This window comes from Gallinula chloropus (genome assembly GCF_964237585.1).
Source record: "Gallinula chloropus genome assembly, chromosome: 9".
NCBI lineage: Eukaryota > Metazoa > Chordata > Aves > Gruiformes > Rallidae > Gallinula > Gallinula chloropus.
The window spans coordinates 20854624-20926712 of NC_140094.1; the positions used below are offsets into that span (position 1 = coordinate 20854624).

A 72089-nucleotide genomic window follows, 5' to 3' on the forward strand; every position below is an offset into this window, starting at 1 on the left:
AAGTGGGAAGTGTATTTCTGCCTGTGAGAAGTTCCTAGTACTAGTTTGATCCCTGAAAGTGATCAAACATAACAGACACAACAGATCAAAAAAGCTTGGTAGTTAATCATGGGGGTTTAGGCAATATAAAAAGAGCTAAGCAAAATAAGAAAATCCTTGGTTCTAGCTGGGGCTGTAAGAACTCCAAGATGTAGATTATTTTTTAATTAAACAACAGACAAGTGGTGTAATTTCATTCCAAAGCCCTGTAGTACCAGCAGGTATACGAACAGAAAACAGAAATAAAGACATTCTCGTTCTGGACAGTTCTTAAACAATTTATTTTTAACCCAGAAAACCACTGGAAAACATAATTCTTTCCCTAATCAATAAAGTAACAGAACATTATCTGAGATACCGAAGATTCTTCTTCGGTCTTTGAAAGATCATTCCGTAATTACTGTTAGAAAATGCTGTATTTCACATGTCAACTGTCACGAAAACACAGTAAAAGGAAACAAATAGAGATCAATATCAGAAAGTGTTTGATGGAAGTGTTTAACCTACGGAGACCCAAGTCTTAGGAAGAAGAAAGTTTTACATTAGAAAGCCCAAATCCCTGTAGCTATGGACACCCTACCTCAACAAGCTGCAGGCATGGAATGGTTTACTCCAACTAGACAGCCTAAAAAAGTTACTAGGATGTTATAGCGGGAAGTGCTACGCCATCCTTAGAGGACACTGTGCTAACCTTCTGCTAGAGCTTCTGTGCAACTCAAATATGGTGATGAAGGGAAAGAAAAATAAGGATTTGAAAGTTAACTCTCCAGAAGTAATGCAGAACTTGAGAAAGAGAGCCACGCTAACCGACTAGGGATAACGATTCATGGTTTTAATAGAGGGAATTCCTGCTATGGATGCAACAGGTGTGCACTGGCACAGAGATCACCCGGCCACAGAGAGAGCTGATGGGCGGCAGCCTCGGGAAAACACCCTTCGGGCTCGAAGGCGGCAAGACTAACGTTTCACCACAGGTCACCAGACAGCTTTCAGACCGGCACAGCTTCTAGTCCTCCCGAAAGATAAAAGCGACCTTTCTTCTTCTCGATAGAGGGAACTGCTCCACCGACACCCTGCCCCGTGCAGGCGCCGCAGCCACGCCGCAAAAGCCCAGCCCGCCCACGTACCGCTGGAGCGCGGTAACAGGTACCTCGGCGCCAGCCGCCCCCCAGAGACGCGCTTCGGCTCCGGAGGAGCCGCTGGACGAGCCGCCGCTCCACCGCGGAGGCCGCCGAGACGCGCACACCAACTCCCGCTCCCGCTAACGGCAGCGCGGAGGAAAGCGCCGCCGCTCAGCCCCACAACTACCCCTTCCAGGGCTATAATCCGCGCACCGCCTCAGCGGTCCGAACGCCGCCCGTGACAAAGCCCGAGACAAAGACTCGATTCTTGCGCCGGGGGCGGGAGCGCAAACCCCGCTTCACCCATCCACCTCCGTCGCGGGGAAGCGGCCCGACGCACGCGGAGCTCCCCGTCCGCCGCAGGAGGCTCGCAGAGCTTCCCAAACCAGCCTGGAGACGGGAATGCCGGTGCTAGGAGACACGGCAGCCGCCGGCGGGGCGGCCCGGCAGCCGAGGCGGCGGGGAGCCGGCAGGGTGAGGCGCCGGCCCCACGCTGCCCCGCGCCCGGGCGGGCCCGCCGGAGCCCCTACCTCACGCCTCGGCTGGATCGCGGCGGGCCCGCAGGAAACGCCCGCCCTGAGGGCGAGACCCGCCCGGCCCGGCCCCGCGGGGAAGCCGCCACCCGCCCTCCGGGAAGAAAGGAAGGAGAACGCGCGGGGGCGGCGGTCGCAGGCCTCACCTCCTCGCCCGGCAGCCCGAACACCTCCACGGGAGAAGCCGCCATGACCGAGCGGCGCGCGCTCCCCTCAGCCCCGCCGCCGTGTTTACCCGCCACCGCCCCGCCGCGCGGCCCGCCCACGGCCCCGCCCACAGCCCGCCGCGCGCGCGAGCGGCGACAGCCCCACCACACCGCAAGCGCGGGTACGCGCCCTCCTCCTCTCTCCGGCCACCCCACCCCCCACCCCCCAACGCCTCGTCTGATTGGAGCAGCAGCCCCGCGCCACCGCCCACCCGGGAGGTGTCATCGCTTCCCCATTGGCTCTCGCTGCGAGTCCTGCTCGGAGACGCGCGCTGCGCGGGCACCCTGAGGGGGCGCGCGGCGGCCCCGTCTCCCTCAGCTCCGCCGCCCCTCAGGGTGCCTGGGCCTATCGCCTGCCTCAGGGGGCACAGGGACAGCGCCGCGCCCCTGCCCTGCCCTGCGGGCACCCCTCGGGCCGTAGGGCGAATAAAACCCTTTTCCTAAGAATTTTCCCTGTGGTTGGAAAATCGCCGGGGGCTTCTCCGCATCCCCGAGGGCCAGGCGCAACCTGCGGGAGCTCTCGCCTCAGCCCCTCACATCCAGGGAACCTCTCGGACCTGCAAACATTTGGGAAAGCTGAGAGGAAATACAATAATCACTGCAGGGTGCAGAAAGGAGCGTGCCTGCCAGGCCAAGGTGGCGTCCAGGGCAGTGGGAAGAGGAAGGAAGTCCCTGTGCTGGTCTGACATAGCTCCCGAGCAAGCAGAATGTCAGAGGAGAGGAAAAGATAACTATAAAGGCCTTGTCTGAAACGAAAGCAGCAGCAGCATTCTGAGGACTTTCCATTTTCTCACACGAAAAATTGCACTGCCACCCACCCCAAACCCTCCCCGGGTAAACCCTGCAAGTACCTCACATTAGTAAGGGAGCAGGAAAGGCTGAAAGCTGGAGGTCGTTCCCAAATCCTTATTCCATGGTGCTTCCCGAGCAGCATGCGCCCAGGGAAGTGACTTGGTTCCATGATGGGTTTGTAAATGGCTGGAATTCACACTGCCTACCAAAGGTGCATGAATCACTAAGGAGTCCTTCCCTGCCCGCCTGCCTGCTCAGCCAGGGCTGGGCTAAAAAACCCGCATAAATAACGGGGGCTGGTTTAGCCTGAGCTTTGTAGCCATAAGCCTTTCTACAAGCCCAAGCCAAACTCCTCCAGGCACTGCCCAGCCTGCAAGTGCAGCCAGAATGTGCCCTCGGATTAGGATGAACACGTGAACAATCCCATGTGTTGCTAACAATGAACAAATGCAGCAGCATCTCTATTGGCAGGAAGCCCGTGTCTTTCATCATCTTTCAGCTCATCCAACCTGGCTCCTCATGACCTGGGTGACCTACTTCTCTCATCATCTGATGAAAATCTCTACCCTTTCAAAAACAAACATGAACCCAAGCTCAACTCTTTGGACTGTTCCCCAAGCAAGTCACGAAACACCCAAATAACTTAACACCTCCACAGGCAAGCCTGTGCCCATTATCACACACACTTGTACCTTCCTCCCAGGGCTAGCAGGAGGCTCTGAGGAAAGGCAGTCTCAACAGCAACGTCGATTTGTGTATGTTCCAAAAGGAACCTGTGAAAAACGAGGTGTCTGGGAAGCAGATAAAGTGGCATTCAGGCAGGTGTCTTCATAGTCACGATCATCTATGAACGTGAACAGGAAAGTAGCTGACCTGCTCTCAGCAAGGCTTGCATTTCTGGGATTGTTACCCAGAGGTATCCATGTGCTAAGACAAGGTCTGTGTGCATTTTCAGTGGGATCAATAGTTACCTTCAATGTTCCAGCAAGACATCTAGTAGTTCACTCAAACTAGAAGAATTCTAATTAAAGTATTCTTTTGCTTAAAACCAAGGAAAAATAAACCACAATCTCTTTGTTAACAAATAATTTGGTTCTTATGTAAGATATCTATGTCCAGCAGTTAATATTTAATGGTTTCATACAATTAGAGACTGACAGTGGAAGAGAACTCTTCCTCTTTCTGCAAATAATTGTCTTTCAGCTGCAGGGAATAACCTGCATGTGGATCATCTGAATGCAGTGGAACACTTAGATGTATATCAAGACCATTAAAAACATTTTATCTCATTGCTCCATCCCAATAGTGAGTTGTCATCTGTTAACAAGGAAGTTTGACTTCTCTTGCCATCTAAATTAAGTTTCTAAATCAACCATGTATTAACCTTCTAAATTAACCACAAAAAATGGAAAAAAAATCACAAACTTTACAAATATTTTCCATCTCTAGGAGATGCCGTTCAGCCTGATAGACCCAATTTGTGGTCTGAATTTGATATACACTGACAAGATTTGGCTTGCATATTTCTTTATGGTAAATGCTTTTACAACTTAAAGGAGAACCCATACACTATAATACTGAAGTGCTTTGGGGGAAAAAAAAAGAGCAGTGTTTGTTCTTAAAGGAGGAAATAATGTGGGAAACTGAGGTTTGTTTCAGAATTCCAAAGGTTTATCATCATAAAGTAGTCTTCAGCTTAAGAACATGTATTAACTATATATGGTTAAGTTACAAAAGATAGGACATCAAGTGACATCAATGTCTTCTTAAATATAATTAAACCTTCTATCTTTAGAAGATTCTAAATCAAATTGCTCAAGTGATCTTCACTGCTTTAAACCAAAGGAATCAGAGGAATTTTAACTGCAATTAAACAAAAAAAATCTGGATGCAAATTACACAAACAGATTTTTCATCCATTGTCTTTGGTTCTACTGAGTCACACAATAGAAAATGTTATGATGAGCCACTCACAACGTCACAGTGGCAGGGAAATGGAAAACTACATACAGGAGGCAACTGATAAAACAAAAATTACAGTGCTAGTGAGTCACTGCTGTGAAAGAGAGAAGTAAATACATATTGATAGCCTGGTAATCTCAACTTCTCTAGTACTGTGGCAATGACTCACTAATGAGACTAATGCCAGGGAAACAGCTCAAGAGTCAACGCTCTTGGCTCTTCAGTTACTTGGAAATACATGCTAGATCCTGGTGCTGGATACTAGATTCCTAACACCACGATAACAAGATGCAAAATTGATGCAAAGATGAAAAAGCTTAACTTATGTAGGCAAGAACTTCAGTCAAGCAAGAGTCACCCCAGACTGACTGACTGTTGTCTCTGCATTGCAACTGCACTGCCATTAGCTCATGCTCAGGTTTCCCCCAGTGCCTTAGTGCTGCTGCTTTTCACTCTCAGTTCTCCAAAGTCACTGGTTCTGTTTTTCTCGAGTTTTCTTGTTTCCCTGAGAAGCAGCACACAGGTTGCTATCTGTGTGTCCTGCTGCCAAGCCACTGCCCCCATCATGCCCCCCACCACGCTGTCCCAAACCCTGCAGCCCTTCTTGTCCCTGCAGCGTGACAGCAAGGTGTGGCCATCGACCAAAGACAGACCAGACCTGAAACAGAAATACTCCACTCCAGTAGCTCCTTTTCAGGGCAGCCTGCAGACAAAATTTCACACTGCTGTGGAAGCGTGGGTGTGTGTTCCCAAGGCACTAACACCTGCCCTGGTCCATAACCCTCTGTCCCCCTGCAGCAGAGATCCCTGACACCCAGGAAAGATCTCCAGCTCTCACAGGGGGAGTCTAAGGGAAGGGAAACGCTGTAGGAAATGCTTTTCCTAATTCCTGTGACTAGTACAACAATTCACAAGCAGTTTCTTTTGGAAATCTTTCTGGCTTGATGAGCAAACCTGCATAGTAAGAAGAGCAACTGTGGTGGAGGTGGAAAGTCACACTCATTTTGTGCATATGCATTTGAATGAAGTGGTAAACACTCGTCTGAATCACCACCACTCAAGATGTCATCTTTCTCTCCCTATTTTCAGCTTGAGGGGGAGGAGAGCTGCCAGAAGAGAAATCCGGAGGTGCTGAACTCCAGTGAACTACTGTCACACTGTTCCCAGCTTAATTCACCACCAGTCATCCCATGGTTAACACAGTCATTGTGTATATTTCTACTAGCAGTTCAGCCCACTGCAACGTTACAAAAGTAAGATCCTTCTGGGGATGATGTATTTGGGTTTTTCTTCTTTAAATACCTTCAGGTTATCATTCTCCATATGTGTGTGAAGTAATACGTGCTATATGCCTTCTGCCAGTGTCTTAAACATCACTAAGACTAGAGGAAGGGACTGTTCTGATGGGACGTGTGACTGAGCAGATCTCCTGTAATCCCATCTTTACTCCTTTCCCTCTCATTTGCACACAAGATGCTCTTTCTCACTGTTTTTTCCCTCATTTCATTAGCAAAATGGGAACAGCAAAGTAATTGCCAGTTTAAGTTGGTCTGAATTACTTCTGAGGGTTTTTTTTTAGCATTCATTTACTTTTGAGTACACAGATTTTCAGTGTGTAGTCCTTGCTCCACTGATTGGCTCCCAGGGAACATGTAAGTGTTGCCACCGGGAATTAATTACTGATAAGGCCAAATTAGACATAATAGCACACTATCCAAGAAGCAGCCACACGTTTTCAGGTCTGGCTGGCACAGAAAGTAACTGCACAAGTACTCCTGAAGAACAGGATGCCTGGCAAGGATGTAGAGCTTTGGGCAAGGTGTAAAATAGGTTTTAGTTGCGTGACTGGGGCCTCTTGGACAGGGGGGTTTTGTCTCCCTTCTCTTCTATACACACATAGCAGGAGAAGTTGTTCTGATTTTCAGAGCAGTTTGAAATAGAATCAAGTAGCATTTTGTCCAGTCAGAAATAAGCACTGCTCATCTACAGCTTTTTAAACAGCACGTTGCAAAGTGCCTCTTTTTGTCTCAGAGCAAGGAGGAACTGGGCTTCATCCCTCTGGGAACTGATTACACAGCCCTTGGAACAAGTGTCCTGGTGAAGTACTAATACGGAGCTGGCAAATTGAACACCCAAGGGTATTTCTGATGGAGAAAGGAGATGTGAGAGTCCTGATCAGTTAGTTTATAATGCAGTACAGCGATACAGCTGTGTTTTCTCATCCGTACTGAAACACAAGGGTATTTGAGAAGAGAGAGCCCAAAAGCTCTCTAAAGGCAGTGTGAGAAGCACAGATTTGGAGCAAAGAGGAGGGCAGCTACCTGAGGAAGGCTGCAGAGTCACTTCTCTAGATTTGTGCTGACCACCCTCCTCCATATGGTGCTCAGGAAAACTGAGGCCACAGATGGACTCAGCTGCAGCCAGGTAGTGCCCTGTTCAGTTTTGACAGAAATCCACTAGCACCAAGTTAATCACTGGACATAAAGGCTATCAGTTCCTGAATTAATGGAAATGTATTTTCAGCTTCTTGTGTATCTCCTTTTTCATATATTCAAGGCATATGAAGGCCTTAAAAACAAGTTTAGATCATTTGGTATCATTTCTATACTATGAAAATATTTCTACCAAAAGCACCTGTGTATATGCCTAGATAGGTTAAAAAGGAACCTTCTGACAAACTCCTGAGGCTCACTTCAACCCTTGGGCCAATTTTTCAAGTACAATTTTAACATTTGTGTCCAGAAAAACCCCACATCTGCAACACAATATGCCCCAGGTCAGCAGCACACCGCTAACGTTACGTGAACATGACTTCCATCAGCAGCTTGAGATCTGCAGAGTTTGATTCTTCCAGTACCTGAAGGGAACACACAAACAAGAGGGGATTCAACTTTTTAAAAGGGTAGACAATGGCAGGACAAAGGGGATGGATTAAAGCTAAAGGAAAGAAGGTTTGGATTAGATATCAGGGGGAAGTTTTTTACAGAGAGAGTGGGGAAGGGCTGGAACAGGCTGCCAAGAGAGGGGGTGGATGCCCCTTCCCTGAGGGTGTTCAAGGCCAGGTTGGATGGGGCCCTGGGCAGCCTTGTGTAGCTCCAGGCCTGGAGGTTGGTGGCCCTGCCTGTGGCAGGGGGGTTGGAGCTCTGTGACCCTTGGGGTCCCTTCCAACCCCTGCCATTCTATGATTCTATGATCATGCATTTAGCTTTGTAATTCTGCCACCTGAAGTCCTTCCTGTTAGGCCATTTCCATTCACAGATTTGTTTGCTCTTATGACCCTTTTTATTAACCATTAAGGCCAATTCCTTCCAGTTTACAGCTGAGAGGTTCTGATTAAAGCCCATTACTACTTCCGAGGAACTACAAAAGGCTATTTTAGCACTTGCTCTCTCATACATTACATTCCTTCTCATTCCTGGGGAAGTTTTAATTTCCTTTTTTATGACTGGGATATGGAGAAAGCGTGTCCCTGAATTTTTTACCCAGAACACTCTTTAAAGCACATTAACATAGAATCCCCTGAGATGTATTACCAGCATTCCCTCCAGTGTCACATTAAAGTTCACCTGTCTTTCTGCTGCTCTTTCATTCATGTCATCTCATTTATGCCTCCCTGATGATTAGTCTCCTTTGTTGACAAACCCAAGTGATCTTGTGCCACCTGCCAGCTCACCTCAGCACCTACCTCTGTATCCTGGGATGGAGTCTGCTAACAGAGGCTAGATTTTGGCATGACAAGCTGAACACTTATCCTCACCCTCCTTTTCTTGGAGCTGGTTTCTGCTCTGCAGGAAGACTTTTCCATCGTGTTCCTGTGGACCGTGCTGGGAACACCGCTGAGCACCCCAGCCAGGACAACTTGTTTCATGCTCAGCTCTAAGTCTATGACTGGGCTCAGCAGTTGGTAAAGCTGGTACCTGCAACCTGTCTTAGCACAAATGAGAAAGCTCTCTATTTCAGCTCATCCTCAACACAGGTTTTCCAGATAAAGAAAGAAACTCCAGAAGTAGTTTTAATATAAAATGCTTTTATTGTTTTTGAAAACATTTAAAAAACAATTTTTGAGCACTTTCAATAAAAAAAATAACTGAAATGCTACTGCAATATTCAACTACTGTAGTTTCAGCAGTACAACAGACAACAAAACACTAAGGAAGAGGGGAGGAACTGGATTTCCTGCACTAAATGAAAACGTGGAACAGGGAGTTTTCTTTCCTTAGGGTGCAGTAAATAAAGCACAGTATAGTACAAGACTATTATATGAACCTCAGATGCACTGCACAAGAGACGCTTTCCTTCTTTTCAGTTCAGAAGTCAGTGCTTATTGCAATTATTTGCAAATTATTTTACTTCATGAATTCTTATCATGATAAAACGATGCAAAAATGTTTTTCAACACCAGAACAATAAAAAATAATCCAAGAAAGGAACATATTCAACAATAACTAAGCTGAATTAGTTAACATAAAAAAAGTAAGTAACTTGTGAATAACTATGCTCACCTGGTTAACACTGAACCAGTTTCAATACAGCAAAAGAATAAAAAAAATAAAAGTGGTTACAGGAATATATCTAGTACTGTACAAGATTAAGTCATTAACACTCATGCACGTCCTGTGATCATGTATTAACATGGTGAAGCAAACTAAACTTAATTTTTCCTGCTGTAATATTCTCATGTAAGAGAATAAGAAATAGAAATATCTCATTGAGATCAATGCACATTGCTACATAAGACAATTTCACCTGTCACTTTCAATGACATTTTGCCTTTTAATAATGAAACACATTAAAAAGGGGATTTTTTTGTTTAGGGTTTTTTTTTTTTCAAATCTGTGGGCCGTATTAGTTGCATTTATCCTAAGGAATGTGCCTGCCACAGGTTCAACAGAATTTTAGTGCAATATATGAACCCAGAAAGTTTGCTGGACTAACCAACCAACCAAATTTAAAGTGTTTGCTGCAATACTGTACACAAAGTCACTAGTTTGTATACTTTAGCAAAACTGCTATCAAAATAGTTTATTTCTCCTGTTAGTAGGAAGCCAATAATGTAAACAAGGGGTCAGAACTGTCTCAAATTCTTAGTTTTGGAGTATCTGACAGAGACAGGCTTCCATCTGTTGGAACCAGAGAGTTTTCCTTTGGGTATTGCATCCTTTGGTGTGCAGTAGTGCTCTGTCTCAATGTGTCGTAAAGAACTAACTAGCGCAAAGCACAGGGACCTAACGTTATTCACTGTAACACCAACACACAAACACCCCTGAAACTACACAGACCGATGTACAGAGCTGTGCCTGTGCCTTGGGTTTTATCTGAAACAATCCTTATCAAATTCAACACTTCTTAAATAAACCCACAGTTGATTTAAACCCGCCAATTATAAAATACTTCTGCTACTGAAGTCACATGTTAGGTGCACTGGAACGCTTGTACTTTAACTTTAAACACTCATTTAAAAACCTTTGGTGATGGCTGCATAATCCAGAACCCATCAGCTTTAAATCTACTCCTGCTTTTCTGAGATAAGCTCTTAAAAATCCCCAAACTAGTGGAGTTAGGCAAAAACTGTTTCACACCAACCCACCTCAGTCTTGGTGTCTGTGACCTGGAGGTCAGACCAGCACGTCAGGCAAACACACAGCTCCTCCCTGCAGCAACGGCATCCTTCCCTACCACTCTGTCAGTAAGGTAGGTTTCACCTCCTCACAGGAGCACTGGCACTTCACACAAGGATGAGGAGGTGGGAAAAGATTTGCCAAGCAGGTCTCCGAGCCGGCGCAGTCAGCAAGGTGAGAGGCTGTTCGGCACAGCTGTGGCAAAAGGCCCCGGGTGGGCACCCAACTCAAACCCTGCCTTCAGCAACTACAGTCTGCAGGTTCAAGCCCTACTGACAGACACCTGGCAAGGTAAGAAGCAGAAGGCTACCACATGGTTTTCAGTCTCCTCCTCATTTCCTAAACTCAATTTCAAAGGGTCACTTGGTCTTAAATGAAGCAAACCACACCATTGCACATCCACATGCTTCAAGGAGGGCTCTGAACATTCCAAGTTGGCTCCTCAAAAAGCAGCAAAGCCTGTGATGCAAGCACAGTGAAATCAGGCCCCCATAAGGTGCTAGAGCTTGGCACAACTGTTTGTCCCTGCAGAAGAGGCCACAGACCGGCGATGAACTGGGGCAGGAGCAAGAGAAGCTGTGGTACATCAGCACTTGGAGTGCCAATGCAGCAGCACAAGTTGAATCAGCACCGCCAAAAACACTGACTGCAATCTCAAGTCATGAGTGAAAACTGGAGAAACAGAAGATCACACAAAAAGCCACTCATCACCTGGAAACTCAGAGCGTCTTCCCCTGAAGTGAATCTAGGGGGGCTCACGCTGCCTCCCCCTTCATCAGCTCATGACTGCTCATCCAGAGAAGTAACGCAAGGCAGGAAAACGTTTTCTGCTGGCTTTTAAGTGCCAGGTCACAGGAGAAATAGCCAACTTCAGGCTAAGCAGTGCTGTGGCACACTCGGTGGACCACTTTCTTTGTAAGAGCTTGACTCTCCGAGTCCACCTGGTAGCACCAGGGCCACGGCTGGTCTCTCTGACCACTGAGAGAGATCCATGCCATGCTGATTAAAGAAAAGGTCTTTTTTTTGGTTCATGGAACTAGTGAGGCAGGAATCTAAATCTCACTTTCCATAGGGGCACCTAAGGACATAGAAAAATAATGAGATTCACCAGTCCTGTTAAATCACTTGTGAAAATGGAATTCAGGCTCCTAAAACAGTAAGGACTTTTAAAAGAAGTTTTACCAAAAGAAAGATCACATGTCTCACTGTGTATCTGTAAAGTGCCTGGCAGTATTATGGCTCTATACGAAATATTTTTAGATCAACCACATTTTCTATTATTTTAATCATCTTTTGTTTGAGAGAAAGAGAGCAAGCAAGCAAGACAGAACGGCTCAACCCACTGGAATACTGAGAAAAGAACATCCTCCTACACCCTCCACTAGGTTAGGAAAGAGCAAACTTAAAAAACGGATCTTTAAAAATAGTATTTTAATGAGCTCCAGCAGCTCTTCTAGTTAAAATAAAGAGGGAAAATATCACGTTCCTTCTCTAGCACTGATAAATAATTAAACAGCACCTATCACTTTAAAACAGGGTGTTATGCCTAGATTAAATCTCAGCGTTCAAAACCTTTTCGCTTCAATTTTACCTAATATAAAAACACTGAAGTGATAACTAACATATCAAGCGTGTCATGAATATTAATAGGTAAAATTAACTACACATATTCCTCTTAAATAACAAATTTAGTGCATCTTTCTTTTTCCTTGATCGTTCCTGTTTGTTTTCCTCTCTCCGCACCTGAGCAGAGATGCCAATGGCACCAGCGCCACACAGTTCCCACGGTTCACCACCGAGCAGCACGCCAGAGCTACACTGTGACCCAGCACCCCCTCCTCGCCACCCGGCTCCCCTGCACCCACTCCCTGCCACCCACCTACCCGCAGGCACCCTGCATGTCAGGCCTGAGCCCCGGAGGTCAGCAAACACTGCCCACTGAGAAGCAATACAAACACAGAAAGCCGACTAACGAGCTCAAATCCCCCAAAAGCCTTGGCTGTAGCTGGCACCACCGGCTGCCCCTTCCCCACGTGGCTACTTGCTACAGTAAGCAGTGCTGAATGGGAAACACTATGCAACTCAGTTGTTAATACTGGCTCTGGGATCGCCTATCGCCTTCAGAGGTGTGTTCAGAACTGGTAAGACTGCCTTTTCCCTGCTGAAGAATGAGCAATGGGTACAGCAAACTCTTTTTTTAAAATGCCACAATACATAGCAAGTGTTTCTGCTGTGGGAGGCACTTCCATTAAGACAAATACAATACGTCTGTCCTTTAGATACAGTGTGCTACATACATATTATAAAACAAGATTAACCCAACATTTCAACAGTGGGATGATCCTTACTCTCCATCCACTCAAAACCCGATGTAGTCATTGAGCTAATGGATTCGTTGCAGATTTGTTGAAACAAGGGGTCATTTTTTAATTCCTCCAGTGTAGCATCATCGTCTTGTCCCTGCTGACGACCTGGATCAAACAGTAGATTTGTGTCTAAAGTGTTCAGATCGTTAATGCTGCCTGAGAGCTCGGAAGACAACCTGATGTCGCTGGGAAAGACAGATGCAACGTTATTGAGATCTGATGCCACCTGATTCACCAGCTGCTGGTTTGTTGGCAGACTGTCCTCCCCTAAAAGGTCTTTTACAGTGCTGCTGAAATCTAATTGCTGCTCTCCAATGTCTGATTGTGCTTGGTTATCTCCAGAAGAAAAACTGATCTGATCGGTGCTGCTGTTTTTTGTGAGGTAATTTGGTGTTTGGAATTCATAAACTGAAGTGCTGGAATTGACCATATTTTGTGGGTTGGCACTAGGAAAAGCGGCAGATGTCTCTAAAATCTGGGTGAGATTCATCCTAGCTGTGTAATTTGAGGGCATGTTGTTGACTCCCAAACCTCTCACTGCATCATCACTATCAGAATCAAGTTTGCTTAACAACACGTTGGTTATTTTTTTAGTGTTCGTTTGTTTCTGCAGGGCCGGGAAGGCCGTCTGCATCATCACAGTCAAGGGGACCGACTGGCTCCTCTGCGCTATGTTATTGGCACTGGTGTCTGCATGGATATTCGCAAAGACGTTGTGAACTTCAGGAGCCACGGGACTTCCAAACAGCGTCAGGTTGGAGCGTGGTATATTGGAAACAGGGAAAACGGTGCTGCCACTGAGATTGCGCTGGCGATGGACAGCGGGGCTCACGCTGCGGCATCTCAGGCTGTTGTTGAGAGAGGAGCTGGTTCCTTTGTTGTCCAAAGGCGCGGGAACAGCAAAGCCCTCTTGCTTGGTGGTACTACTGACAGGGGCTGCCTGGTGCTGCACAGGTGAAACAGGAGTCACGCGACCGAAGTGAGTATCGTGGTGGCGGGGCTGAGACTGGTACGACTGGCCAGGCACGGCGAAAGCGTGAGGTTTCCTGAAGCGGTCTTCCACCAGCTCCTGATAGCTCGTTAGGATGCCATGGTTTGCAACCGACGAGTTGCTAACACCACTGTAGCCGTTATTCATCCACTCCAGCTTGGTTTTGTCGGGATGCGTAGCCATAGGCCGCTGCATTGGCTTCACGGGGCTACTGGATATGATGCTGGCATCGTGATAAGCCATACTGGAGCTGATGGGAGTAAATGCGAAGGGGTTGCGGCATTCCACGGGACTTGGAGGGACGCTGCTGCTGCAGTTGGAATGCGGTGTGCCGATGGGCGTGTGCCGGCTGCTTCCCAGAGCACTGTCTACAGGAGTCGTCTGCGCCAGCCGCGAGCAAGGGCTCTCTCGGGACATGTTCTGAGACCCAGCGATCATCTCAGAGGTGGGCGTTGGAGTCGGGGTGGGAGTGGGAGTCGGGGTGGGAGTGGGGGTGGGAGTGTGAATCGGAGTGCTGTTGTTATGGATCGAATGGTAAAAGTGCGCACTGCCTGGATGGGATGACACGGGAGCTCCTTGAACCGCAGTCTGACTCTGAAGTGCTATTCCTAGACAACTGCCATAAGGATGAGAATTATTCATGGACATTTGCTCCTCCATGAGCACCAGCTCCTCCACAATGCTGTCCTGGGTAAGGTCATCATCAAAGGAAAAGAAGTTTTCATTTGACTGAGGGACCGTATGTTCAAACTCTTTCAGCTCAGACTGCAGAGGTAACTGATTCGAAGTCTGTGCTTGTAGCTGACCCAAGGAAGAGTCCTGGATCTGGCTCTGTAACTGCTGGGTGTAGGCATCCTGCTGTATCCCTTCACAGTGCACAGGCTCCCACGCCGACTCCTGCAAGTCACCAGAGCCAGAGTGCCCTGCGATGGCCAGAACACCGATATCCTGCTGCTGTTCACAACTCACAGATGCAAAGTCGGAGGTCTTGGTGATATGGTGCCATGTATTTGGGTTAAAGCTGCCATCAGATTTTGAATCGTCTTCTATGATAAACATGTTTCCTTCCAATTTTACTTTTATGTCTGGAGATGATGCTGATGCAAGCTGCTGCCCTAAAGCAGAATCACTGCTATTTAAATTGGTGCTCAAAGAAAGCTCTGTCGCTAAGTTTGCCGCAGCTGCAGAAGGTACAGGCACCTTTACGGGCACCTTGCTGGGAACTTGAGCAAGTGGTGCTGCACTGTCACTGGTAGCTAGCGATCCAGCCGTTGGAGACTTCTTAACACTGTTTGCTTTTTGATCCTCCACAGCATTGCCAGCTGAAAGCTGCTCCACCAGTGGCTTCTTTACAGGTGGTACCTGGGAATCCTGAAGCGTAGAAGGTTGTCGCTTTCTTGGGCTTTTAGTGCACGTTTTGTCTTTAATCGTAGACTCACCAGTAGGAGGTGAACCGATGCTGGTGCTGGACAAGTTCTGACTGGCAACTGAGAGCTTCAGAGTGCTTTGATTATTGCCTGCTGAAGAAACTGGTGTGATCTCATTAGATTGTGTTTTATATTTGGTCCCTGCTTCTTCAGCTCCCTGATCACAGCCCTTAACTGGTTTTACCTCCACGACATCATCAGCTGAAGCCTTCAAGGTTGCAACCTCAAAATTGATTAGCTGAGTGGGAGGCAGGTCAGGGGTTACCTTTACAGATTTAGACACGTCAGAGCTCTCTTGGCCCTGCACCGAGTTCTCATCCAGCAATGCTTCTGGTTCCATTTTGATCTTGACTGCAGACGTAGCTACAGCAGTGCCAGGCTTGGATCCTGGAGACTGCAGTGAAACAACCGATCCGTTTTTGATCTGTGGACCAGTCCTCCCTTCTTCCGCTGCCCCCGCGCTACTGCTAACTGCAGGCGTCTGTTTGACGGGCACGCTGCTGCTGCTCGGGGCAAGAGATATTGCTGTCATTTTAACCACATTTAAGGAATTCACATGTGGAGCTGGCACAACAGTCTTGATTGGGCTACTGGTAAAAAGCACCGTGGTGGGAGAGCGGATGGTGAGAGCACTGGTGTTTGCTGGCTTCGGTAGGATCTGCGGGTAGCGATGCCGGGCAGAGCGGTCACCAACTGGGCTGGCGGGAACGTTCTGGGGAGTCTTTGGTGACTGCTTGACTGATTGCATGTGCTGAGTGACCACCTGAACGTTGAGGGGCAGGACCTTGCTATCAGATGATCCCATGGGACTTGGGGACGTCACCAACTGCCTGGTCCTTGGCACCTGCAGACAGAGAAAAAGAAAAGGTGTGGAAATGAAGCAAGAAAGTCCAAAGCCCACAGGCCACCTCATCCCCGAGCATTCTGAAGGTGGAGAACAACATAGCTCAATACACCAAACGTACCAGTTTGAGATAAAACAAGCTTTTAAACTATATATTAGACAATTTCTATTTGTCTGCCTCAGTATTACGAGACAGATACATGGCCTCAATTTTTAAGGCATGAGGCACTGGTCTACACACCAGTCTGCTTTTCTGCTAGTGAAATGGTCCTTCTCATACCGTCCTTCACCACATGGAACCAAAAGTCAGGCATACAAAGGTTAAAGAGGAGAGGATATATTCAAAACACTGCTCATTGTTAAGGTTTCAAAAGCAAGTTAAATACAAACCCCCCATCAGGCAGAAAAATTGGCTTCTCTATTGAAATTGACAGTGCAGCTAATGTCTTAAAAACAAAGAACCCCCCCTGCCTAGTTCTGTATGGCTGAAAGATGAAGATGTCCCATGCTACTGGCATTCATGCAAAAATAACACTCTGGCTGTCACTTAACACACTGGGCCAGTGAAAGGCAATTTAGATTCCATATTAGGGGCTCCGTGACCCCCACAACTGATGTCAGCTCTCTCGTCGGGTTAAACTCATCTCAAGGGCAATTATTCCCACATGTAACCTTAATTATTGCCAGCAGAAATCCCAGTCAACGACTCAGAAGACAAACTTGACCTATGCTATGTGATCAAAAATCTGCTGCTTCTGTATCTATCCCGTAGCTCTTGTGGTGTAACACAATCACTGGGACAGAAGAGCACCAAGGGACCGAAGCCTTTGAACAGAAACCACTCCTCCATCCCACTGACACCACTGCTGAGTTCCTGGCAACTTCCAGCCCTTTCAGAAGGTGGTTTCTCTAGAGAAGTGCTGGAGAACGTTACCGGTATGGGGCTGGGGACAGCTGCCACAACAATGCCAATAGGCGGAGGCGACAGAATGGCAGGACTTCCGTTAGAGATACTGGTCACGCCATTGGCGGCGGCGCCTTCCGTCTTCTTTGCTGGAGACTCTCCTGGCAAAGGCGACTGCAGCTTCTGCTCCTGCTGCTTCTTCTGGATCTTCCGCTGCAGCTGCTGCTTGGCATCAACAGGAGATGGCAGAGTTTTCACTTGCGGTTGAAAGGAGTTACTTTCAGCAGTAGGTACAAAAGCTGAGGGCTGGGGGATCCCTTTTATTCCTGAATACAAAAGAGGAAGAGTCAATTATAACCACACACCCCCTGTCTGCTGCGTCTAACCACACGGAACACATGGCAGGCATCTCCACAGCCACTGTGGGAACACCTCCTGCATGAGATGCTCCCCTGCACTTCATGCTCAAACCTATTCACTGTTTCAGTTCATTTCCACGTTTGTGGCAGACCCTCTGTTAGACAAGCTGAGCACTAGCTGCTGAAACACTACCTACCAGCGTTCTGCTTCCAGTACACCCCATTGGAATTTGTGTCAGCAAAAGCTAAACCCAGTGCATTTCATTTCACTGACAGTAGAGGGCAGCGGATAGGTTTTAGACGAACCTTTATAATTCATCATCGACTGTGTTTTTGTTTTGTTATCAACGTCTAAGGCAGCTTTAAAAAGGAAACATCTTTCCAGAAAGCGGAGGGCCTGTGTTGCAGAGGAGCAGCTCTGAGCAGACGATACTATCTAACGGCCAAGGCATGAAACACAAGGGATGTAATATCAGAATGGATCACCACCTCTGTGTGACCACAGAAAATGGTGAAAGCAGGGCAACAAGACAAGTATCTGGGGAAAAAAAGGAAAAAAAAAGGAGGAGGAGAACATTTTTTTCCTGGAAACAATGCCTTGCTGCTGATCACAAGCAAGCAAGTGGTGCTCCCAGGGAGAACAACATGGAGTTAGTCTCCTCTGTGCAGTTGGAACAACTTCCTTTACAAAACCACATTTATGATGTTTTGTTTATTAACAGTCAAGAGGACTAGCATGGTCTCAGTGACCAACTGACTCTATTGAACTGACCCTCTGAAAATGCTCTAACACCATTTCATTTAGACTTCACAGGTTTGACAATTGTTTTAACACAACTCTTCAACTATAAACTAATCAACACCACTTATAGGCAAGTATTGGTTTTAGATGCCCTGCAGATGCTCGGGAACTGGGGTCTGGGAGCCCACCCTCTCAGCAGCAATCAGCACATACCACAAGATCTACAACACAACATGTCTCCACTTTCACAATGCCTTCTTCACAGAGCAGCAAAATGCCCCAATATATTGCAATTACTGGAAAACAAGTCATCTACATGGGCTGAATACTGAAGGCAAGTAACATTTATGAGAAAAAAAGCCTCAACACATTTGTCTTTGAGGGTGAAAAGTTGATTTTCCCCACAGTGAATGCACAGAGACACTGTAGTTCCTTGTGAGAAAGGAATGGGAAAATTTTATTTGCCATTCTAGAAGAACCTCTCCTGAAATGACCATCCAGGACTCAGAGGCATGCACTGGGAACAGTCGCCCTTTTCCTTGAAGGAAACCATATTCTCTTGAAGGAAGTAAGAGGGAGAAGCTGTGTGAGTCGCAGTACAGTACATCAACCCTGTGCTGCTCCCAGCAGCACGGCCAGCAGAACCAGTGAAGCCTGGAGATGACAGGGAAAAACAGAGCACACAGGCAGCAGAACCTGCCGCTGCCACCCGCCAGTTCCCAGCTGCAGTAAAGGGCAGCTGGAAGGAGAAAGAACATGATCCAGAAGGGGGTCACCCCAAACCACAGCTGCCAGAGTAGGGAGGGGATTGTCCCTCTCTGCTCTGCCCTCGTGAGGCCCCAGCTGGAGTCCTGTGTCCAGAGCTGGGGCCCCAATGTGGGGCTGTTGGAGAGGGGTCAGAGGAGCCACAGAGATGCTCAGAGGGCTGGAGCAGCTCCCCTATGGAGAGAGGCTGAGGGAGCTGGGCTGGGTCAGCCTGGAGAGGAGAAGGCTGTGGGGGGACCTCATTGCAGCCTCCCAGTCCCTGAAGGGAGCAGAGGAACAGGAGGGAATCAGCTTGTTCAAAGGGTAGATAATGGCAGGACAAGGGAGATGGAGTGAAGCTGAAGGAAAGAAGGTTTAAATTAGGTATTAGGGGGAAGTTCTTTACAGAGAGAGTGGTGAGGGGCTGGAAGGGGCTGCCCAGAGAGGGGGTGGATGCCCCATCCCTGGGGGTGTTCAAGGCCAGGTTGGATGGGGCTCTGGGCAACCTTGTGTAGCTCCAGGCCTGGAGGTTGGTGGCCCTGCCTGTAGCAGGGGGGTTGGAGCTCTGTGATCCTTGGGTTCCCTTCCAATCCATGCCATTCTATGATTCTGTGATTCCCAGAGGGAAGTCTGGGGAGCACAGTGTGCACTGCACTTCCCTCCTTATCCTTCCTTTTTGTAATTTGACTTCAGCCACAGCCACAAAAATCCTGCTTGAAATGATTAAGTGACTGATTTTGAGAATGAAGAGGGAAACAAAGGACACAGAAGTAGATGTACAAGCAACCCAGTGAATCTAAGCTTTCTTACAGACTGGATAGAACAGAAATTCATCTGATGTAGCAAAATACAAGGTAACTCTGCAGCCCAATCCTTAATGATGATTTGAAATCGAGTGCTGGGATCTCAGTCACACCACTGTCTCCAGAGAAGGCCCTCCTGTCCCTCTCAATGGCCTCACCCCCTTATTTCTGATGTGATCAGTAACAACAGCAAGCTGATGTGTTTGTACTACCTGACACTGATCAAGCAACTCAGGGAAACTTGCATCTGACGTATCAGAAACGCCTGTAAGAAAATCTGCTCAGGAGAGAAAACTCAGACAGACAATTGTTCCCAAATTAGGGCAAGTTACCAGACAGAAACAGCCACACCAGCAGTCTGCCTACAAACCAGCACCTGCACAGGCACCAAACTCCTGACGTAGCAAAGCATGTGAATTCAGCACAATGACCCACACGCCCTGCAGTACTTTAGAAGACCAGGGTCCTCACTGGAGGAACGGGAGGGTTACAGACTAGACTCAAGACTGCTGCTTATTTTCAGATCTCTTTACCCAGGCTACCAGCAAGGAAAGTAAATTACAGCAGCGTGGGCTGAAATCACAGGAACACATGCTCAGGGCTCAGCCAGTGTTTACAGTCTGCCCTGAACAGCAGTGCTTCCCCAAACCAAGATGATGTTACTTAAACAAAGGTTCCCCACATCACCCGTTCAGCATTCAGCTATCTCATTACCTGCTGGTGCCCCTGCCATCACTGTTAAAGCTGCCACAGACTTGGTACCAATATAGTGACTCTTCACGAGGAAACGAGCCAGTTCCATGACGGTGTCAAAAGGCTGGCTCAGCACTTTCTGGGCCCATTCACAAACCAGCCGGCAGGCTGCAGAGACAACTTCCTCATCAGCACTTTGCAGCTGCCCAGATGGCTCTGCCCCATCCAACTGAAACAAGCAAAGGAGAAAAGGTTACTTTGATTATTAAGGGTCATTAAGGCATGAAAGCAAAAATAGAGAGCCAATCATGATCAGAAACAGACAAAAAGTTGAGCGTGTTCACAGAGAGTGAGATCACATCATCAATATCATTCAAAATGAAACATCTTAACATTAATCTACTGGCTGTTTCCAGAGCATTACATGGAGCTGACACTTCTGAAAGAAAATCACAGAGAGAATCTTAGTGTCTGAACCACCACCAACTGACACTCGCTGCATCTGGAGTCTTGGCAACTCAGCGGCCACTGGAGCCCAGGAGCTGCTTCTGTATCTTTTTAAATACAGAGAACCCAAAACAAAGGTTTTTGTTTCAAAAGACAGAGCTTTGTGGGTGGCAGCACTGTCAAAGTCTGCTTCACCTCCAAAATCATTGTTTCAGTAGCACTGCAATTTGTTTGGGCTTTACAGAAGAACCATGAATGATTCAGAATCTAAAGTTTCATGAAGAAAAAAAATCTTTAAAACCACACAGCTCTTCACTCTGTTTTGCAAACTTCAGACAGAAAAACAACACAATAAAGGTCAATAAGCAAGCATATATCCTACCCCATCTCCAGTTTTATGAAAGTCAAGGTTGGGCAATGTTGGCATATGCACAAAAGCCTTCTTCCTCAGTCCACTGTAGCAATATGTGAACAAAAATTAAGGTCTAAAACGTCTCTGCTGGATAGCTGGGGGATAGAAGGGAAGGGCAGAAATTCCTCTGATAGCCCTATTAAGTTTTATAAGCAAACTCAACAACAGATCACAGAATTACTGTCATTAACATAGTGTCACAGTCATTTAAGGGCTCTTGATTCTTGCTGGCTGTGCTCCTGGGCAGGTCACTGGGCTTCTCCATCTGCATGATGGAGCAAGTGATGCTGGGCATGATGAATTTCATTCCGTGACTTAGAAGAACCACTAGACCACACCAAGTAGTTTCAATTAGCTACTCAGTACTGAAATCACTAACATAAAAGTTTGAACTATACTTCCTAAATCAGGCCTCAGCCAAGCTTGAGAATGCATTTTCAAGAGTTAATCTCTACTAAAAAAACAGTGCTCTCAAAGTTCATTTCTACTTCATCACAACGACTTCTATTCCCTAACAGACCCTTCTCCTAAGGGACTTGCACAAACTGAAGCTGCCCATGTCAAGATGAAGTGACTGGTGGGGACATTTCTCTGTCAGGATTTCACACAATTTTTGTGGCTCTCTCCCCACCCATGATGAATTCCTCTGTAAAAACATGAGCACAAACACCCAGATTTGTTCTTACACTGATACCAAATCAGTACACAAACATCTACTTTCTTTACTCTTACTGACTTGCTGATAGGTCTAAAAATTAAATCCACCTATTTTCCTCTCCATAGCATTACTCTGGAAGTTCACATACAGTGTCTCTTCTCCATGTGCTTGTGTTAAGTCTGGATAGAGAGCAATCACAGTAAAATAAATGTAAGTAGGCTGGATACTAAGGTAAATGGGAGATTAGGTCACGTTTTAGTCGTTCTTTGTTAGAAACTTAGGCATCAGAACTGAGAGAGATCCCCTGGGTGAAGCTACAATTACAGCATATGATTTCTTTCTAGCTCTACCCAGAGCATCTCTACTAAGTTTTGGACTCCACTGCTAGATAATCCAAACTCTTGTAGCCTTGATTACTGAGTTTCTTTCCTAACAGACCTTCTTGGCCCTACAGTGAAGCAGCAGAACCACCAGTAGTAGGAGCAGCCTCTCCTGCACAGCATTTCCGCCCCCCAATTCTTCACAGTAGCTGCCTATTAATTGATAACCTAATCTGTTGCAAGATCTAACTGTGTATAGTTCTGCCTGTAACAATTAGGTCTAATTACACTATGACAACATCAGTTTTTAAGTACTTTAAGGTTTGTGTCAAGTTACAATGAAATGGGGTAGTGTTTTCACATGCCCCAGACTATTTCTCTAACACAGGAGAAGAGGGAAGGAAGTAGATGCCAACTTAGGCATCTAACCTTAGTAGGGCACAGGGAACAAGATTCTGCTGTCAGGACACAGACAGTGCTCCCGGGACATCCTAGCAGCTCTTGCTGTGAACTGCCCTTCCTATCGCAGCAGGTCTGTGTCTGGCAGTGAAGGAAGCTGTCTCCCTCTCTGAGGGCCAGACAAGCCTGGCATCGTGCCTTCCAAGCCTCAAGTCAGCTTTTGTGATGACTTCCCAGCTCCCTTTTCTCTTCCAAGCATTGCTAAGAGTTGAGGAGAGACAGTTTTATGCAATATCTGCGGCACAGCTTAAAAAGGCTCTCTGGCTTCACAACTAACTTCTAAATTACTGGTGTGCACAAGTCTAATATGAAAGCAAGAAACTTTCTGATATGCTGAGCTGTACTACCAAGTAAATACTAGCTGCTGCACATCTGTGAGTCAAGTTCCTTTATTCCAGTATCTCCCTTTGCACTTAATGATAAAGTTTCTTTGAGTCCTTGTTGCTGTGACAACTCAGCATCGGAACCTAAATTTCCATACTTGTTTCCCAAGTTATATCATGCAACTGAACAACTACCACAATTAATAAGCTTTAGAGAGCTCTGGGAAAGCATCTGCATTTTAAATTTAACATTATTTCTACATTTAGTTGGTGGTTAAGCCATAATGACAGATGTTCTCCAGGCAAGAGCAGAAGAAGTTGCTGAGAAGCACTCCAGCAAAGGATATTTTGATTTGCCTCTGGTGCCTAGACGACGGGCCTTCATGTTTGGGAAGATGTTTTTCATGATCTTTCCAAAGTCAGCAGCACTTAATGGGTGGTAGCCAAGATTGTCACAATAGCTCCTGCAACGAAGAGAAAGAAAGCGTGAATGGAATCAAAGTTAATACAAGAGGCCAGCCTGCCTGCTAGACTCCATCAAAGAAAACACTTATCCCCATCCATATTTAGAACCACATTTAACATTAATGAAGCTATCCACAACGAATTGAATGCATTAAAAATGTATAAACAGAGCTATTAATACCACAGTTTTTGCCTTGTTCTCTGCTGAGTTCAAAGGCAAGTCATGTGGAGACATAACAAGTAGTGGCATTATCTAGAGCACAGTAAAGATTTACCCCACAACTTAGTTTGAAGCATATGTTTCAATTCACTCATTTTAAGACACAATAAAAGCAGAGATGCTGTTCTAGCCAGAAGTATAGCTTCAGCGTGGCAAGGCCTCAGGTCCTGCTGTAAAACACAGCTTCCCAGGGAGCCAGTGCCACCTTTACAGGTGTAACATAAACATTACTGAGGACCTAGTCCTCCTCCTGCTGTGAAAGCTAGGAGAGCTGCTTAAGCAGACATTGTTATATTCAACAGCAGTGCTAAATTAACAGAGATTTCAACTGCCTCTGCCAACACAGACTGAGCACACAACTTGATGATAGAGAGGAATCGAGCAACAAAAGGTTAATTGTTTGGCTGTTTACTTGTTCTAGTAAAACGGGCACTGTTACCTGTCTTTGGTTCTCAAAAGCAGCAGAAGGAGTTTTGTTTCAATATCTAAGATATTTAAAAAAAAAAATCTCCTTGTGGGAGAGAACAAGAATCTTAGATTTCACTGCAAAGCACGAACATTCTAGAAAATGACAGGTATACAAAAGCAGAGGAGAAAACCAGGAACTGCTCTGGAAGGTTTCCCTACACAGCAAGTGCTTCGGGCTACACAAGAGACATGGATGCCATACTGCCTTCTCTTCAAGGGCCTGGTGCTACTTCACAGTTTTCAATGCACTAAGGCCCCAAACATATTGTCAAAGCATTCACATCCAAATTTCATCCAGTCAGCACCAAAGAGCAACCATCTCTTATGGCAGGACCATGAGAAGTCCTACCAGCAATGCACAGAAACCACCTGCCTCTGAAAAGAAGAGGTGACTGTACATGGTCCCGCATAGCCATCAGCAGGACAGCTGAGAAACAGGAACTTCACACACCATGTTGACAGGTACTGGGATCCTGGGTGCATCAGGAGGAGTGTGGGCAGCAGGTCACAGGAGGGGATCCTCCCCCTCTGCTCTGCCCTGGTCAGACCCCACCTGGAGTGTTGTGTCCAGTGCTGGGCTCCCTGGGATAAAACAGCCAGGGATCTCCTGGAGAGAGTCCAGAGGAGGCTACAAAGATGATTAAGGGCCTGGAGCATCTCCCCTATGAGGAAAGGCTGAGTGAGCTGGGGCTGTTCAGCCTGGAGAGAAGAAGACTAAAGGAGGACCTTATTAATGTTTATAAATATCTGAAGTATGAGATGCAGGGAGGGAATGGCCAGCCCCTTTTCAGTGGTCTGTGGAGACAGGACAAGGGGCAATGGCTGCAAGTTGGAGCACAGGAAGTTCCACACCAACATGGGGAAGAACTTTTCCCCAGTGAGGGTGAGGGAGCCCTGGGACAGGCTGCCCAGGGGGTGTGGAGTCTCCTTCTCTGGAGAGATTCCAGCCCTGTCTGGACGCCGACCTGTGCGACCAGTCCCAGGGACCCTGCTTGGGCAGGGAGTTGGACCCCATGGGCTCTGGAGGTCCCTTCCAACACCTATGACTCTATGATACTCTCTATCAGGTACATACAAGCAAACAGACCTCTGTTCAGAAAGGAAGAAAGAAAGAAAAAGCAGCGCTCCTGAAACAGGTGCTTCACTCTCAGCGTCACCGAGGACAAACACAAGAATCTATCCAAGGAGGCCAGTCAAAATGTCTGCTCTGAAAACTGTAGCTCTGTAGAAAACAGCCTGCATTTCTTGGGATACTTCCACTGCATTTATCTTCTCTGCAAAAATACTAGCTATTACAGAGCAAGCATCTGCTCCTTTCACCTTGGCTGTCTGTAGGCATCCTCCACTTGGAAAGCACCACAACAAACGGTAACAAGCAGCAGGTTTCATGCCGTGTGGTTCTGACATTTCCCTGCAGAGCTGGTCTGCACCTGCTTCCCCCACATAGCAGACCACTCAGTCCAAACCAAGAGATCTTACCCACATCTTGGTACACAGTCAGCCATCAGTCTAGTTTCTGCATGGGACATTAGGGTGGTTTTCATTCAGTTTAGGTACCAGGACATTTCACTTCAACACACGTCACTCTCAGAATCTGGATACGTCCCTTTGAAGTTAATACAAAGGGATACTTCTGCCTCACTGAACCCTCTTAGGAATCAGACATTGCTTTGTGTCTAACAGCTAGATCTCTGTGTGCCTTCCCACACACACCCTTACATCTTGTCAGGTTCCAATGGATTTTGATTTTACTCTAGAACTTCCTAGGTGTTGGATCTTGGTCACTCACTGGTGCTGATTACAGGACCTTAAGTCTCACCCAGCACACAGAACAGTACCACTCAGTGTCAGCAACACAAAACCAAGAATAAGCCAGCAAAACTGTAAGATTAGGGAACTACCACTCAATCATCTTTCAAGTTAAAATTCTTCCTTCTCTAGGAGAAAATACATTAAAAAAAAAGAGAGAAAGAATTAGTTCCTTAAGTCTAGCACATCTGCTTCAAGGCAATTACTCCCTAGCAGCAAAACATACAGCTACATGGTCCCCTCACATCCTCACTGGCAGCTCCTGCAAGCTTGTGATTTCTGAGCTATCATTGATGTCATGATGTAATTTCAGTTTTCAGACAGATCATCCCACATGGCCCCTCCTCCTCCTGGCTCGGGTGAGGACCCTCCATGTCCATCTGTGGTCTCACATTGACTTGACAACACATACCAGGAGTCTCTACCCTGAAGCTCTTTTCTCTGCTACTTGCACTCTTGGCACATTGCTGAGCCCAGGAGCTGCTTTGCTTATTCCAAGGGTGTGTAGGAAACAAGGGGTGGAGGGGAGGGGGGAAGACCTACACAGAGACAGGAATGACAACAGAAAAGCCAGTGCTTGTGCTCCTTTGTACAGAGCTCCCCTTCATAAAGGAAAGGGTTTTTGGTTGGTTGGGTGGGTGGGTTTTTTGGGTTTGTGTTTTTTGTGTGTGTTTTCTTGTTGGTTTCTTTGGTTTTGGGTTTTTTTCGTTGGTTTTGGATTTTTTTTAAAGATCATGAAATTAAATGTACTCAAGACATAAAATACACTGGGAGTGCACCTGAAATAAACCACAATTAAAAAATGAACCAAAAAGCCAAGGAAAACACAGCTTCCTGGGCAGAAAGCCATCATCAACAGCAAGTGATAATCTATGACATGAAATGACACAAAGATCTTGGCTTAATCAATCCAGCAAAACAACTGGTCTCTAAAAATGGGTTACAGCAAAGACCCTGAAGAAGAGGGAGGCTCTTAAGTTCATCACAGAAATCACAGAACAGTAGGGTCTAGAAGGGACCTCTAGAGATCACCTAGTCCGACCCCCCTGCTAAAGCAGGATCACCTAGAGCAGGTTTCACAGGATCAGGTCCAGGCAGGTTTTGAGTATCTCCAGAGGAGGAGACTGCACAGCCTCTCTGGGCAGCCTGTCCCAGGGCTCTGTCACCAGCAAAGTAGAGTTTCCTTCTCATATTCAGATGGAACTTGCTATGTTCCAGTTGTGCCTGGTGACTCTCGTGCTGTCTCTGAACACCACTGTAAAGAGTCTGGCCCCATCCTCTTGATATCCACTCTTTAGATATTTATAAGTGTTGTTGAGATCCCCTCTCAGGGTTCTCTTCTCCAGGCTATACAGATACAGCTCTCAGCCTTTCCTTATAAGCATGATGAATAATGCTGGCACAGAAGTAAGTCTGAAAAATCAGGTAGGATGGAATACAGCTGTCTGAAGGCCATCAGAGAAAGCAAACCAAAGTTAAACTCCCAAGAGCAGCAGCAGTGGGAAACAACTGCTTCAGAAGGCATTTGATTGGCTTTGAAAAGGCAGGTAATTGCTAATGACAAAGGACTGGACTTGACAACACAATAGGTCCCACTCTGTTCCTATCAGGGAATAAAAACACTGGTGCTATCCAAGCAAAGTTAGGATGGACACAGTACGCCCATACCTACTGCTCTCTTCTGTGCCACCTTCTGAATCATCTTCTTCTAACTTGAACCTTAACACTTAGTGGACATCAGGTGGTATCAAGCGGCCCAGCAGCTCATAAAGCAAGGATTAATGATTTACAGACTAAAGAGGAGAGGCTGACTTAAAGATCTCCTAATCTATATTAAGCATATCAAGTGAATCTTCACAGCACCCAACTTCAATATGAATTGCCTTCTTTCCTTGCATCATTCTAGCAGAGGCAAGATAAGAGGACCCAAGTGTTTACTGAAGGTTCAACACATCATTTTGTGGGCAAATATGGATTTTTTTTCTGCACAAGTAGTGCAGGGCTGCACTTAAGACTCAAAATCCTAATTCTCTAAACACAGCAGATCTGTACCTGGCTGCCTTCAGAAGGGTGTTACTAATATGGAGAAGATACCCAAGTAAAACTGACTTACAAGAAAATATTGAAAGGATTTGATGGGAAGCAGCATCTGTTCTCTTCAGGGAAGATAACATTAGGCAGCTCCCTATGAGTTCCCATATTTTCCAGACCATGTTCCCCATAACTCCCAGAGGAAGCTGGCAGATGAACCATGTGTGCCCAACAGAAACACAGCTTCTTACAGCCCAGTATATTTTGTCAATGCAAGTAGCATCACAGCATCAACAAGAAAGGTAAACTAGCCTTTCTGAAATTCAGCTGCCAGCTCTCAACCATCCCACGTTCTACTGCCTCATATTATGATGCATTTTTAATTGATTTTATCCCTTTCAAAAGGGTGATTAATACATTTGCTTTTATCCAATTAGAGATGAGAAAATAAGGAAAACAGAAGTAGAGTCACTGTGTTCAGCAAGCTCAGCAAGAAACAGCTACCGAAACACAGAGGAGCTAGAAACACCATCAACACTTGCCAATGGTGGACTTGCATGGAGTGCAAGCTTCTGTCTTTCCCTCTTCACAGAAAAAACCCAAACAGACCACAGCCACCCACATGAAAGGTGATACAGCAGCTCAGTGGTTTTGCAGGATTTATTTTGACCAAGATGTACAGCAGGAATTGATGCTGGTGTGATGCAGCGTTCTTCTGAAGACTTGTAACTTCGATTTGTGTGTGCAGAGCACATGAGCTTGTTCACTGAGCTCACGTGTCTGCACACAGAGGAGAGAAATTGTAGCTTGTTAACATGTCAGAACTGAGTTTTAGGAGGTCTTAACACCCTTAGGGAAAGAAAAATGACTTATCAAAACTAACTCTCATCTATTTATATATGCCTGTTTCCCACCTCCCACTCCAAGACTACGCTGCCTTTGGTGTGCAAGAATAACTCATGAAAATATTCAAAGAAACCAAACGTTTCAAAAACAGAACAGATGCTTTCAGAGAAGAACAGATTCCAAACATTTGATATTTCCCTGAATATTTGCTTACCACCCTTATTTTGTTAGGGGAGGAAAAAAGCCACAATACACAAATACTTGATGCAGCTACACACAAAACCCATCCAAATTTCACACTCCACAATCTGTAGATGATGATATTTTTTTTTTTTTCCGGGCATCTGCAGCTTGGCACAGCATGGAAGCCAAGCAGATTTGTTGCTGAAGCAGGCCATAAATTATTTAATAAGAAATATATTTAAGAATAAGGCTCCCATCTCGCTGCCGCACAGCAGCTGCCGCTGTTGCTGTGCCTGCGCAAGCGGCTGCTGCTCGGGGATTGGCCGCCCCAGCACGTCGGAGCCATTGGCTGCGTTTCCCGGCTGCGTCACCGCTCCGGTGGATGGGGAGATCTCAGAAATAAGGTGTGTGCATGTTTATCAACCCCAGGCAAGCGAATGCCATCACGTCTCAGCTCAGCCAGGGTAAAAAAAAAACACACTTGACCAGAGAGAGTTAATTAAAAAGGAGATATTGGCAGGAGGCAGCCCTGCGATAACAATTACCATGGGCTGAATCCTGTAGGCACTTGGGAGGTGAAGGGACTCAGCTCACTGCAAATTACTGTAATCGTTCAGATTATGGAAATATTCATACCAGATCATAAATCTGTTATTCATCTTCAGGCAACTGGGCTGAGGATGATTCCCCGCCCCCCCCGTGGGGAACGTTCTGTAAATGAATTCAAATCCAACTTCGTCAGACAGCTCCCTCTCCCTTGCTTCTAATCACTTGCTCATTACATGGTAGCTTTGAGACTTGACAACACAGACTCACAGTGGCCTTGGTTACTGGTTTCATACATATTCAGATATATTGTGCCTCAGTAGAAACCAGGTTTGTGGCAGGAAGGCCCAATATTTATGCATTATTCTGCAAAGACAGGTGTGATGAACTAGGCCTTATGTGTAAAATAGCTGCATTTCCAGGAGGAACAATTCAATCCCTCAAAATTGTTAAGGCAGCATATACATATGTATATACAAGCAGACCAAACCTGTAAGATGGTAACTGGTGTTTTCTGTCTGAGTTGCACTGCCCAGAAAACAAAATCATACAGATACTTACTTGGTCAAAAATACTTGCACCTTTCCATCAGCACATGTAATGCACAATTTCAACACCAGAGTCTTATGTTCAGTGGCAGAGATAATGAATACAGTTTGCCTCAGTGTAGCTAGTATGTTCTCAAGTACATTAGTACATGAGGCCTTGTTCTGCTACATGCTCTTGTACCTCAGTGGAGTACCTGCAGAGCCAGTGTCACAGAATTATCTACTTTGACTAAAGCTGTATGTATGGATCCAGACTGGGAGGACTCACTTGTATTCATCATAAACCTCCTGCTTGGGAAGGGATGTCTCAGGGTGCTCTTCCAAGGTGTTCCGTATCCACGAGAAGGCGTGCATCTGCTGGGCACGGCTGGACGACATGGAGATCTGATCGCTAGTGAAAGAAGAAGCAGTGCCAATGAAGACTTTGCTCCACAGCTCCTCCTCAGTTACAAGACTTAGTAACTGTCTACATGGGTGGAGCGACACCAGAGACAAGGGCCAGTACCTCACACAGGTAGCAGTGTGAGCAGCACTTCTCCCCCTCTTTCATCTACAATGAGACTCCACACTCCAGTTCTGATACACAGCGATGAGTATGTAGCGATGAGTGAGACTTCATTTACTTCCCCCTCAAGTTTATTGCTCCTTCCTGACCACCTCCAAGCTTTTTCCCTCCTCAGGTGACAGTGCTGCCCTTTGGAAACGCCCAACTTTCCCAGCGGGTGCTCAGAACGCTCCCTGCCAGCGACTGTCTGCCCATAACCACCCTACTGGGACCATACACTAACTCTGCCATGCTGTGAGCTGCACGTTGCTTTTTCTAGACCTTCCTTTAGTCAAACAAACATTACCAGAAATTCCTTCTTTCTCCCCCATCACATTTGTGTTGCTGTATTATCACACTTAGGACTGTTAAACACTTCCTCTGATGACCCTTGCGTTTTAGAGGTTTATATGTACAAAACTCTTCAGTTTTTAAAAAAACAAACAATCTTCAGGAAAAGAAGAGTCCTTAATGTTTAATAAAGACTGCTTCTACTCCCAAACATTTTGTGTGAATGGTTCTCCAGCAGTAAGTGCCACAGGAAAGCAAGTAAGTTTTCAGTACTAGCTGCTCACACACATACCTTTTGTCTCCATTGTTGGGACCCGAAGGCAGCTGAAGGTAGAGGTAGAGTTTCTCTAGGTCTGTAAACTTCTCAACTTCTTGCTAGATAACAAAGGTATTTTTGGTTAATAAAAAAGGTGGGGGAAGGTGAAGGGGAAATAAAACACTAAGAGTTCAGTTTGACAACTAAAAACTGTCATCCAACAGTGTATTCCTTAATAACATAACTTTGGACAAGGCATTTACTTATGTGGAAGAATGTGACTGTGAGCACTCTGGGACCAGAAAATGTGATTTTCTATGTTATTTACACACCATAGCACACTAGAAAGCACTAGCCACCATCACCATCACCACCAGTCATCATGCACCAGAAGCAGAACCAATAACAGATTCTTTCTAGATCAGACATGTAATATGAAAACTTTATCCTCTCAGAGCACCCATGAAGCACCTCTGAGAACACAGCATCAAAAAGCCAGCATGCTGTAATAGCACAGGACGTCCATGTATCAATACTTAAGCACCACAGACTGCAAGGAAGACATTTAAAAAATCTATCTACATTTATATGGGTTTTTTCCTTTGGAAACAAGTTACTGAACAGGTACTGAAGACAAGCCATGCAGTTCAGATGAATCTCTGTGAAGCCACTCCTCCTCCAGAGGATACCAGCTGAGACTCAGACTCAAGGAAAGTTTTACCTGGTGTATGCAAACAGTGGCTGCTACATACCAACTAGTTTTTGATCACCTGAAACCAGCCACACAGGCTTAGAAAGACTACTAAAGTTAGTTGTGGTAACGTGCTCAGGCCTGCTCAGCAGCATCAGGAGTGAAGCCAAGCAACAAGGACCAAAGGGGTCCTTCACAAAGATGCTGCAGCAGCAGTGCATGAGGTGGTGCAGCATCCACACAAAGCCTCCCACGACCCCTTTCTGAGTCAAGAGTGCAGCTTCTGGATTACAGCTAATACTCTTTCCCTTTACTGGCATCTCACAGCCAATGTAACCTTTTCCAAAAGGAAGAGAAAAACAGAGAGCAGGAGTGACAGGCAGTGAGACCTGGCTATTTGCTTCAGAAGTAGAACAGAGTGGGGAAACTAAAACCTAACAAATATGGGCTCCCTACCCACCCCAGTCAGGCCCAGAGCCTCAAGGCTTCAGCTGGCACAAAACAAGCTGTGGTACCAGAGAGAGGTGAGCACCACTTCCCCTCTGCTGGCCTTGTACCCATTGCAGGGATCTCCTCCCTGGCCTGGGGCTCTGGGTGAGGACCAGTGGGCCGTGCTGCCCAGGGCAGGGTGCTGGGAGAGCACAAGGGCTCACCCCTGCTGTATAAACCCACCGCAAAACCGCCCCACAGAACGGGCCCACCAGCCACGCGACAGGCGCTCTCAGAGCCAAAAGAAACACTTCCAGCAGCAGCCAGGTAACAGACACTGCAGTTGTTGCTTTTACAAGCTGCTGCAAACCACAACATTTGGTGGGGTTTTTTCCCCTCTGACCAACTCCTGAAATTTGCTGACACCAGTTTCTGTGGGGCTCTGCAGCAGCTCACAGGGCAGCGGTGCTCAGGCCACCAGACAGCCAGAGAGGCTATTTCTTCACGGGTGCATTTTGTCAAATCCTCTCTTCTTCCTTTGCTGAAGAAATCCCAGCATTTGGACTGGTGGGTTTTCCTTTAACAAGCTCATTATTTAAAAGATCAACATTCTTCAAAGAAAAAATTTACAGATAATTAACCATTTATTCATGACAAGATAGAAATTTAACAACTGCAAGAAAAAAGGCACTTGTTTCTTAGACCTCCTCTTTGAGGAACTTAGCTGCCTTCTGTTTTAAGTGGCACATGCCACAGCAGCACACCACAGGATACAGTCCAGGTGAGATTACCTTGCATGTTAAGCACTAATCCATGTGGCAAAAGCATCCCAGGCAAAACAAAACGTCTCCCAGTGACTCTGACATCAAGCTAGAAGACTACATTTCACTTCCAAACATCATGTGCCAGAGTGCAACATCACTGGCAAAGTATTAATGGAGACATTTAATCAAAAAACACTGGAGTAGTCTCAGTGCCTCCTGCCACTGAAACGCCTGCCAGGTCTCAGCAGAAGGCTCAGCGTGGAAGGGCCCTGCCTGAGCCACTGTGGCTCTGCCACAGGCCCCAATTAAAACCCCAAAAAAGCCACAAAACCCCAACGAGACATGCACAGAGAAAAACGTGTCTAGGTTTATGTTAGCAGACTCTCTTCCAAAGCATGCAAGCAAGCCAGTGACCCTCAGCAGCAAAACCATACGCTGGAGAACAACGGCTGCCTCATATCCTCAGCAGAAGCCCTGGACAGTGATGCTATCCATCTCTTTTCCCTCAAAGCCCACTCCTTCCCATGCCTGGTCCCAGGCAGCACTTGGCACAACTCCTCCAGCTTCCAGTGACAGCTGTGGGGAAGCCCCAGGGGGGCAGGACCTCCCCAAAACAGGAGAGTTCACAGGCAGCCAAGAGTCACAGGCAGTGCACTGAGGTAATCCTACCTGGGTGATAATTAGATAAACCTAAGCTTATTAGATGAGACTGAATCTATTTAGAGAAAATCATCTTAAAACTGAAGAAGATGCAGCAGAGGGATAGAGCGTGATAGTCACTGCAAGTAGATTGGGGGAACATCGTGTTTAGTGTCAAAATTCATTAAATGTTGTTTTGTTTTGGCTGTTTTATTCTCAAAACTTGTGTAAGTACAACCACTCCTTCAACCTCAGCTGACACCCACCAGTTCTCAGTGCTACAGGCCCTGTGAATTCAGTAATAACTCTACTACTGCAACAGCAAGTATCACAACTTCCAAACTTCTTCATGCCTTCAGAACAGAAGGGTCTGGAACACAAGTCTTAGGAGGAGCAGCTGAAAGAACTGGGACTGCTCAGCCTGGAGAAGAGGAGGCTCAGGGGAGAGCTTATGGTCTCTACAACTACCTGGAAGGAGGCTGTGGTAAGCTGGGGGTCAGCCTCTTCTTGCAGATAACTAGTAATAGGCAAGAGGGAATTGCAAGCTGCACTAGGGGAGGTTCAGGTTAGAAATTAGGAGAACTTCTTCTCAGAAAGAAAGAGTGGTTAGACATTGGGACAGGTTGCCCAGGGAGGTGATAGAGTCACCATCCCTTGGGGTCTTCAAGGAAAGATTGCATGTGGCACTTAGGAACGTGGTTTAGTGAGTAATACAGGTGGGTAGGGGGACGGTTGGACTAGATGATCTTGGAGGGCTTTTCCAACCTTAGTGATTCTGTTGTTATGTGCACTCAGCAAAGTGGAGGAACATTTCAGCTGGCCTACTGATCAGGAAGAAAAAGATTCCTTCATCCTGAGTCTTAACTTGTGCTAAGTTGTATGCAGATGGAAATGAGTAAAAAGAAACAAGAACACAGAATTTTCCTCCAACACCATACCCCTCAAATAGGTCAGTGGAGTGGAAAAGAGTCACAGCACCAGAAGGGAGACTGTCTTGCTGGCACCACCTTGGACAAATTCCCCTTTGCACAGCACATTAAATCTTTGGCTACAGTAGTTTTAAAAGCCCATACAGAACATAAAACACCCTTGATTGACTGGTTCTATCAAATCAGATGAAGACTGTCTAAATCTCCAAAGGGTATTTATAAACCACACTTCTTGAAGCTGCATTAGAAAAATGCATGAGCATGCTCAACTGCTTGCAAGGCTGAGGTGTAAAGCCATCACAAAGCACCACCTCTCTTGCTCTTCATCTTCATGGTATAATTATCTCCTGTAACTGGAGCCATATTAAATAAAAGATTCAGTGAAGATGAGTTGCAAGCAGTATTCATACTTATTTTCACAATTTAGCCAAAAAAATATCCAGTTCTCAAAATATCTGAGTGATCCTTATATTCTGAGACAGAAAAACTAAGGACAAAAAATAAGAAACCTCAAGTCACAGCTAAGCAAAGACTTTCAGTAAAATATAAAGGAGTAGAAATCGCTGATATTTTTGTTTTGGCAGTTACCAAATATAGATCCTTCACTGAAGAAATGCACAAAAGATGTAGCAAACAAATTAAACTAAGCATACTTTTATATTTACATTATCAGTGGCCACACAGATCTGCTCCAAATCAATCTGTCCTTTTGCTGCCTAAGACAGGCACAGAAGAAGGACCTCTTCAGAACAGAAATAACTTTGTTTCCCTTAAACAGACATTTTGACAGAGCAAACAAAAGGCTGTGAAGTAAACCAGGATGGCCAAAACATTGTGGGTTGTTTGGCTCTCTCAAATTAAAATAGCAGGTTTTGACATCTGGTTCCATTCTGAGAGACACTAGCTTTTTGCAGCATAAAGAGGCAAAGATCAGTTCAACACAGAACTGATTAAGGATTTAATCTGTTACAGGAAACGTGATTTTATTCATGTTCCTGTTTGAACCAGAGAACCTACAGCTCTGCACATCAGTCTCTAGAATCACAGAATATCTTTTAAGGTTTCCTGACCTTGGTGGAGTGGTTCTATCTGGTTTTCTCTGCTGATGTAATGTCAGGTCACAAACATTAGTGAAGTTTCATCCTGGAGTTGTCAGAAGGAATTACCATGGGAGAACTCCAGGGAATGTACTTTTTCTGGATTGTTTTAAAGAAGAAAATATTTCATCAGGCTGAACTTTACATCAGGTAGAGGAAGAATATACTAAGGAACAATTAGCAGAGTTTCAACTTGTGTAATGAACACAATGAAAAGCAGCATTTGGATTTGAACTATTTCCTATTTCCACACTGAAGGCAGAATTACAGGTTATTTCTGTCCTCGAGTTCTGGTGAAGAGGAGCTGAAGGCCAGGGGCACTGCTGCAAGCTTTTTGCAAGACTACTATTTTAGAGAGCATGGCCTGATCTTAATATTTCTTTGCACATTTTGAGTATTTATAGATAACTATACTCCAATCAAAGTAGAAAAGGCTATGCCAATGGCAATGTACCTTGCCCCTGCTGGCAGATTGGTTCTAAAACTTGTCATACTTCAGCAGAACAAACATCTATTATTTAACAACCAGTCTAAGAATAGCAATGCAGTCGAGCAATCACCTCCCCACTTTGTGAATAACGAAACAAGAGGCAAAGGTTAAATAATTTGCTCAAGGTCAGATGGTTTGTTGGAAACACAATCAAGACAGAAAATAGCTAATAATCAGAACCTATTATTCTAAAAAGCTGCTAATAAATACATTTGCTATGCTTTACCCTAACAGAGGCAGAAACATTTCAGGTGCTGAATATTCCAAACCAGCCCTAAAAACACACAGCTGCTTTATACTGATAGTGTCCAAGCACAGCTGCCAAAGCTTCACAGAGCTTCTGCCCGCCTCCTGATGGGCCCAACAGACAAGTGGCAAGCTCTCACCCTCTCTGCAGCAGGACAGAGGCACACTGCTGCTGCCCACACTGCCACTGCTCCCCCCACCAGCAGCTCCGGGTTTCACAGCCAGCACTGTCTCACCAGCACCGACCTCTCCTCAGACGACCAGGAAAGAACCCTCAGCCATCCTGCCCAGAGACTGTATGGAGTGTACCATTTTAAACATCAGGTTCAAGAGTTCACTTAGCATGTGGCAGCAAATAGAACAAGTGAAGTCATAAGAGAATCTACTGCTAGACATGTTTACTACAGTTAAAAAGATGTTATAATGAATTTTTAATGGGTGTTTACACCACAATTCTTGCTAATTATCTTTTTTTGGATTGCACAGCATATAAAGATTTTCTTATGATCTTCCAGAAACTGACAGTACACCAGAATGTAAGTGGTGCAGTATAGCAAGTAAAAGGCAGCTAACTTTGGCATTTTGTATCAAGTAACTGCAGTCCCAGTGCCCTTACACTGGCTCTTTTCCATTGTCCTCCACTGCTAGCTACCTCCACAAGACAGACTATTGCTCTCACCTCTGTTTCTTCATCCTCTCTCTTTCTTGCCACCCTGTGTTGAATTAGGCAGTCTAGGTGCTGAAAAGCATTTGTGTGCAGCTCTGTGCACTGTGGCTCTGACTGGTGCTACCAAACACAAACGGCAACAAGCACAGGCTGATCTTCCTCTACTGCTGTTCTTTCTTTTAAGATTGCCAGCAAACTGATCCAGCTCAAATGCTTTATGGTATCATCACACCTCCCAGTGTAACTGAAAGCTAGTCCAGATCTCCTCCATGCAATAAGGAGGCAGAAAAGGGACTGACATCATGCTTTAGTGCTTCATGAGACTGATTCCAAGGCCCTGAAGAGGTCTCTATCTGAATGAAAACAGTTAAGAACTTGCACTTGAAGCAAATGTTCCAACCTGCCCACGGCAGGATGCTCTGTTGGCAGCTGGTACAATGATCACAGAACCACTCTGACAAATGCCACTGAGGAGGCAACCTGCTCATCTACCTTCTGCAGGACAAAACTGGACAGGTCTGTAAGAAAGCCCCAAACTGTCACACACATTTCTAACAGTCTTGCAGCTCACTGCTTTCCAAAAGCATGTAAAAATGCAGAAGCCATTTTGCCAGAATTGAGTCTGTTTCTTATTTCCTGATACTATTCTGATCTTGGAGTTTATTTTTTTAACTACCTGAATATCATCAGATCTGCCTTTGCTAACCTAGAGTGGCCTTTCCACTGCTGCGGGGGCTCCTCTGAACTCATCAGCAGGACAGACAGGGAGGCATCTGGAACAGAAAATTAGATCATGAGAACACCACTGGGTTCCAAGTCAAGCTACTGACCCTGCTTTCCATCCAAGGCCTCTATTCAGACAAACAGCTTGTCCATCCAATAGAGGAGACCTGCACAAATGAACAAGCTCACATAAAGTGAAAACCCCTACCTCGGTACCCTGTGCCTGCAGAGCTGCAGAACGTAATGCCAGCACAGCCCCACTGTAATTCCATTTCCTTAAAACGGATTTCCAAGAAGCAGATGACCAGTTAACCTCCTACTTACTTCCTTACTGATGCTACTCAGGAGCAGCCACCCTAGTTCACATCTTTTGCAACAGGCAAAAAAGCTGTGATAGAAGAGTTTTGGAAGTGTAATTTGTCCTTTTGCCATGGAAAACTCACACACAAAAACTTAACACCTTAAGACACTTGCTTTGTGCCCACAAACATCAATGAGGAATAAAGCAGACAAAAATTATATTTTGCTGGATGCAAATCAGCTATTTTAGCTGGATGCACCCACAAATTTCTATGCACAGGCAAAACTGGGTCAAATGTTTGTTTGCAATACAGCAACACAGCTCACTTTAAACCTCTTACCACAGTAAATTAAGACAACATTTTAAAGTAAGATAATTCAGTGCCATCTGAATCAGCCTTTGATAAAGTGACTGCAAGGAGTGTTCTTACTTAGCTCAGTCACACAGCTGGACAGATTCTATTTGATAGCATCCAGATGGTTGTCTATGTCATCTTTTTATCTTACCCGCTGGTACTTCTGGATGAAGATGCCGAAGGTAGGGAGTCAGAATAAGCAGTCCCTTCCAGCCTTAGGATTTATGAACTCAAGACTCTGATTTACAGAAACTCACAACCTGCTCACTATTAAGATAAACAAATAAAACCTCTTTCTGAGTTCCTGCTAGATATGTGCTTCCCAAAAATAATCTCTTGCCACTGTCTAGATCTTGTTGTTGTCATTCACAAAGGAGGATGATATTTATGCATTTCAAGGGCTTTCCTTCTCAAAAATTACATTTCTTTCTGTCCTAAGTAGCACAGCAGATTTAACAGGACCTATAGTGTTGCCCATGTCTGGAAAGGTGCTTGAGATGGTATGCAATTTTTGAAGTTAACAAGATTTTCAAGAAACAAACTTCACACACTGGTCTGCCTGGCTTTGCGTAAACACGCAGCTCAGTCCAGTTCCTTCCTTCAACCACAGCAAGGAAACAGCAACACAAGCAATGACTGGTGTCATTAATGGTCCCCAGCACAATGGAGCCTGAAGGCACAATTAGCTCCTTGCATAGTCTGATCTGTGCAATACACCCTCTTGCATTTAACCAATATCTTACAAAAACACTGTCACCTTTCTGTGCTGAAGGTATGTGACAGTTCTACAAGTGGCAGCCATAGCTGCTTGCTGCTGGCAAGGAGAGGTCAATACTTCCATGGAAAACAAACACCAAACCTACACAGTGTATTTCTTTTTAGCAGTGCAAACTCATTTTGATACATCTGTTGGTAGTACCTTAAAGCACTGCTAAGGAAAGGCTTCAGAATAGCTGTCAGTCTCCAGAGCCATCTATTTTGGTCTTGCAGTTCATTAAATATTGAAAAGCGTTCTGGAGTTGTACTTACCAAAATGCAGTCCACTTTAGATTGTACAGTTTTGCTAGACGTGAGGGAAGAAAGAGAGAATAGAAATCTTGAATTAATCTAAACAGCAATGACAAAAATATTACATATTACAATTTCTATCACTGTACTACAGGCTTAGTCTCCTGCTGTGAAATATCCTGCCATGTCTATGGAAGAACACTCATCCAGCTCTTTTTTTTTGTACAAACTCACCCCAAACTTAACTGCTTGTCAGAATTCTTAATGGTTTGCTCTTTTATATGAAGAGCTGTAATTTTAAAAAATGAAATATCATTGCAACTGGGAGCTATTATCCCAAGTTGCAAGGCAGCCAGGATGGATGTCACTACTTTTATTGTAAGCTCTTCCACAATTCAGATGCATTTTACTTGTTCATCTGTAAACACAATTAACACCCCCTTCTCCCCACACTTCAGTAAATCCCACCACTTCCAAGTATTTATTTCTAGCTTTCCAAAGAGCTGCTACAAAGCAGACAATTGGTACCACACTGGCAACTTAGGAGTCTTCCATGTTAGGCTCACTACCTCCCAGCTGGCTTATTAAGACAAGGTTGGGTGGGGTCTGAATGAAAGTATGCCATTAATGACCTCAGTACACGTGCCAAGGAGTGCAAATGGTATGGAACTTACTATGCTTCACATAAACACACCCATAAGCAGCTTTTGTGTTTCTTAAGGGTGCTGTATTTCATGTGCTTGGTCTGACAGCATTAGTTGAAAGCTTTTTATCATTACTCTGAAGAGGAGCAGGAGCTTTAACATGCTAAGAACAATAGTCTTTACTGCTGGACACTTACTGAACAAGCCCTGAGCAGTTTTCAGAATTGAAGGAGCAATTATTTTCCCAGTAAAATAAAACAATACCTCCTGTTAACAAAACATCTCATTTCCAGTCATTTTACTTTTGTGCAGGTGCTACCACATACAACGACAGACCAAGCAAGGTAGTTAATGGATATACTAAAATCCTAAGTAACAAACAAGTAATACAGCTGTAGTGCTCGATGGTGACAGGAACCAAAGCTACTGAACCAGCATCTACTGTTGTACATCTACAGATGCTTAGAGAGGCAGGAGCTTGGTTGTCCTGCTTGTTACACCACCACATTTTGAAGCCAAATGGTCTAAAAATCTATTCTGCAGGAGCTGCTGATTCTTGATGGCCCTTCTGACACAAGAACTGCACAGAAAACAATAAAAACTTCAGCAGGTTAAGAATATGTAAGAAGGCCACTGAAGTAGCTACATCAGCAGACATCCACTTCAGCTGACCATACAGAAGACAAATCACATGGAGGGACACTCAGGCATGCCAAGAAGGGAGTAAAGCAGAGCTGCTGGGGATTTGAGAACTGGAAATGCTAAGGATGGTGATATGGGACCTTTTCCTTGCCTTGGGGAAGACACATCTACTGTAGTAACTGAAGAAGGGAACCCAAATGTTATCTCACTCTTCATAAACTGTCTCACTAGAAAACTCCAATGACACTAAGCAATGAAACCTGCTGCTAAGAGTTTTCACCACCCCTGACCCAAAGCTGTCCACAGCATGCTGACTCAAGTCATGCTGAAGAGATGGCTGCTTGAGCAGCACTTCTGTCACCCCAGACTTCACCTTACCCTACGTCTCCTGCCCTAGCAGGGACTCACAATCCCTGTGGTGCTACAGATCCACAGCCTCTCCTACAAAGCAGAGCTCATGACAGCAGGTAACAGGCATACATGCCCATTTCTGTACCTACACCTTTTCCATGGCTTCACAAGCTAGCTTCATGCAGAAAAGGACCATGGAGAATAAGGGGATGAGGGGTACAAGCAAACCAAACAGTCCAAATGCTGCCTCTGCTCTTGACAGACACGCACACAACATGGTGCTCTAGGCTTCTCACAGAACACGCTTCAGCCAGCACCATCTCCCACCCCGCCAGGTTCTGCCCAACTGCCAACAAGCACACCCATTTGCATTAACCAGTTCTTCTTGCAAAGAGAAAGAGGCAAGTTGCCAGCAGGCAACTGGGCAGGAGATCCCTACAGCAGTCCTTTTATCTCCAAGTATCAGCCTGAGCAAATGTAAACTCTCAAGTTTAGCTCAGGCTCTTCCAGTTGTGACCTCTGCTCCTGCAGCACCGATCAACAGTGTTGAGAAGCCACAGAAGAGGAGCAGTAAGGCCAGTAAATACAGTTTCCCTGTGTTTCCTTTTCATCAACTGATCACACACAAAGGATAGTCAAGTTCATGTCCTCCAATCTGCAAGCAATGTTGTGACATTATAAAAGGCAAAGGTCCTATAGCTTCAGCAGGGATGTCTATTTTAACAGCAATTCTTTTTCATCTCCTCCATGCTCCCTTGTACACTGAGAAGACATCATCAAAATCTGTTAGTGGTAAACCAAGGCTTCTTTCACCCTAACCTGAGCACAGGTTAACGTGGCCTGATTCTGTAAAGCCTGTGCCTAATGACATAGATGCTTATTGACCTCCCAGCAGAGTTGATCCATGCCCAAGTCAAGCAACAGCAACCCCAAGGAAGCAGCCCTTTGACTGGGAAAGTACTGGGACATTCACCTTCTCACGGTCCTAAGCACCACACAGAAAAGCTCTGCCTGGTGGCACTGCAGGACGCATCTCCAGCAAATCCAGAGACAAGAGAGCAAGTGACAAATGTGGCAGAGGAACATCCAGTTACTACGCATTTGCCACCTTTATTCCACCCCACTCCCTCCCTCACTAACAGGGTAGATGTCCTTCAGAAGCATAAATTTCATTTACACATAAATAAGCCTGCTTCCCCTCTGTCAAATGCATCCCTTACCTCACTCCTACCAGAGGTACAGTAACTGCAACCAGCAATCCCCAGAGAGGTTCAGTGAGGCCCTTCATAAGATTTGGAGGCCACTACCCCACACTCTTTGCTACATGTCTAAGAAAAGCTGCAGGAGAACAGCAGGAGTGATAGATGCTCCCACTAATGAAAACAGCCGTTTGAACCTATCAGGCACCTAAGCCCACTGGAAAACTGGTTAGAAACTATACAGTAAGCCAACAGCCAGCACTGTTCCCCCTGGAGAGCCACTCCCAGGGGGTGCTGTGGCTCACCCAACCTACAAGCACAAGTGACATCACTCTCTGTTCCACAGCTCTTCATGCTGATGGTCTCCCTGAAATTCACTTCCCTAAAACTGGATTCAGGCTACTGCAAGTGGTTTCATCCAGGACAAGAAAGTGCCTCAGAACTCCTCAGAAGCGTCAGCTCTGCCCCAAACACCACCAGCCTGGATCAACCTCCTCACCTCTGAAGAGCTGCCATCAGCCACTCAAAAACAAGAGCCCAGCTTCTACTAATGAGTAAAACAGCAGAGACAAGGGGGTTCTTAGCCTGTGGTTCAGAGAAGCATCGCAGGGTGGCTCCCTGCAAAAGCTGCTGTGTGACACAGAGCCCTCAGCCCGATGTCCTCTCAGGAAACATACAGTAGAAAACCTTACAGGAAAGTCTCCAGCTCATCCTAACAACCTCAGCTTTTGACTTAACCTTTTGGCCTGAGACCTGTGAGAGAATCTTGAGGGTACTTCTGAGGCCTGCAGTAATTTAAGCTCCTGAATGCTGAAGCCACGTTGACAAACTCCTGAAAATATCTTGTGGAGGACAGGGAGGGGGTAAAATCAGACTAAAGCATTTCCTCAAACTGCTCTCCCATCTTATGCCAAAGTATGCATGTCTGCTTTCCTGACCTATTTATGCATTTCTACTCAAAACAGCCCCATTTTAACAGCCCCAACCTGGCAGAGGCAGAATGAGGAGTGTGTTCTCTCCCTAGGTGTGCAGCTGGGTTTACTTTGCACTGAGGGAGGGGAAAAAGCAGGAGGGAGAAGAAGGCAAAGAGAGTCCACCCCTCACCCCCCCCCCCCCCCCCGTGGTGTAAAACCAGATGCTGACAACCTTCCTCTAGTTAAGCAATACTTTCAGGAACAGGTAGCTGAACTATGTGCTAAGCATCACGGGACTACTGAGGTGGCAGAATTCAGTTGCTCTGACCATACTATTTCCTCAATGCTGCCATATAACCACAAGGGATATGAGAAGCATTAGGCCTGTGAGACCAGAAAGAGGAAGGTGGTTGGGAGGGGTAAAAGAAAGCCCTTGAACTCATCAGCTAGTGCCTAGTTAACGCTGAGCCTTCTCAAAGCCTGCACAGCCACTGAAACCAACTCTTATCGACCACTGACTCCCTATGAAAGGCAGCAGCCTAACAAACACCGGGGGTGCATGAGCACACCCTGTGAACGCCCACCAGCTTCAGCCAAACCTGGGGGACAAATGGAGCCACAAATGATTGTGCAAAGCCCTTTAATTTGGCAGTCAAAGCCAGGAAGCCCACAGTGGGTTTTGTTCATTGTAAGTTTCAAACCATAGGTGAGGTTACCACAGATACTCTGTATCCCCTTCAGCCCAAGGCTGCAAACATTTGCACTAACTGCAACACCCTCCCCAAAACACCCTCCATCGCTGTGTTTCACCCACTCGGTACATTTTGGACAGCCTAGGGAAAACATTATTCCTGCCAGACTCTAGTGCAATTTATGAAAAGGAACCACCTTCCATCACTGCTAATAGGTGTGCCATACATCACAAAGACAGGGTACGACTCCTGACCCAAGAGCAAGGGTTTCCAGTACTCATGGCATTACACTACATTATTGCCAAATTCCCAGGACCTAGTAAGAAGTTGCAACTAGAAAGGAAGACTCCAGTGGATGGTTACTGGTCATCAGCACTGTTAAGTAGTTGCCATCTCAGATGGCAAATCACCTGCCCCCTCAGACAACAGAGAGATAGGGAGGGAGATGAGGTTTATCAAGTTCTGAAATAAGCTTGCTTTGAAGAAGGGGAAAACACAACAAAACAAGCCCACATAAGTGTTTTTCTCTCAAGAGTTGAGCACATGTCCAGCAACAACTCAGTGCAGCTCTGGTGGAGGAACAGGAAACCCTCCCAACTACTTGCCCAATGTACAACACTACTGCTGTATGGCAACACGCTGCTGCCCCAATACCTTTACTCACATGACCTCAAAACAAGCCCTCTGTATGAGAAGGTGTGGTGGTTCAGGCCCAGGCAGCAGCTGAGCACCACACTCTGTTCACTCACTCCCGTAGGAGATACATCACCACCCACACCCGGTGGTAAGAGAATACTGTAACAACCAGAGGATAACACTGCACTGACCCAACATCCCAGCCATGTGCCCTCAGACTGCCCTGCAGGCCCCCCAGAGTGCCTCCCCCAGCCCCTTTCGTGGGGGAGTGATGTCAGGTGGTGTGGAGAACAGCCCAGGCTAACTCAGCTCACCTGTGCTGGCTGCTTGGGGAGGTCAACTCTGGCCAGGACAGAACCAGGACAGAAGGATACCCAAGTAAGAGCTGCCTGACAAGATAGAATTACTTTGGCCATGTGGCCTCTTAAAAATTACTCAGCTCTGACAAGCCTCTGTTTCCCACTGCTTATGTCCTTCCCCTCCCATACAGCCTCTGAAGCATGTTTGTCAAATTATTTCACAGTGTTTACAGGCAGTCTCAAAAGACTGCTTCTGTGGGGTGCAGTACCACATGGGCTGCATTGCCAGGCCTGCTCTCCCAGGCACAGGACATTTGGGCTGTTGATAGCACCCAGGAAGCTCTTTTCCCTACACAGTGTCCTGCTGCCTCTTGCAAAAACCCAGGTAGCTCCCGAGGAGAGCAAGTTTCACTCAACTACCAAGTACCAACAGCGGCAGTTTTAGCAAAGTCACCTTTCTGAAAGCCATGTTAAAATAGAGGGGGTGTAATTTTTAAACTAGGTGCTCATCGTTTTGGAAAGTTTTGGTATCTCCTCCACAACTCTGATGGTATCAGGCAACAGTAAAAACATAAGTATTTATTTACCTGCATGCGGTGAGGAACCACTCAGGAAAAGGATTATCAAGCTCTTTACAGTAAGTGGTACTATCAGAAAGGTACTATTATCACATCCTTACCACGACAAGCACCGTGTCCCAGCAGTGCCTGCAGGATTCAGCCCTTAATTCTTAATCTTGCTGAATTAATGCTTCTCTTTTAGTCTAACAGCTCTAAATATATCTTTATATAACCCTCCATTCAGAAGCACAAAGAAACGTTAAACTGGAGCCAATGATCGTCTAAGGAGAAAATTATGAAACAGCCGCCTATGTGTGCTGCTACTCAATTAACATCTTAACATATGCCATGTTACATTGTCTGGCTTGGCTCACGTTGATAAAGAAGTAAAATGGCTGTAAAAGCATTTCAATTAAATATTTAGAAAGCAGAGCTGCAAAAGGTTGAAACATGTTTGAATTAGTGAAGTGACGACTGTACATACTGCTCAGCTAATGCAGCAAGAGCTTTTGCTAGCACAGGTTACTGAGAAAGGAAAGCACAGCCCAGGCAGGCGCCTGGCATCCCCCAGCACAGGGCTCCCCCCCTTCCATCCCCACCTCTCACCCTCTGGCAGGAAGGAGCCAAAAAATGAGGCGGCTTCTGATGCCACCTAGGGGCTCCCTCCCTGCCTGCACTTCGCTCTCCCTTGGGGATAATAGTGCCATCATGTCTTAGAGACAGAGCTCTGGAACCCAGCACAAACGTAACACAGAACAAATTAAATACTGCCACATCCAAATGCGGATATTCTTACTCCAGATAAAAGCTACAGGGACTGCAAGTGCATCTTGGAAGCACACGAAGTATTGTTGTTTCCCTAAAGCATAAAGACAGCCACAGAGTTGTATCCACTGGACACCTACAAGTGTCCAACTCTCAGGCCTCAAAAAGTAAACAAAGCAAGTATTCCCCAACTTGGAAATACTGGCTCTTTCAGCATGAAGGCAGACTCCTCTTCTCAGCACAATAAGGAAGCAATAAGGACACCAAGCTGATAAAACAGCACAAGAAGGGTGAGCTGCAACCATTTCATCTTCCCATAACCTCATCTACCTCCTTCCAGCCACCAGGCAGAGTATGCCAGACCTGTTTTCCCTCAGACAGAGGGAGCAATGCTGCACCACAGTGCTGGAAACAGCAGCAGCTCAGCATGCTGTAACATTTTACCTGAGCACAGGTTAAAATGGCTCAAACACAGGACTTCAGCATTTGCTATTAAAATAAAGGCAACTAAAATATTTCATATAGAGTAAAATTTAATCTCTTAATCATTTCTGACATTATGATGATTTTATGAGTATTAAAGCAAACTACACAAATAGCTGAACAAAGGAGGAAGGTAAGGCTGCTTACTATGAAATGCCCAAGTCTCAAACATAGCCTAGAGTAACAAAACTGCCAAGAAATAATTAGCCAGCAGACATCAGAATACCTACGTCTGAAATTTAGGGCTATAAACATCTCTTTTAGCTCTCTGAAGGAATCTAGCTGTATTCAATGCTAAAGGCTTGTTCCACAATTCTTAAAATAACTGGGAAGAACTTGCAACAACCACACACTGCCAGGTGCTCTATTCCAGCAACAAGACAGTCATTTAAGTTCCTGGGGTTTTTTACATTTATATAAATACAGTATTTTGCCACAAGTTACTCTAATGAACTCTTCTAAGAGACAAAGGAAACGCTTCTGCACAGCTTTCACCCTGGTTCTTTCAGCATTGCTCTGAATTAAAATCAGTGTGTATTGTTACATTCAGGCAGGACTCTCTATTCCAACGATGTGATGCCCTCTGCACATTATGTGGGAAGATAACATGACTTCATAGGAGCTGCATCCTGTATTTATTACTAGCAATCTCCATGGGGCACTGCAGGACATAGTTCTAAGATGGGTCTGCAAGGATCGACTGGTTCGAAAGGCTATACACAAAATCACAGGGTGATCTCAATAAAGCTACATGAAAAGAGACTGCTCAAGTAGGAATTTACTCTAAGTGTGTGCTACTAAAAGCAGACCTGGTCCTCTGCTGTCCTTCCCTTGAGAAATGGTGGCTACAGACAGCTGATGGCAAAGTAAAAAAATACAGACAAGAAAATATGAATGGCTCTACACTCTACTTACGTTTCATACACACCCATAACTGTACAAATCTGTACAGGGCTATGTTTATTGTACATAGTTACACAAAGCTCAGCTGAAGCCAATATAAAAGCTTCCAGTGTTAGCAGCTCTACAAAAATGTTTTCCTACCATCCACATTTCCCAGTGCTGGTGCAGGTACCTACATGGCAGACTCAAGCCTGTTGATACAAGGCGTGTTTCTTCTGTATTTCTCATTATTTACTTCACCGTTTCCACCACCCATAGCTATCCTAGTTACCTTCTGCTAACAAACAAGTTGGCTACTGGTTTTACCTTTTCATTACCCTATTTGTTTGGTATCCAGGGAGGTATCATCTGGTTAGCAATGCCATAACCCAGGGCTATCCAAGCTCTTCTGTGGCTTTACCCTGAATTGCAGCCAGCCTGTGGAGCGGATCAGACCCTCCCATACTGCAAAGGCCAGCACCAAGCCACACACACTGTTCAAGTCCCAACCAAGACAAGTCAGTACTCCGAAACCTCACAGAGCTGTCCTCTTTCCAAAACCTGCAGGTGTCCTCCTGTCAGCATGGAAAGGAGCCCCAGCCATCACACCATCTCAATGCTACCTGCAGCCTCACAGACACTAGGAAGCAGAGAAGTCCTTTGAAGGCTGCCCTTACAGACACTGCACTGGGGAGGTTCAACTTAACCCACAGGGCTTCCCTTCCCTCACAGACCTTTGTCCCTCCTCCATACCCCAGACATCCATTCCTCCCCTCCGCATTTAATCAAATGCTCCATGTCTGCAAATAAACCCAGCTTTTATCTAGCCCCCTCCACCCAGTGTTGCTTGCAATACCCTATTACCTCTCCTTCTGCTCCGATCTCTGGACACGGTCATTCCTCCTCCTCCCCACTCCCTTTCCTCTCATGACTGTCCACTGCACAGCTCCTCTGCACTCTTTTTCCACTTGAGGAGGAACCCGTACCCGAGCGCTGACCTTGGTAACTCCCAGGGAATACAATCCTTGCAACCTCTTAGGTTTCCCTGTGCTGAGTAATGCCCTGAGTAATATCTACAAGCACTCTCCAAGCATCTGCCTACTAAAAGGGTCAACTTCTTTCGTGCTAGATGGGCATGGTTTCCCTGCCACAGGAAAGGTAACTTCTTTCCCTGACCTGTGCCACACTGCTCACTGGCACATCCCACAACCCTGTTCCTGTCATTCACTTTTTCTGTAGAGGTGAAAATATAAAAGCTGAAAGTACTCAGAAAGAACATGGCACTGCTGCCTGATGGTAACAGCCACACAACCTTTCATCTCAGAAAATTCCTCCTTCTTGTTAAGCCACCACAGGTTCTTTCTTCCAGGCCTTCATCCTGCACCTGGGGGGCATTTGTCACACAGGCTCCCACCTGCTCCAGGCACAGATACAGTCCGGTCTCTGCAAACCTGTAAGTGGACAGATATCTCCTGCCTACCTCAAAGGTCAGTTCACTGGATACTAAAGCTGTCTTTCTGGGGATTAAAAATAAATAAATCATCATAACAGCATCTTCTAAGTTGTTTTAAATCCCAAGACCAGGATCTTCAGAAAAGTTACAAGCCCATGCTACTCCTATTTGCAAGGATTTAGTTTTAAGAGCTTGAGTTCCCCTGCCCCACAACCCAGGTGAACTTTAGTTTACTTGCAGACTCAAGAGCTTGTCTAAACTTGTACACTGAGTTTGCTTAAAATTAAAGCTGCACAAAATTTAATTAAGTTCAAGCCATGTAAGCTCGTACCTGCATGCATCTATTTGAGCATACACTTGCAAAGCTGAGCTTGAACACAGCTTCACTCACTCCTGGGTGGAAGTTTAACTGTGTCAAATAAGCATCTTCCCTGAGCCTGCAATGCTCCAACCCAGGACAATGTCTGCCAGCTCTTGGGCTGAGGCACCATCAGGCCTGTGCAGCTTCAGAGCAGAAAGGACAACTCCACTTCCAGTCCTGTGTAAACTACTAGTGTAGGGCAGCTGAGCATCACTCAGTCGCTCACCTTCACCCCACCCACAGACTCCTTCACTGCTAGGCTGCCTCTGCAGCTCTGATGAATGGACAAGCAAGTCTATCAGATTCTTTCTTTCCTCTAAAACCTCATTTATGAATGGAAGTTAGGAACTGCAGGCATCTGACCTGTCCTTAATGCCTCACAACTTTAGGACTCGGTTCTCTGTCTCCTCAGAGCAGAGGACAACATATGCAATTAGTTTGCTGTAGGCAGACTGAACTACACTTGGCTTTGTCACCCCATCCTACTTCTGTAGGCTGACTGAATGGGGACTGGACCCAAGAAAATGACAACTTGGACATTTTCTTCTCAAGTAACATGCCTACTTTGCAGGCATGACCTTGTTCATAAGCATTTTTATATTTATTTTTATGTTTTCATATGTTTTTCCTTTCAAAAACACAGAAATGGGCATGTAACCTGACCTAGCATAAAGTACTGAAGCCACAGCCACAGCGTTTAGCACCCTACTGAGACAACATGCAGAATACCTGCATGGAGTCATTATTCATAAGATGTCCATTTCAAACATCCCAAGGAACTGCAACGTTACACCACGACTGACTGCATAAAACAGAGACAGAAAAGGCTGTCCCTGACTAAATCTTGAGCACACTTCAGAAAAACTGCACTAACCTCCTGACTCTCCAAGAATCACAGCCCTGAGAACTGTATGTCAGACAGATGTAGACAGAAGGCAATATCCACCGGTAACCGCACTGTTGAAATCCACCTGTAGGCTGCAGCACGGAACTGGCTAACACCTTTCAGCATCCAACTATTCACTCAACTAGGCTCCTATCAAAGTCCCACACTAATGTTACCCACAATTACTTGTCTGATGGGTCTTTCCAGAAGGAGACATTGTCTAAAGAGCACTACAGAATTGATCGGTCTGGGTTTCCACTCCTGTGAGCCACATGATGCGTAAACATGCCAGTGGGGAAGCAGATGTCTGCATTCAGGGAATGAAAATGACTTCTCCTGATTATTAACACAGCCTGATTTCAACGTTCAAGGTGAACCATACGCTGCTTTGCCACTCCCTGACTGAGCAGCTGAACTAAGCAAGCCAAAACTGCAGCTCAGCTGGCAAATTTCGGAAGGACTGTACTCTTCTGGAAGAGATAAAGTACTTGCACCATCTCCTAATCCTGTACTGGGCCCAGTTTGCCACAAAGCTACTAGTATTTCAAGTATTCTGTGGTAACTAAGAACTTGTCTGAATTTACAAGTATCACAGTGAAGTGACAAACACCCATTATTAGGTTCTGTGCTGCCAGCACCCATTATAAATATTTTCACCCTGACCATCTGGAGCTACTGACTGACAACATCCCAGTACACATGTACGTGTCTGTGTTCCCAGGGAGAGGGCTTCCACACACTGAACCACTGCACACACAGCTATTCCCAGCCTCAGAGATCAATAACATTACCAGGTTTTAAGCTGCTATTAACCAGGAAAACTGACTATTCACAGTGTACATTCAGGCACGTATCTACAGGTAATCAGACAACCAGCTTCTACTCTGAAATAATCAATGAGTTGTCTGAGTATCTTAATGGATTGCAGATTTAATTACAGAGGTTACCAAGTATTCAGGGTGAGCACTTCAGCTTTTTTTCCATGATAAAATGACAAAGGATTATCTTTTAACTGAAATGTCGCTATAAACTGCATTTAGACAAACTTCTGTCCATTCTAATTACACACACACAGACCAGCATTTTCAAAATTGCTGTAAAAGGTGCTTTTGCTTATTTCTTCACACATTTGTTGATTACTTGGGATTTTTGTTTTGACTCATTAAGCTACCTCTAGTCGTAAAATACAACTGATGGTCTCTGTTCAAAATATCCCTTTCCACATTTTTAAAACTAAGTCTGTTGATCTCCCTTCATGCACTTGTTGAATGGAAGAGGCAAATACACTGTTTTCTCAGCTGCCAATTAACTTCTCATAGAAAGTTGAGTTCATTGAACTACACCACTGGAATCAAGCATAATGAAGGTGATTCTGCAGAACGGGGTCCTGGAGCCAGAAGCTCTTCAGCACACTGTGATTCCAGGTGTGCTGCTTGCCATTACTGCCAGTGAGTAATCTGACTGTCTTTCAAATATCAACTAATTTATTTAGTTTACATGACTAGTAATGGCAACTGTAGGCTCTAACACAGCTTGTCATTTAAAATGTAAATGTTAACACACTTGAAAAGAAAAAAAAAACCCAACCTGTAAAGAAAATAGGCAAACTTTTAATGTGCACTTAATGAGAGAAACACCATACTTAGTGCTTGGATAAAAAGTTCCTGTGGCACAGTGCCCGACTCGTGCAAGATTATTTCAAAATGCCTTGTGGCCTTTGCTTCAGAAAGTCCCATCACAGCAGAAAGAGCTGCAGCTTTCATGCAAGGGCTGAGCACCAGCTAGCTGATCTCACAGGCACCTCACCCACAGCTCCCAACTTTCACATCATCAGCATGAGGGTCATGGAGCCATCGTTTACCTTGCACTGAGAAACACCACACAAAGCACCTGAAGGTTAACATGGGAGCTGGCAGTCACGGGCAGACGATGCTGCAGATGATGCTGTCTAAGTACCAGCAAGCACAGCTTGCTTCAGAAGGCTACCCATCTTCAAGAGAGCCTCCCACAGGGGTGCAGCAGGGACACCAACAGGCATCTGCACCCACTTCCAGAGAAACTACTGTCAGTGCACCTCCAGCAACCGGTCCTGCCAGAGAATGTCCAGCCCCAAAGTAGAAGTCTTGAGTCTCCATGTGAGATTTCCTCTGGACACAGCACTCCCGCAGCATCCAGAACCACTCTGCCCAGCTCCTTCCTCTGGCTTAATACGCATTCAAGCCTCTCAAATACTTTTTTCCCCACTCACTTAACAGTAAAACTAGCATGTGGATCTGGAGGAAGGAGTTATCACCATTTTTCACAGGAGGTTAAAGGGAGGACTTAAAATTCCATCCATAAAAAATTTAAATAAACGTTAAACTGGCCTTCAAACACTTCCCATTTGGGCACTGAGTGACTGCCTTTTAAGACTGTATTAACATGGCAACAATTCTAAGTGACAGAGAAAGCACACAGTATTTCCACTTAAGTCACAAAGACTACCCCAAGTATTTTTAGGTGATTTCTAAACAAGGGCAAGAAGGTGGTGAGGAAAATCCAAGCAAATTAAATAGCTCATTCTACTACCCAGCACACCTTGCTCACAAACTAATTCTTGTTTGTCTGAGGGATGCTGGAGGCCTACACACTTCCAGGCAACCTCATGCTAAGAAAAAAATCCAGCAGCCTGTTTGTATTGTTGACAGCTTTAAAAATAATTTAATTCACTGCTTTATAGGCAACCAAAGTAAGGAACTGTAATTCCTGGTGTCCGGTGCAATCCAACTTTTTCACTGGCAGGAGTCCCGACGAGTGCCTTATAATGGCACTTAGGAATCTTTGACTAAGAAATACAGACTGCCTCCGTGCCTGTGAGACCATCCATCAAAAAGGACAGCCATAAATCACAGACCTTGACATTTAACCACAAATTTCCTCTCAGGGAGAGATACGAATATGCTCATTTAATAAACGAGTTCTTCCCAGGAACAAGATTTTCTTCCCAAACTTGAAGTACCTGACAATCGGTAAGCGAAAGCATCCCCAGCCAGCTCCAGGGAAAGGCTCAGCAGGACCCGTCTCTCTGGAGGAACACAGGTACACCCTGAGAAACACCTGTCTGTAGACACATCCCCTACCTCCACAACCCCCTTGCACCACACCAAGCAGTGTGTTTACAGGTTACAGGTAGGGAAAGGTACCAGCTCAGGTCAGCCGAGCAATAGGTAATGACGAGACCACTCCCTGGTGCAGCAGTGAGCAGATCCACAAGGAGAGCCTGGCAGGTCTGCCACCCACGGAAACACCCCCTCCCCGCCCCTCCCCACAGGACTCCCAGGGTGCAAGTCCCACCCACAGAGACCACCCCATCCCCAGTCCTGCCTGCAGCAACACCCGGCCTCCCCACCCCTTGGCTGGTACCATGTCACTGCGGCAGCCACAAGCAATTAAAAACATGCGACAGGGAAAATATTCAGTAAGTTTCAAATGTTTTTTCCACTGTCTTAATGATTAAACATTCCACAACAGAAAAACACTTGGCAGCTTACTGAAAGCCTGCTGATGGCACAGCAGCCGATAACAAGCATCCTACTTGATGACAGATAATCCTTTCCCCATTAAATCAAGAAAGCATTAAATTTGAGATACCGGCTAACTCCATTTAGAACAAAACCAAACAAACCCTCCAAATTCCCAAAGATCTGAGGCAATGCAACACCCCAGCACTCCCTGAATTTTTAGACCTATTTAGGGGATTCTTCTCACTGGCTTCAAAGTCCCGATTTGTGTTGGGTTTCTGGTTGGGCTCTTTCTGGGTGTTAAGAGTGCTGCATTTTCGCCTATTCAATTCACCTTTTGAATCCCCCACTGGTGACTTTTCAAACCTGCAGTTCAGCATTCTAGCTGGACTGCTCCAGAGGCAAGCTAGAAAGCTACCTCCTCCTTCTCCTCATCTTCGCAGTTTAAAAATAAGGAGCTCTTATTTACACAAGGCTTTGTAATATTAGATATTAGAAAGGCTTGAATCAAAAATCCAAATTTGGATCCTGATCTGAATTTTGCAGCTCTGGCCCTTCTCCAAATACTTCTGTTTGGCAAGCAGCAGAGCGCAGTAACAAGAGAAGGCAACATACATAAGTTATGGGATCTGTATAAAAACATTAAGCTCAACCCCTGCTCTCAAAACTACACACACACACACACAAAAAGGCTAACAAAACCATCCCAAGTCCAAATAATTAAAAGATTCATCAGTACTTCAGTATAAATTTGAGCACCCGATCCTGAGCAGTTCTGTCATCACACTCAGTCACAGTGTATCTTTTCAATAATTTACAGGCATCCAGAAAATTTTAGGAGGGGTTTCTAAGCACTCTTTTCAGATACAGATTTGTATCCCTACTCGCCAGTGGCAGACCCATGCAAATCAAACAGAGCTGCCCCACATGGCCAGCAAGCCAGAGACAGAGACCTGGGCGGACAACCCTGCCATTCTGTGCTTATTAACAGCTCATTAGAAATGCTGCTCTGCATCACAATGTCACACCATCCGACTTGCTTCAACCAAGGGAACTCCTGCAGTGGGAAGTAACATGTTTATGAAACAAGGAATTGCATACGTTTGTTGCTCTGCACTCAACAGTTTAATGCACTTTAATGCATCTTAAATGAACGGCAATAGAACTCAGCCAAATCTTTTATTTGAATATTGCTTTTTCCTCCATATACTTTGTTTCTTCTAACAAAGACAAACGAAATCCACCAGCAAGAGTGAAAAGTCCACTCTTCTTAAAAGCAGATTTACCAAGATCTGTTTTCTGCAAAGCTATTCCGTCCAACTCGGAGCCAGGATATTCAATAAAACCTCAACTCCATTCTCAAAAGGTTACATAAAGGTCAGCATTCATTTTATTCAGGTTTATTTTCTAACCTTGTAAAAATGCCTGCAGACCAAATTGGCTTCCACACCTGCTGACCTAGAAACTCCACCACTGTGGTGGCTGTGCCCCGTTTCGGAAAGTTGCTTCTCCTCCCACACCGATCTGGCACCAACTGCTGAGCGTAGCTGAGCTGCCCGTTCCCGACAGCGTGGAAGAGGCTTTCCCAGTAGCAAGGGGACACATTTCAGCAGAGATTAGTACATGATTTTTCAAGTCACTTTGGGGAAGAGTAATTCTTCCAGGAGGGCTTCCCCCTCAAACGGTTTCCTCTGCACAAAAGAGTGCCTGGACCTTGTTCAAGGAAATGGAAACATCTCCCAAAACCCCCCATGGTGGAGATGGAGCAGCCATCCTCCAGAAAAAGGAGTTTAATCCTACACCATTTGTCACTGTTCCATTTCACCCAATTCAGGAGATCTGCGCCACAGATGGTTACACCCTGGCACAGGGTTTAAAATTTGTTTACAATCAAAGAGAAACAGACACATAGAGTGACCAGAGGGGCTCTTCTATGGAAACATCTTCCCAAGGAAATGGCCCTCACCTCAGAAGTACGTTTTTTCTCCACAATGCTACAAGGGAGCTACTCTGACCAACACCTACAGGAATGCACGGAGCTAAATCAAACAAATTCCACTTTCTGTCCTTACACATTTGTGGAAGCAAAGTGTGAAGGAGAACGACATGCTGCTAAATGCTTTGTCCAAGGAAGGCTGACCTCCCCTGAAATAATCAAGAACTACTCTAAAATATGATGAAGTGCTCCCCCCCACCATGTATTTGACTGCTTACACACCATACTGGAAAACAGATTCAGGACAAGCATGTCTCATCACCTGTAAAATAATGGAACCACAAAGCCAGGCTGTCTGTTAGTGACAGGAAATTGTTGCAGTTTTACACACCTCTTAGCTGAGGGACTCAGCATACCTTTCCCAAGCAGGTAAACACACTTCTGATGTTACATAGATTTAGGAAATGAGTGAGCCTGTAGGGCCATCAATGATTATTATTAGTTCTTCCTCACCAGTCAGCAATCTTCTATCGAAGGATTATAAGCTTTGCTTGTCACCTTCAACAATTAATTAATCAGGACAATGAAGGGAATTGTGGCTGGGAGCACGTAACAACCACAAAAAGTATGCAATCAGCTACAGGAAATCTTAAATTGTCCACTTAATTTTCACACACCATTTAACAAAAAGTAGAGGTTGGGTTGTTTTGCTCTTATTCCCCCTCTCCCAAATTACATAAAATTGAAAAAGGAGTAAATGCAGATAAAGTAGCCCACAGATTAATCCAACCTGACTTCTCAAGAAATCTGTTTAAAAAAAAAAATACATAGAGGGTGTTACAGGAATTTCAACTGTAGAAAGCTACTAAAAAGGTGTCTGCACCTCCATTTGCAAAGGGCCTGAAACACATTTTGTTAAGCATAATTTATTTAAAATATCAGGTCTGCCTATCATTTTTCTGCTGACCTAACCAGACAAATAAGTAGCAATTCCTAATACAAAAAATCTCAATGGCATTTCCCAAATTGCAGAACATTTGCTCTGCCAACAGCTAAGTGACAATCCACACTTGCTGACAATGCCTAATGAGGAGTGATAGATGCAACTGCAGGAAGGAGCAGAAATGATGTTAAGTCGTAAGAACGGAGCCTTCCAAAGATTAGAAGACACTGGTGTTACCATCAGCTAATTTGGCTTTCTGACACCATACCAAGAGCCCAAAACTAACAAGGGCACAATTCACCTCCTACTCCCCCTTCAACATGAGACAAACTGGGCCTTAGGACATATAATTTTGGCACTGCCCGGCCTAGCTCATGTGGTTTTCCAATACAACTTCTAGCTAGAAGAGTGGTTTGAGGACAAAAATTACAGATCCGAAATCCACGCCCACGTCTCGCTGAAATGGCTGCAAAGGCAACGGTTTGTGTTCGCTACTCCAGGCCGCCCGGTCCTCAGCTCCCTTCACACAGGAGATATTGAGGAGGGGGAGGAGAGGAATTAATCTCTTGAGCAGAATTATTATATTCAAATCCTAACAGATGCCTTTAGGACAGAAAGAGCCGGGATGCAGGCAAGGTGAAGGAAACTGGGGCCAACCCATGCACAGATGCAAGCGGCAGATTACTATTTCCAACAGTAAACAAGCACTCATTGAGGAATCATCACCAGTTATTCGCAACAGTGAACAAGGAAACAAACCCAGCCGTTCCTTCAATATTCACAGCCCTGGACTGGATTTTACATTAATACAGTGAGCAGAAGGATTAAATTGACTAAAACTGTCGGTCTCTTTCTTTCACATCAGCAAGCGCAGCCCCATAGCCAACACCTTACTCCCTCAGCCACCTCCGCATCTCAATCCTTGTGCCACACTGCTTTTTGCACACATACATCGCCGGCTACCTTCAGCTATAGGACATTTTTTGGCAACTTACTGTGGAGTGGAGGGCCTTCACCACCATATGTTTGGGTACAGAAACATCATAGACAAGTGACACACATTTTGTAATACAGTACCCTCACCCGAAGAAAATAATTGAAACCCCATTAGTCTATGTGCTCAGACAGCTGACTAGGGAGGTTTTCCCGCCTCGGGCTCTAATGTCTGGACAAAAAGCTATTAATAAATATGAAAGCTTTAATGAATCTAAAGGGAAATAAACCCAAGCAGATTAAGGCCCAGTGTCCAGCAAAGACCGCAGCAATTTACAAACCCACCCAACCTGACACTAATCAGCCAGGCTGGGCTCCCAAAGACGTGTTCTCCCCGTCTAGACTCCTAATCCGTCAAGGGGAAAAGACATCTAATATTATTTCTGCCCATTTCATCCACACCGTAAGAACCCATCCCACTGCCTCAGCAACTCACATCTGCGACGTGAAACACAAATGGCACCAATCCGCTGGGTGTGCTCATATGGAGCAGAGAGGGGAAGAAAATACAGTGATGAAGTCGAATTATTGTAATCAAACAGCAGTTAAATACCTGTATGTGATGTTTTAATGCAAATAAGTACTTCCTGATTTGTTTTTAAGCACAGCTAAGTAACTTCTATCTTCTCTTCCTCAGTCCAAACTAACGGTCACTTTATGCTAAAAACGCCGACAAAATAAACTGAAGCAAAAAAACCCCAAAAAAACCCAAAAACCAGACTGGATTCTTAGCAAGCACATTTTTAAGTCTTCAGTATACATGCTGACTGTCTCTGCAATTTTAACCAGCAGGACCTAACCTATTGTTTAATTTCAAGGACTCCACATGTTCACAATTACGTGAGCTACTTCTGTCAAACTACATTTTAATTTAATAAACAGAATAAATTAAGTATGAGTTGAGATAATGAATAACTCCTTGTCCCGCTTGAGGCCTACATCACACACTATATTTATATTTGTACAGTGGAAGGACAAGCACAGACTTGTTTGTGATCCTCAAGTCCAGTACTTCAGTGGCTGCTATATTTGCTGTACTACTATTTCCACTGACAATACAATTTGAAGACCGAATTATTTTTTTTAAAACAAACTAACAAACCCTAAACACAACCAACTAAACACATCCATCCTCTATGCACAAACATGTAGGAAAAAATGAGGGGGGGGTGGGGCAGGGAACAACATAGATGAGTACTAATGTATATGTGCAAAAACCTTTGGGAGGCAAAGGAATTGAACACATCAACCTGCCAGCACAAACAACTGGCATGGCAGGGCAAGAGAGGAGGAAGAGGAGGCAGATAAAAAGCTCTCTTCTGCATGTCACACCTAGTTCTGTTAACAACAGAGCACTGCCATTTTCACAAGCAGCCTTCCACAATCTCTCCTACTGTTTATCCATCACCAGCACACAGCATCCACAAACAGAATCGCAGATCCAAGACTCCAACTACAGAAGGAGACTTCCCACTGCTTACTCTGAGTGTGGCGTGCACGACTTGCCTGGCAATGCTCCTCATCCTTGCTGCTCAAAAACAACCACCACATCTATACAAAGATGACAACACTAAAGTCCAAGCCTCAAATGAAGGCTGCCTGATGGCAATGCAGAAACACAGAATTTCTAGTAGCCCCAGACAAAAGATTTGAAGATCTCAAAGAAAAGGTTTTCTTATAAAAAATAACCTTATAGCCAAAAACTACCTTTGAACAGTATAACCCACGGGGCACGGATACTGCCTGAAAGAAGCTGGGGAGTCCCAGCCCGGTGCAGAGAACAGGTAGGCTCCCTCCTGCAGAGGTGATGAATGTCTAGGGAAATAGCAGGAGACAGAGCTGCAAGGTGCTGGTCGCAGGAAAGCCACTTACACCAGGCAAAAGGCTGCATTCCTTTGTACCAAACGTTGGCTTGGGCTATTCATGCAGTTTACCTGGATCAAACAAACAGCTTTCATTTAAAAGGCTAACATAGATACTCTTTTGCCTTGGAAAGAAAACCCATAATAAAAGCTGAGGTTTTACTTAGTAGCCATTTTGTCTTCAACTTGGACATGATACCTAATCTGAATGCAATGTAAACATGCTCTCTAAGGCTCATTTTCCAAACAGCATGCTCGTGGAAAGAGAAGAAAATATTAAAAGGCCATCACTAAATACCATAATGAATTAGGTGGGTGTGAAATTTCATGTTCTAAACAGACAGGAAATTCTGCAGTTTGTATTCCTTCTCTAGGTCACATTGCAGAGAAAACCAAAACAAAAGGTAGCAGATGTGGATTAAGGACAATGAATTATTATTTAGTTTAAATTTTAAAAAACAAACCACCGAATCCAAATGATACATTCAAGTTCAGTGTGCCACACAATAAAAGAATCCAAAGATAAAACTGTATTTATATTCTCTTTTCTCTTCCAGCTACATCAATTCAAACTATGAGATCTAACCATAGTATGAGGTAATACACACACCAGATCAGTATGTTTTTATTAGGATGAGTGCATGTATATAAATATATACGGTGTGTATATATAAAGGAAAACATTATACATGAGTAAGCTATATTTACAACTCTCAACTTTCACAATACTTCATCAGCCCCCTGAGCCAAAAGCAGCTTTTAAAATCATACACAGAAATAAATGCTGCAGGTGACAGCTTCTTGCAGGTATTTTTTAAAAAAAGAAAACGTAGTATTTGCAGGGCAAGCTCAACTCAATTCCTTTATTTCCCCCAAATGCACTCAAAATACCTAAGTAAAATAAGTAAACAATATTAAGTAAAATATTGGTTTACTAATAATTTTAATTTTTATGAAAAACACCCACCACGACAAACAACTAGAACTGGATTCCTACGCAGGAACTTGCAAACCATCCTGACAAGTTTCAGCCAAAATTACATTTCAATTACCAGGCTGGAAACTCACAAGAAGAGAGGTTTACAGGGAGGCTGGAAAAATGCACCCTTACTGCACCGCTCTGCGTTCCCTGCTGCAGCAACGCTCCGTGCTGGGGCTCTCACGCGAACGTTAAAGAAACAAGAACCAGACGGAGAAACGGAGGGTCGTCAAAGATGCCGACTAACTGAAACGCCTTCAGCAGGTGAGACCGCACTCATCCGCCTGAGCAGAGCCCGCTCCGTAATTTACCATTATCGCTGAGCACAAGCGGGCAGCGCCACTAACCCGCCCCGGCACACGGCAGGCTGCCGCGTTCCTGGAAAATAACAAGGGCCAGGCGCGGCACCAGGGACGAGCCTCCGGGCCGCCGGGCGGGCACACCTGCCCACGGCCACACGTGTTTTCCGCGCGGCCGCCCGCGATGCGCGGCTGGAGGCGCAGCCCCGGGGGGGGGGACGGGCGGGCGCAGGCTCCGCTCTTCCTGGCACAAAGGGGCCGCGCCCCCCCCACCCCCACTCTCCCCCGCGTACGCGAGCGCTGGCCCGGGGCACAGCCGACCCGCGCGGCGTGGCGGCGGCGGGGCCCGGCCCTTACCAGATGGAGCTGCGGATCTTGTGCTGCAGCGCGCTGGCCTCGCCGCCCTGCAGCCCCGGCACCAGGGCCGGCAGGGCCCCGCCGGGCGCGGGGGTGCCGGCGAGCCGCCGCGGCGGCTGCCCCTCCGGCTGCTGCTCCTCGGCCATGGGGGCGCGGCGGCGGGGACGCGGAGCGGCGCTGGCCGCACTAGGCCTCTGCCGCAGCCCTCGAGTGACTTGCCTTCCCCCGCTGCCCGGGGGACATCACGGGCGGAGAGCCGAGCCGCGTCCCGCCGCTACGCCGCAGGATGGCGAGCCCGGCCCGCGGCACGGCGCATGGCGGCCCGGCCTCCGCTGCCGCCCCCGCGCAGGGTCGCTCCGCGCTCCCCCGCCTCGCAGCACCTGGCCCGGCCCGCCCCGCGCCGCCGCCGCTCCTCGCCCCGCGGCCGCCGTGCCCGCCCGGGCGCCGAGTGCGCAGGCTCGGCGCTGCCCGAGCAGACGGGCCGCCCTGCGTCGCCGCCGCCGCTGCCGGGGAGGGGGCCGGGGCCGGGGCCGGGGGCGCGGCCGGCGGCGGGGGGCCGGGGCGGGGAGGGGGCGGCCCCTGCAATAGCCCCGGGCCGAGGCCTGCGGGCGCTGGGCTCGGGGTAGTGGGCTTCTTCCGCAGCGGCCCGGCTCTGCGGGGGCGGCTCCCACTGCGCACCGGCGGCGAAAATAACACATGTGTGTGTGAATGTTTTTTATAGGTAGAAGATATATTTATAATACGTGGAGATGTGCGTGATTTATATAGGGGGCACCGAGCGAATAGCAGCGCACTGGAGACACGTGAAGCCCGCGCTTGCGGCGGCAGCATTACATCAGCTGCCTGCAGCACAGCCGCCCGGCTCCTCTCGGGGTGCTCCCTGCATCTTCCCCTGGCTCCCAGCTCCTGCTGCGCTCCTGAGATGTTCGTTTGTGTAAAAAAAACCCCACAATTCCTCACTGCTCAGACTTCCCTGAGGCTGCCAAAGACACGGGGCAGTGGCAGGCCAGGCCGCCCCTTGCCCTCAAGCCCTCCCCTGTGTCCCCAGGATGTAAGTAGGGCCATGGTGTCAATAGTCCCACCTGCCTTTACCCCTGGCCTTCCGTGAAAGGCAAAGACTGCTCGAGAGGCACCTTTTTTGCCACCAATTCTGATAGTGTTCTGATGGGAATTCACAATTTCTCAGCCCGCAGAGGCAGCATGCAGCAGAGGGATGGACACAAAGGTACATTTCTGACAGTGGATACAACATGAGTACAGTACACATGGATAAAGGAGCAACTGCCTAGCCTATACTGATCACAGAAAATGTAGACTGAAATAACATAAATACACACATAGAGACATTGCACGACTAAATTTAGGAGATGGGTATTTGTAAATTATGTCACCAACCAAAGCAAGACTTTTCAAAAATCTTTGCTTGTCTTTCCAGTGGTACAAAACAAGAACATTTATGGCTATGACAATGATGGTGGTTTTTTTCTCCCTATAAAACCTCTTTCAGAACAACAAAAGCTAAGCTCTCTTGTTTCTGCTTCATACTAAAAGCAATTTTTTAACTTTAACTAGACATTTCTGAAGGGCATCCAAAAAAAAAAAAAAAAAGTAAAATTAATCAATTGACAATCCCTAACCACTATGATTTTTGCAGGAAAACTGCATCAATACATCAATAGGCACAGAAAGACAAAGGTGAATGTCCTGGTGATACTTTCTGATTTTGTCATAATTTCCACTTAATACCAATTCTGTCAACACAGCCAGAGTTCCCTTGTTGAGATCTTTTGTTGGGCCCTGTGACATATGCCTGACCAGAGCTTAACCCATGGGGATCCCTGATGTAAAAATGTTCTGGCCAACGTGTATCTATTAGTCCCAGATTGTAATCAATGGGCCTGCACTTCACAATAAAGTTCAACAGATGTGCATCGTGTTTGCAGGAGTGTAGACCATTACAATAAATTGGAAAAATATATATCATTTTAGTATTGCTTTTTGTCCAAACCAGCAGCTGGAATCCAAATTCAGTACTTAGTTCCTCATTAATTTAGTTCCCAGGCATGTCATATTGTAATCACGCTTATTTACAGCTGTATGGGCAACATGTGACCAAAAAAATAGTAACATCTCATCTGCAAAATCCACCATGCCTGGCACTCCAGGCTGCTGCCACCACACGGTAATCGCACCGGGTGTTTTAGGGCAGAATGTGATTAATTTGGCACAGAGATTAAGTAAGTGGGCTAGACTACCAGGTTGCATTTTTGTGGTGGAAGTGGTCAGTGGGCCTCAAAAGCTATGTCTGTACTACCATATCCTGCCATCAATTCACCTTAAAAAAAAAAAAAAAACCACAAAAAACCCCAAAACCCCACTTTTTTTTCCCTATGCTTTTTTTGGTGTGAAGCCTTTCAACTGTAAGACAGTTTCCATTGCTGTATTTGAGTAGCAGGCCCAAAACAAGACTGCAGAGAGGCCCAAAATGAGGTCAGGGCCCCATTTTGTGTCCAGAAGAGCCTTCTTCCTCAGACCTAGAAGTAAAGAAGAACTTAACGTTGTTTCCCAGCATGATACTTGACATAAATGTGGTTGAGTTGTATATAGCTAGAGCAGGGAGGCCCACACTGCTCTCCATGAGCCTGTTTCATCACAGGAGTAATTCCCTCTCAGTGCTTTCTTCATGTTCCCTGAGTGCAGCTGAGCACACTGTTGGCACAGGGTTACTCTGTGCCTATTTTAACACCAAGTGAGGGACTTCTGCCTTTGTGCAGTAGGTAGGCCCGCAAACAAGGCCATTTTAGCTGATTGCTATACAGCTAGTTAAACTTGCCTTGTATTTTGTACAGTCTCTGTACCTGTGCAAAATGAGTGAAAGAAAAACAGTGGCATCTGATATGCTGTTTACATGATTATATACAAATAAAGCAAAGAACAAATAGTTCCAGAATAATTGCATAAATGAAGAGCTTGTGCTGACAGAATCAACTAGAAGACACTGAGGGGAATTATTTAACAGCTCATAGACAAACCTGAACTCAGATGGACTGACTGGAGACCTCCACCCAGGGAACATCCACCAAGGACCACTACAACTGTGTGATGAAGTTCTTTTACCTAACAGCTCTGATAAATCCATTTAACAGAGAGACTGAGCTCCTGGTCAGCACAGTGTAACAAACACACAAAAAGTCATACAGAGGATTTAATTTTAAATCCTGTTACTGTAAACAAAGGCATGTGTGAAAGTTTAAACATGTCAGAAGCCTGACCAGTATTTGCAGGACAAGGATGGACATCGCTCTTTCCCATTTTCTAAATGTCTGTTTTTATTGAAAAGTGCAGCAGCTAAGCTCAGGGCAAGTAGGCCGGGGGCTTCCTGTCCTCCTCTCCCTTTCTGCAGACACAGTTTGTTCATGTTGCTGTATTAGCACTAAAATTCCTATCTTTTCTAACTCAAAGGCATTGGAAGCCTGCAGCACCAGATAAATTCATAAGAGGATGATCTTCAAAAGAGAGTGAAAGACTCATTATGGAGGAAAGAGCGAGTCGTCTGCCTGCATGAAGACAGTCTCCACTGTGCAGTCCTGTGACAGGTGGGAGCTAACTCCATTTTGCCAGGCTAATTCCAAAAGTTGTGTTTATTTTCCCTCAATTTCTGGATCTTAGGATCTAATGCAAGCCCTCTCTGTGGGGAAAAGTTGTGCTTAAATACTGTCTAATCTGTTTTCCAGGATTTTCTCTTCTGTACTTTAGTGTGGCTTTGTTTTGTGTTTTTCTTCCGTGTTATGAATTGTCTCTGACAGCTGGGGAATACAGCATCTCATGCTTTCAAGGAGGAATGTCTCGCTGCCCTTTCTCCAGCCAGCAGTCAGCAGTGAGGGGAAGGCACTTTTCCCGCTCTCCTGTCAATGGAGAAGTATCTGCCACCTCTTGTCTAGCACAGGGCCAGAGACCTGCATGCTCAGAGACTAACCTGAAGTATGAGGCAGATAAATAATGAAATCCCTCTACCTTTATCCTCAAGACAAACATAAAACATATTCTGTGAGGATAATTGACTTTAAAGGCTTGCTAAAAAAAAAAGACATTTTCCAAAAGCTTTAAATGCTGGTTCAGTGAACTCCATTTTGATGCCTTTTTGCAACTCTCCTTCCCTAGGGATGTTTGTCTCCATGTATCTTGAACTATGCCCAAGACATCTCCCTCTGGTTCTCTTTGTTTTGTTATATCAGTTTATGTGTAGTACCTGTAAAATGAAAGCACAATAACTAGTGATTCACCTTGCCAATTTTTAAATTAATGCTTCCGCTTTTATGGCTTCAATTATTTAAAAAAAAAAAAAGCTAGTTTACCTCGGAAACCTTCAAACTCCTCATGCTGACAGAAGAAAACAGGCTGTGAAAAGGGGGCTATGCTAATTATAATGAAAGCCTGCTTGACCAGAAGTTTGCCAAACCCTGGTGGGTCTTCAGCATCTGTTTGGAGTGGGTGTGAGTGTTATATCACAACCAGGCAAATAACAGGAAATACAGAAAAATAACACCAGGAAAGTCGGAGCTAGGCCCCACGATCGTGAGTCCTCCAGTACAGAGAGGGCAGTAGCTACTGCTCCAACTAGCCATGGAAATAGTTTTCTTGGCAACCACAGCTCCTGTTCTCTGCTTTACCATCCATTTAGTCATTCGTATCTCTGCAAGACAGTTTAACGTGCTAATGAAGTGAGCATGTGGCCCTTACTCTGTGCAGATGTGGATGATCATCAGGTGCAAGATGGCGATGGCCCAGACCCACACATGCCTGGCTGCAGCTTGCCGTGGTTGGTCAGATGGAGGAGCATTTTGCTAGGGTAATACACAGACCACTTGCATTATGTAAGTCATGATAAGGAAATGAAATTTCCAAGGTCCATCCAGGTTTTTCAATGATACAGATAGTTTGCCTCCTCTATACAGTACAATAAATCTTAGTCTCAATGTAATGTCAGATAGGCTCAAGTGCTGAGCTTGAAAAAAGTAGGAGTATGGTGTTCATATATGCTGCATGCTTGTCTTCAAGCTGGAAGAAGTCTGTAAGGAAGAAAAAGGCACCAACTACCACAGCTTATGAAAAGTACTTAGAAGGGAACAGAGTCATGAAAGTGGCGATTCAGGCTGTCCTGTACAAGGCTGATGAATAAGAAGGAAGGACCATTACTGGAAGAAATACTGGTTTGCTACTTGACTAAATGGATTTTTAAACAGAGACATCTTTCCTTTTTCAGTGTGGTTGAATATTTCATTCTCCTCCTGGTAGAAGTTAGGGGAAAAATACTTTCAGTCGGACTGCTATGCCAGTGCCTGACTTTGTCTCTTGTGCTGACCCAGAGGCTCAGTTTTAAGGATATTCTGATAGAATCAGAGCCAAGAAGAGAGAAATATACACATTTCATGTAATAAAGCAATCAACATTTCAGTCTTTCATTGATTTTTTTTTTCTTTTGAGATCTAGTAGTAAACGGGAAAGGCTTGTACAAACCTAAACACAAATTAAACATTGCCTATCTGCAGAATAGTTTGAATGCATGGAGGGGGACAGCTGCAGTTTGCAGGGGCCTTGGCACCTGCACAACATCATGACCCAGGAAAGGCCCACACAGTAATGCAGGGACTCCAGGTATCTGATAACAGAGGATGAGAAAGCACTGAATCCACAAATGCAAAGCCATGTGGCACAGGAACCATAAATTTCAGCTACATTGGTCCAAACTCTGGATCCCCAAATGAACTATGGATATCCTTAATCTTCCTGCTGCTGCTGGAATCCTGGAGAATTTCCTAGTCCTGTGGCCTTCTGAGAAATTGTCTGCATTTTCTCCTGTGTGCAAATTGGCAAGACAGTGATCCAGTGATACAAAAGTGCTTGTGATTATGGCATAGCCCTTTGATTCCCTATCTTACAAACAGGCAGTGTGTTGAAGGATCAAACACCAGCCTTGAGGAAACATGAAGATTTTTGTTCTTGAAAAAGCTGGCCACCCAGAAATGGGGGAAAGGAAGATGCTACCTACACATGGTACCTGTAGAACAAACACATAAATACACACAAGAGTATGATGCCATTTTGCCTGTCTTCTTTCAGCTCTCTATTCCCAACAAGACAGTTGGGTATCCTGTCTAAGATCAAAGCAATCTGGGTTTAACACTTCAGTTCTTCTTGGTCAACACTCCAGGCTTCCCTCACGCTGCCCATTTCCTGGCTGGCAGCTCCACCACCTCTGAGCACCACATCAGGACCCTCTTGTCCAGGAAGGCTTTTTCCCCTAGGGTTGCTTCATAGACTCTTCATAACCTTTCTGCCCACAGTCACTGCACGCCCAGGGTTGGTGGCTGCTGGAGGCAGCACTGCCTGTGCCTGGGAGCGGTGCTATCGGTTCCTCGTCAGGACGCAGCAGGAAACGTCTGGCCTCCGCTCCACCACCATCTGCTGAAACCAGGCCTCCTCTGGCGGGAGTCCAACACAAAGTAAATAGAGTTTCACAGCCAGATTTCAAACAACAAAATAACTGAGAAATATGGCTCACGGTTCCTCATTTTCTCAAATTCAAAACACGAAAATCCCTAGAAGCAAAAATCCTTTATGGATCCTAAGACACTCTGGTTGCCAAATGGGAGCACTGCAGCAAAGGCTAAGGAGAAAGTGCAGTGATGTAGCAATTCTAGTTAACTACACCTAATTAGTTAAGTTTATGCATTTTCTAATTTTTAAGATTATTTCTTTCTCAAGCTTAGTGATGGAGAAAAACTGTCAAACTGGAGACTTTAGCTTGCAATGTTTGTTTGAGAAACTGCACAGATAGAGGAATTCTTAACCTTGCCAATGTACAATATTTTTCATGGTATGGAGAAAGAGAAGGACTCAATGAAGTGTGAATGATTTTTTAAAAGAACAGATTGCCATGTCTTTTAAAATAGGTCAACTTTTTAGCCTAGTTTCCTTTAGAGTGTCCCTTAAAGCAATGGAATTTGAATATCCAAGACAGTGCCACTGGTTTTTTGTTTTTAGCCACATCTATGTGTGGCTGTAGTTGTAAGGCAGAAATGTCCCAGTGTAATACTGCAATAGCAAAGACCGTGTGTCTCAAGCAGTATTGCTGAGCAAGTTATACAGACCAGTAGAATCTCGGCAGGGGCCACGTTTCATCCTTATGTGTAACGTTATTCTGAAACAAGTGACTAAGAAAAAACAAGCTATAAAAAGTGATGGCCAATGAAGTCAACACCTGCAGACTTAATGCTGTAAAACTTGACCTATTAAATAGCCAAATTTCAAGGAGGGTCGGCACCATTGTTTGCTTTCCAACTTTAAATTGATTAAGTCAATTGTTTAACTCGATTTAACTAGAAAGTACAATTACAATAATGATATTTAGATTGAGAATACACAAGCTAGTACAAACTGAGGCCTCCTGTGTTGAAAGGAGATAAAATACAGTGGTGAGTTATCAAAGCAACAAGAATCTGGAAGTGTATATTTAGATTCTAAAAAAGGATTTCAAGCTATTTAAAGAGGGTGGAAATTCTGCATGCAATGATTAATTAATATAGAATAAATACCATCTGTCTTCCATGTATGGAGCAGTCTGGTACATGCATTTATGGATGCATCTTTGCTCTATGAACATACCTTAGGTATAATACGCATGTATTTATGATGCTACATTAGCGTAACTATTCGGTATAATACACAGACCAGTAAATTGTGGTTGGCCTTAGTGCAGCCGTATGGAGTGGAGCATTTCCTCCATCCCACAGCCCTGGAAAAAGGCCAAGTACAAATCACGAGTGGTTGTGCTTGGGGAATAGAAGGACAGGACTTGTCACTCACCTACTCTCCCCTGAGGCAGAGGTGGGAGCTCAGCACCTCCTTATTACGATGCAGGTTCTTCTCCCCACTGAACTGATCCATGAGGGATGGTGCCCTTCAGGCACAATCCATCTAAAACATACCTTGTTGTGATGAAACTCTGGATTGACCTAATGCACAGCCAGTAATAAACATTAGCTGGCTCACAGTGTTGTACTGTAATAAACATACTGAAGAGCTTGTCAGTGCATGCTGTGGGAAATAAGTGCAATCTGGAACAGGGTCTCTGCATACGCTTGGAATACAAATCTTTTGCAGGCTGTGGACTTCATTATGAAAACTGTTCATGATGCTGGTTAAGCTGCGAGTGAAGGCAACGCAAAGGCTCGTCTGATATTTGTCCCACTATAATGTGTAAAGACAAATCAAGCCTTTAGTAACAGAGACAGTTTTAAGAATACCTTTATTTTAGTGATTGGCATCATTTTGCACTGAGATTTGTAGCTGCAACTGCCATCATGGACTGGAACTTTTGTCTTGGACCTGATCTGACTCCACATCCTTTGCTAAAGAACCAGTGTGAGCTGTTACACATGTGGCTTTGCAGGCATGGTCTGTGACATAAAAAAGACTCAATAAAGGGAAAGAGGGACTTTTTTTTTCTTTTTTTTGCAGAACATCACAAAATGCAGGAAAAATCATCTAGAGAGCTCCCAAGGATGCTGATTTGTGAGCCACTCTTTCTCACAGTATTACTTCCTGCAAGACAAGAACATAATGTACACAACCCGGGTTGAGTTTTCACACTGGCATTTCCTCCCAATACTGCTCATATATCAAAATGCCTTTCACTTCATAATAGGTCATAAATGCTGCCAATAATAATTCTAAGAATATTATTTTTGCCTGCTACTCTCAAAATAGTTAACAAAGATGCCAGGCAGACTTGTGCTACATGTGGTAAGTAGCAGGAAGATGTTAGTATGTCTTCAGTGATCTCACTTCCAATAGCTGGCAAGATCATATCCTGCAAGGAATCCCACTGAAAGGTCTTCCTCAGGATGAATATATGATTGCAGAATTACTCAGTGAGGACTAGTAGATTAAATCTCATTTATTTACAACCTGAATCAAGTTGGGAGAAAAAAGTCCTATTATCTATTAGTACTGAATAGGTTTATAAGCTTCAGAAGAGGTTTTCCTCACCAGCATAGAGCTACTGGAGTATAAACATTATTTTTTCTTCTCAGGGCAAAATGTAAGAAATGAAAGACTTTTTATTTATGACACTATACGTAGGTCAGATTTTTAATGCTTTCATCTACTCCTGTAAGTTAGTTCATGCTGTGTGGTCCTGAAGTCAGCAGCACAGCCAGATTTCAGGTGGAAAACAGAAGCTCCAAGTGGAAAACGTTCCACGTGTTATACGGAACATACAGGATAATTACACTGCATGCTCAAGTAAGGCAACTGAGCTGCCTGAAGGATGGGATTTTGTTCTGTTGGGCTGAAGCAGTCTTCTGTGGCGCTGAAGCCAAGAACATTGGAAAGAAAGTGGTGTTCATAATCCATCTGGCTGAAATCTTACACTTACCCTATCTAGGCACTGGATCTAGCTCAGAGCCAAAATTAGGCTCTCAGGAAAGGTACCACTGAGATGGGGATGAAGCCAGAGAGCTGTTGAAGGAACCCGGTCCACGGGCACATAACAACATGTGAACAGGGGTAGAAGGGAAAGGTTGGGTAGCGGTTCCCATGTCAGATGAGTGTGGCAGTGAATGAGTCAGCAGTGGTTGTAGTCTTTTCAATACCCACAGCTATCTCTGTGGTCTTACCCAATATCTTTGGGTTGCACTGTCAACCTAGCAAAAAACCCAATAGCAAATCAGTTTAGGCAGGAGAAGAATGGCATCCTTTATCAAGATGCTTTATCAATGTTTTCATTAGCTCAGCAGTTAGAATATCACAACTCTTACAAATCAATACCACATACGGTCAAGAAACAGCCATTCCCATACTATGGGCCTGCTATCATTTCTCTAACAATTCAAAAGAAAACCAGACTCAAGTATAAATTTGAGTAAGAGAGAGCACTTCATGTCCTCTGCTAATTTTAAGTGAACTTCAGCGCTGACTGATGTATTTAAATAGCTTTTTAATAAATAGGATGTGTGAAATTATGGAAATTTAGATAAAGGCTGCCATTTTACAACTGGTATCATCTGGGGATAGGAGGAAAGTGTGGGGATTGTAACTGATTCAATCCTGGACTTTACTGTTTGGGAGAGCTCAGAGTTTTGCAGCAGTTTTAATCTGAATAACCTCTACTGCAGCTCAGTTTACAAACCAGTGCACTTTGTAGCTGGATGTTTTATACCACCACAAGAAGAGTAAAACAAATAAATAGTAGGTCACTATCCTAACTTGATTTTTGTGAGGCAGATCATTTTCTTTCCTACAAGAAGCAACACACAGTGTGTTTGTTTGATTTTTTTTCTTGATTTCTCTCCTTTCTGTTTTAAAAAGTGTCGTCCCCCCCTTGAATTCTAGCAGATACCAAGCTCAAAAATCTGACTGTTTCACCCCAGTTTAAAAGTACTGCTATTTACACACAGCTGTAAGTGTGACATCAACACAGGAGTAAGCCTTTTCTCAGACACAGGCTATGTTCTGTCCACATTCAGGAGTAATGTTTAGTCCTTTTATTAACACAGCAGTCACCCAACTTAGAGCAGTGCCTATTCAGGCTTCTAAAAACAGTTTGCACTGAACATGCCCTCTGACTTCCTGGCAGAGCTACTCCCATACCAGTAACTTGATATATGCACTCATGGTCACCATAACACCAGCCAAGCATATGGAAATAAGAGCATCTTTAGAAAATACCTCAATGGGTTAAAAAAACAGCAGGGCACAGCTACCAAAGCCATGTCTGAGATTCTTCCCTCTGAATGCAGAGAGGGGCTCAGTACCTTCTGGCTGTTTGCTGCTGGAAGAGGAAAAGGATGATTGTGCAGATGGCAGCTTCTTGCATAGAAAATCTGTTTTCAGAATTGCAGCGACTGACTAGTTTGACTTTGAGTTGCTGTATTTCTCCAGCACTGAGGTAGTGGAGGGGCAGAAAGGTATCAGCTCTGCTAATGACACACAGAATGATTAACTAAGTGCCACAGGACAAGATTCTGCCCTCATTATACTGGTGCAGCTTATAGCAGATGATACAGTTGCACAATCATGTTAGAGGACAAACGCTGCCATGGCAGAGATACAGAACTTCATTACAAGTAATCTAACTGTCA

At 45.3% G+C, this 72089-nt stretch overlaps 1 protein-coding gene across 1 annotated transcript; it reads right to left on the minus strand.

The window, feature by feature from the left end:
- Positions 1-12584: 12584 nt before the first annotated feature.
- Positions 12585-30270, minus strand: RFX7 (regulatory factor X7; the record flags this gene model as incomplete). The annotated part of the gene is made up of 6 exons (XM_084268216.1): positions 30148-30270; positions 23096-23227; positions 20974-21046; positions 20166-20373; positions 16834-17129; positions 12585-15899 (listed from the first exon to the last, which is right to left on the minus strand). Exons 1-6 carry the CDS (start codon positions 30255-30257, stop codon positions 12585-12587), a joined length of 4134 nt encoding a protein of 1377 aa, XP_084124342.1. The 5' UTR covers positions 30258-30270.
- Between the last annotated feature and the right edge of the window lie 41819 nt (positions 30271-72089).